Source organism: Aquarana catesbeiana, linkage group LG09, assembly GCF_042186555.1.
Source record: "Aquarana catesbeiana isolate 2022-GZ linkage group LG09, ASM4218655v1, whole genome shotgun sequence".
Classification (NCBI taxonomy): domain Eukaryota; kingdom Metazoa; phylum Chordata; class Amphibia; order Anura; family Ranidae; genus Aquarana; species Aquarana catesbeiana.
Window position 1 is genome coordinate 316,235,964 of NC_133332.1, and position 60,948 is coordinate 316,296,911.

The following is a 60,948-nucleotide window of genomic DNA, read 5'->3' on the forward strand; positions in this document are numbered from 1 at the left end:
ATAGGGGATAGTTTTATGGCATTTTTACTATTAATTTTTTTTTATTATTAGTAATGGCGGCGATCTGCGATTTTTATCGTGACTGCGACATTATGGCGGACACATCGGACACTTTTGACACTGTTTTGGGATCATTGCTAAAAAAAATGCACTGATTACTGTGTAAATGACACTGGCATGGAAGGGGTTAACCACTGGGGGGCGATGAAGGGGTTAAGTGTGTCCTAGGGAGTGATTCTAACTGTGGGGGGGGGGGGTGTTCTACAACTCACATGACAGCGATCACTGCTCGCGATGACAGAGAGCAGTGTTCTCTGTCCTGTCACTAGGCAGAACGAGGAAGTTCTACCTCTCCATGACACGATCACGGGCACCCGGCGGACATCAGGCCCGCGGGACCCGCGGTCACAGTAAAATGCGACAGGCGCGCACGTGGTGCCACTTCTTAAAGGGGACGTACCTGTACACTCTTTTGCCCACTCATTCCTTTCTGCTGACGTATATCGTCGCGCAGCGGTCGGGAAGTGGTTAACATTCATTTTTGACTGTAGTGATAAACAATTTCGAAGGACGGGGATGACATTTTTTTTCTAAATCTAAATGAATACATATTGTAATTAGGGATAGAGATGCACAACGGAAAAAAATTGTTTCCTTTTGGATTCGTTCGTTAATTTAATTATTTCGTTTTGTCACATTACTTATGTTAGAATGATTCGTTTTCAGAATTTAAAATTCAAAATTCGAAATTCGGGTTGAGCCTGGGAATGCCCAGAAGGCTCTGTTTTGTAATTGTTTATGAAAATTATTAAAAAAAAATACATTAGAAAAACTAGAAATTCTAATTTATTCAAAATTTCAATTTTAGAAGACAGCTATATTCATTCTATTTTATTTTATTCTATTCTACAGTGCCTTAAAAAAGTATTCATACCCCTTGAAATTTCCCACATTTTGTCATGTTACAACCAAAAAACATAAATGTATTTTATTGGGATTTTATGTGATAGACCAACACAAAGTGTCGCATAATTGTGAAGTGGAAGGAAAATGATAAATGGTTTTCCAAATTTTTTACAAATAAATATGTGAAAAGTGTGTGTGTGGGGGGGGGGGGCATTTGTATTCAGCCCCCCTTTACTCTGATACCCCTAACTAAAATCTAGTGGAAAAATTTGGAAAAATATATATAGTTGGGAATATATGAACTCAGAACTCATGAATAGGGATGAGCCGAACACCCCCCGGTTCGGTTCGCACCAGAACCTGCGAACGGACCGAAAGTTCGCACGAACATTAGAACCCCATTGACGTCTATGGGACTCGAACGTTCGAAATCAAAAGTGCTCATTTTAAAAACTAATTTGCATGGTATTGTCCTAAAAAGGGTTTGGGGACCCGGGTCCTACCCCAGGGGACATGTATCAATGCAAAAAAAACTTTTAAAAACGGCCGTTTTTTCGGGAGCAGTGATTTTAATGATGCTTAAAGTAAAAAAAAAAAAAGTGAAATATTCCTTTAAATATCGTACCTGAGGGGTGTCTATAGTATGCCTGTAAAGTGACGCGTGTTTCCCGTGTTTAGAACAGTCCCTGCACCAAATGTCATTTTTAAAGGAAAAAATCTCATTTAAAACTGCTTGCGGGTTTAATGTCATGTCGGGTCCTGGCAATATGGATGAAAATCAGTGAGACAAACGGCATGGGTACCCCCCAGTCCATTACCAGGCCCTTTGGGTCTTGTATGGATATTAAGGGGAACCCCGCACCCAAATTAAAATAAGGAAAGGTGTGGGGCCACCAGGCCCTATATACTCTGAACAGCAGTATACAGGCGGTGCAAACAAGACAGGGACTGTAGGTTTGTTGTTAAGTAGAATCTCTTTGTAATTTTGAACGGGTACATTTTTAACGTGTTTAGCTCCAGCCAAAAAATCTTTTTTAAGCTTTTTGGAAAACATAGGGAAGGGTTATCACCCTGTGACATTTGTTTTGCTGTCTTTCCTCCTCTTCAGAAGATTTCACCTCACTTTTTGTCCCAATGGATTGGAAAGCATCAGTGGAAAGGAGAAATGTTTTTCCCATGTTAACTCTTACAGGAGAGAATTTCCCTTCCTAGGGGTAGATTTCATCTCACTTCCTGTTGTCTCCTTCCGTTTGCAAGTAGGAGTCGTTTGTAAGTTAGTTGTTTGAAAGTAGGGTCCTGCCCTATATACTCAGCAGAAATTTGGGCCTTAGGTGTTGTTGTGGCCACAACACTGTAAGCCCTCACAGGGCCCTGCTGTGAAATATTAGATCAAGAATTGTAATTACATGCCCCTGTTGAACAGGAGCTGAAAAATTAGGCCTTAGGCACTGGTGCTGGTGCCACAACACTGCAACCCCTCACAGACACTCTAGTTGGAACGCAGGAACGAGCCCTGCTGCAAAGTATTGCATCAAAAATTGTAATTACACACCCCTGGTAAACAAGGGCTGAAAAATTGGGCCTTAGGCACTGGTGCTGGTGCCACAACACTGCAACCCCTCACAGACACTCTAGTTGGAACGCAGGAACGAGCCCTGCTGCAAAGTATTGCATCAAAAATTGTAATTACACGCCCCTGTTAAACAGGGGCAGAAAAAATGGGCCTTAGGCACTGGTGCTGGTGCCACAACACTGCAACCCCTCACAGACACTCTAGTTGGAACGCAGGAACGAGCCCTGCTGCAAAGTATTGCATCAAAAATTGTAATTACACGCCCCTGTTAAACAGGGGCAGAAAAAATGGGCCTTAGGCACTGGTGCTGGTGCCACAACACTGCAACCCCTCACAGACACTCTAGTTGGAATGCAGGAACGAGCCCTGCTGCAAAGTATTACATCAAAAATTGTAATTACATGCCCCTGTTAAACAGGGGCTGAAAAATTGTGCCTTAGGCACTGGTGGTGGCGCCCAGAACCAAAAATGTTCTTACAAGCTATCAGCGTGATGATTGAGGAGGAAGAGGATAATTACTCAGGGATAGTCACTCAGCATCAGCATAGGCAGTCTTTGAAGGGATCTGAGATTTCAAAAAAAATTATTCGGTTACATCAGCATCAGGTGCTTGGTAGCTGGTGGTGATCCAAGACTGATTCATTTTTATGAAGGTCAGTCGATCGACCGAGTCAGTGGACAGACGCACCCTGTGATCGGTTACCACGCCTCCAGCAGCACTGAATGTGCGTTCCGAAAGAACGCTGGATGCAGGACAGGCCAGTAGCTCAATTGCATACTGTGCAAGCTCTGGCCAGTGATCCATCCTCAAGACCCAGTAACCCAGAAGATTTTCGGTGGGAAAGGTGTCCAAGTCTGATCTTGCCCCTAGGTATTCCTGCACCATGTAAAACAGACGCTGGCGATGGTTGCTGGAACCGATCATACCTTGGGGCTGCGGACCAAAAAATTGTCTGAACGCATCGGTCAGACGGCCACCTTCTCCACCGCTCCTTCTTTGACTGACCGAAGCCTCAGCAACACGTTGTCCAGAAACAGGAGTTTGTAACCTCCCAGTCTCTGGGAACGCGTTGCACAGACCTTTCTGCAAGGCCTCCCGAAGATGTTTCATCCTCTGCTCCCTCTGCGATGGCAAGATAAGGTCCGCAACCTTACCCTTGTAACGTGGATCAAGGAGGATTGCCAGCCAGTATTGGTCCTTCTCCTTGATACCACGAATACGAGGATCCTTACGCAGGCTTTGCAGGATCAGGGAGGCCATGCAGCGTAGGTTTGCTGAGGCATTCGGTCCGGAGTCCTCTGGGTCACTAAGGACGACATGGTCCGCAGCCACCTCCTCCCAGCCACGTACAAGTCCATGTGTTTCTTGGGACTGATCCCTTAAAGACTGTTGCTGATGCTGAGTGCCAGGCTCCACCTCCATACTGACACAATCTTCCTCCTCCTCCTCGTTCTCTTCCTGTGTGATCGGCGGGCACGCAGGAACACTGTCTGGATAAAGGGGGCCTTGAGAGCTAAGGAAGTCCTCCTCTTCCTGCCTCTGTTCTGCCTCAAGTGCCCTGTCCATTATTCCATGCAGCGTGTGCTCCAACAGGTGGACAAGGGGGACAGTGTCACTGATGCATGCACTGTCACTGCTCACCATCCTCGTGGCCTCCTCAAATGGTGACAGGACAGTGCATGCATCCCTGATCATGGCCCACTGGCGTGGGGAAAAAAAACCAAGCTCCCCTGACCCTGTCCTGGTGCCATAGTCGCACAGGTACTCATTGATGGCCCTCTGCTGCGTGTGCAGCCGCTGCAGCATGGCCAACGTTGAGTTCCACCTGGTGGGCATGTCACAGATTAGGCGGTTCTTGGGCAGGTTAAACTCCTTTTGGAGGTCCGTCAGCCGAGCACTGGCATTATATGACCGGCGGAAATGCACACAGACTTTCCTGGCCTGCCTCAGGACATCCTGTAAGCCCGGGTACCTGCCCAAGAACCGCTGCACCACCAAGTTAAGGACGTGAGCCAAACAGGGCACATGGGTCATTTGTCCCTGTCGGAGGGCAGAGAGGAGGTTGGTGCCATTGTCGCAAACCACCATTCCTCCCTTAAGTTGGCGTGGCGTCAACCACCTCTGAACCTGCCCCTGCAGAGCTGACAGAACCTCTGCCCCAGTGTGGCTCCTGTCCCCCAAGCACACCAGCTCAAGCACCGCATGGCATCTTTTGGCCTGCGTACTTGCGTAGCCCCTTGAACGACTACGGAGCACCGCTGGTTCCGAGGAAGAGGCCATGGAGGAAGAAGAAGAGGAGGGGGTGGAGGAGAGAGGTGTGTCACAATCATTAGCATTTTGGAGGCGTGGTGGCGGAACAACCTCCAACACTACTGCACCTTGTCCTGCATCCTTCCCAGCTGCCAGCAGAGTCACCCAATGCGCCGTGAAACTTAGGTAACGTCCCTGTCCATGCCTGCTGGACCATGAGTCAGCGGTAATATGCACCTTACCACTGACCGCCCTGTCCAGCGAGGCATGGACATTGCCTTCCACATGCTGGTAGAGAGCCGGAATCGCCTTCCGTGAGAAAAAGTGGCGTTTGGGTACCTGCCACTGAGGAACCGCACATTCCACAAACTCACGGAAGGGGTCAGAGTCTACCAACTGAAAAGGCAGCAGTTGAAGTGCTAGCAATTTTGCCAAGCTAGCATTCAACCGCTGGGCATGTGGATGGCTGGGAGCAAACTTCTTTCGGCGGTGCAGCAGCTGGGGCAGGGAAATTTGCCTGGTACAATCTGACGTCGGTGTACCAAAATCAGATTGCCCACAAGTACTTGGCTGTGACACACCTAATTCTACACCTTCATTCCTCTCAGTGCAGGTCTCAGAGAGGACTGAAGGTCTAGTGGGGTTGGAAATCTCAGCTGATGAGGAGCAAGGAGAGGTCCTCTTTGTTCTTTGGTGTGGGTCTTTTAGATACGCTTGCCAACGAACTGCATGGCAGGTCAACATATGTCTGGTCAAGCATGTGGTACCCAAGCGGGAGATGTTTTGGCCACGCGAGATACGCTCGAGACATATGTTGCAAATAGCAGCGGTGCGATCTGATGCACTCATCTCAAAAAAGGCCCACACCAAAGAACTTTTTGAATAACGCGCAGAGACTGCAGCGCCCTGCACATGTGGAGCTTTGGGGTGTGATGCAGTCAATGTGCTGCCCTTAGGCTGGCCCCTGGAGGGCATCCTGCCTCGTTGGTGATGTGCCGCCTCCTCCTCCTCCTCCTCTCTCCTATCAGGCACCCACGTTGAGTCAGTGACCTCATCATCCCCTCCCTCCTCATCACTGGAGCAAACCTGGCAGTATGCTGCAGCAGGGGGAGCATGACTGCCAGATTGCTGTCCTTCTTGGGCACCCCCTCTGTCCGTGCTCATGTTACTGCCTTCATCGAGCTCAGTATCATCATCAGAGCCTTCCAAACGCTGGGCATCCTCCTGGAGCATGTACCCAACACTGTGGTCAAACAGTTCGAGGGACTCCTCAGGAGGACATGGTGGGGCTAGGGAAGGAGTCACTGATGACATTGAGCCGAGGGAAGAGGCCACTGCTTTGCCAGACAAAGTACCCTGGGCATGGGTGAGAGAGGATGAGGAGGATGTACTGATACTGCAGCTAGCAAAATCAACTGCCTGCCTGTAGTATGAGAACACCACCAACCTTCTACAGGTAGCTTTAGCTGAACACTGTGAGGTGGACGCACCCCACTAACTTGTAGGTTTAGCAGAACACTGTGAGCAGGACGCACCCCACTAACTTGTAGGTTTAGCAGAACACTGTGAGCAGGACGCACTGCACTAACTGTAAATAGTCTAGCTGCCTGACTGTGGTACTAATAGGATCAAAAGAACACCAGCAATTTTCTTCAGGTAGCTGTATTTACTGTAACAAGACAAGCCTGCCTGTCAGTAAGAAGATAACAGAAACAGGTCTAGCTGAACACTGTGAGCAGGACGCACCCCACTAGCTTGTAGGTTTAGCTGAACACTGTGAGGTGGACGCACCCCACTAACTTGTAGGTTTAGCTGAACACTGTGAGGTGGACGCACCCCACTAACTTGTAGGTTTAGCTGAACACTGTGAGCAGGACGCACCCCACTAACTTGTAGGTTTAGCAGAACACTGTGAGCAGGACGCACTGCACTAACTGTAAATAGTCTAGCTGCCTGACTGTGGTACTAATAGGATCAAAAGAACACCAGCAATTTTCTTCAGGTAGCTGTATTTACTGTAACAAGACAAGCCTGCCTGTCAGTAAGAAGATAACAGAAACGGATCTAGCTGAACACTGTGAGCAGGACGCACCCCACTAACTTGTAGGTTTAGCAGAACACTGTGAGCAGGACGCTCTGCACTAAATGTAAATAGTCTAGCTGCCTGACTGTGGTACTAATAGGATCAAAAGAACACCAGTAATTTTCTTCAGGTAGCTTTATATACTGTAACAAGACAAGCCTGCCTGTCAGTAAGAAGAGAACAGGAACGGATCTAGCTGAACACTGTGAGCAGGACGCACTGCACTAAATGTAAATAGTCTAGCTGCCTGACTGTGGTACTAATAGGATCAAAAGAACACCAGTAATTTTCTTCAAAATACTGTAACAAGACAAGCCTGCCTGTCAGTAAGAAGATAACAGGAACGGATCTAGCTGAACACTGTGAGCAGGACGCACTGCACTAAATGTAAATAGTCTAGAAGATAACAGGAACGGATCTAGCTAAACTGAATACAGTGTATATATATATATATATGCAACACCTGGGATGCATATATATACACAATACACTTTAAGTGCAGCTAACTGACTGACTGTCCTGCCTAATCTATCTAACTCAAATGAAATGACACTGTCTCTCTCTCTCTCTATTTCTCAGCACACCGGAACACACTGCACAGGGCCGCCGTGCAGGCAGCCTTATATAGTGTGGGGCGTGTACTAAATCCCCTGAGCCATAATTGGCCAAAGCCTCCTTGGCTTTGGCCAATTACGGCTCTCTGTTAAGGCGGCGCTGTGATTGGCCAAGCATGCGGGTCATAGTGCATGCTTGGCCAATCATCAGCAAGCAATGCACTGCGATGCCGCAGTGAATTATGGGCCATGACGCGCCACACGAATTTGGCGCGAACGGCCCATATCGTTCGCAATTCGACGAACGATCGAACAGCCGATGTTCGAGTCGAACATGGGTTCGACTCGAACACGAAGCTCATCCCTACTCATGAACTGCGGAGGAGGCTCACGGGAGTCGTAGTAGGATTGCGCCTGTCGTACTACGACTCCGTGAGCCACCCCAGTTCATTCACAAAGCAGGAAGTGGAGGAGAAGTTGGGTGCTGTCAGATCAGGAGAGGCTGCAGCTTGTGGGCCCAGTAAAGCAAATTGACGTCCCAGTGACGAAACGCGTAGGGCGGGGCTAACGGCATCTTTGCATCACTTCCGGTGTTCGAGCTGTGGAACGCAAAACCATCCCGGCTTCTATGCCTTACACCGCAAACACGGAAGCAACCAGCTGAAATGGGACCAAGAGGGTTTTCCTGTGTGCTACACAGTGGCAAATACTGTGAAGGCGTAATACCTCCTTGTGGGGTAAATGATTCCGGTGAGTGCGTTTTCTTATGGGGCGCCTTTTAAGAAGCACCGAATAGATTTCTGAAGAGCACCTGTCACTTTTATTACATTTTTATTTTATATGGACTTTCCAGTGCCCCAGCACTTTTTCGCTAGAGGACATTATAGGTGTTTTATGTTTGTTGTTATACATTATTTATTATCACAGCAGATAGTTGCTTTTTAGTATTGTGTGTTTTTTTTTTACACAGGAGGAATATATATCAATTACGGGTTGGTTTGTTTACCAATTTGTATTCCAGTGGTATTATACTAGGTTGTCACAATAATCACTCAGATCATTTGCTTATTTGCACATTTATTTGGCTTGGTTTTTTTATATCGTCTACACAGTTATTACACCGGGAATTCACTCTATAGATTTAGGGATCCTTCACAAGCCAGGGGTTTAAAACCCTCCACAACAGAACAGCGCCACTTCTACCCTCCTATTTTCTAAAATCTAGTGGAACCAATTGCCTTCAGAAGTCACTTGATTAGTAGAGTCCACCTGTGTGTCATTTAATCTCAGTATAAATACAGCTGTTCTGTGAAGCCCTCAGAGGTTTGTTAGAGAAGCTTAGTCAAAAAAAACATCATGAAGGCCAAAGAGCACACCAGACAGGTCAGGGATAAAGTTGTGGAGAAGTATAAAGCAGGGTTAGGTTATAAAAATATCTCCCAAGCTTTGAACATCTCACGGAGTTCTGTTCAATCCATCATCGGAAAATGGAAGGAGTATGGCACAACTGCAAACCTACCAAGACATGGCCGTCCACCTAAACTGACCGGCCGGGCAAGGAGAGCATTCATCAGAGAAGAGCCAAGAGGTCCATGGTAACTCTGGAGGAGCTGCAGAGATCCACAGCTCAGGTGGGAGAATCTGTCCACAGGACAACTATTAGTCGTGTTCTCCACAAATCTGCCCTTTATGGAAGAGTGACAAGAAGAAAGACATTGGTGAAAGAAAGTCATAAGAAGTCCTGTTTGTAGTTTGTGAGAAGCCATGTGGAGGACACAGCAAACATGTGGAAGAAGATGATCTGGTCAGATGAGACCAAAATTCAACTTTTTGGCCTAAAAGCAAAGCGCTATGTGTGGGGGAAAACTAACACTGCACATCACCCTGAACACACCATCCCCACCGTGAAACATGGTGGTGGCAGCATCATGTGGTGGGGATGCTTTTCTTCAGCAGGGACAGGGAAGCTGGTCAGAGTTGATGGGAAGATGAATGGAGACAAATACAGGACAATCTTAGAAGAAAACCTGTTAGAGTCTGCAAAAGACTTGAGACCGGGGCGGAGGTTCACCTTCCAGCAGGACAACGACCCGAAACATCCAGCCAGAGCTACAATGGAATGGTTTACATCAAAGCATATTCATGTGTTAGAATGGCACAGTCACAGTCCAGACCTAAATCACATTGAGAATCTGTGGGAAGACTTGAAAATTGCTGTTCACAGACGCTCTCCATCCAATCTGACAGAGCTTGAGATATTTTACAAAGAAGAACGGGCAGAAATGTCCCTCTCTAGATGTGCAAAGCTGGTAGAGACACCCCCAAAAAGACTTGTAGAGAAAGGGGGTTCTACAAAGTATTGACTCCGGGGGGCGCCATACAAATGCCCCTCCCCCCACACTTTTCACATATTTATTTGTATCATTTATCATTTTCCTTCCACTTCACAATTATGTGTTACTTTGTGTTGGTCTATGATAGGGGTAGGCAACCTTGGCCCTCCAGCTGTGGTGAAATTACAAATCCCATCATGCCTCTGCCTCCAGGAGTCATGTCAGAATTGGTGACGGAAGTGACGTTCCGTCGCCGCCATCTTGCTACACCCCGCACTCCTCCACAGTAACGATACATGGAGAAGGGGGCAAGCGGACATCTTGTTACACCCACCGGAGTTTTGCATTTCACAGTTATTTTTTAACAGACAACGGACCTTATAAAAGGTGAAATACAGGATTGAGAAATCGGACGGACTGTTTAGAGGTTGAATTGTAAAAGCAGCGGCAAACCTGCTGATCTCACAGGTTTTTCTAATCTGATGGAACAGCGCTGCTTTTATAATTCAACATGTAAACAGTCCGATGGATTTCCAAATACTGCATTTCACCTTATATGCTCCGTTTCCTGTTAAAAATAACTGTGGAGTGCAAAACATCCGGTGGGTGTAACAAGATGTCCGCTTGCCCCTGTAACTACATATTCCGCGACCCATCGCAGTTTGCTACGGAAGTGACGTTCCGTTGCCGCCATCTTGCTACACCCCGCACTCATCCACAGTAAGGATACACTAAGAAGGGGGACATGTTGTTACACCCACCGGAGTTTTGCATTTTACCCGTATTTATAACAGTAAAGTCAGTTTATATGGTGAAATACGGGACTTACAACTCTGTCTGGCTACTTGGATCTTGAATTTTAAAAGCAGCGGCGACCCTGCTCATCTCACAGGTTTGCTAATCTGACAGAAGTTCCCTGCTTTTAAAATTCAACATCTAAGCAGCCAGACGGAGTTGTAAGTCCCGTATTTCACTATAGAAACTGACTTTACTGTTATAAATACGTGTAAAATGCAAAACTCCGGTGGGTGTAACAACATGTCCGCTTTCCCCCCCTTCTTAGTGTATCCTTACTGTGGACGAGTGTGGGGTGTAGCAAGATGGCGGCGACGGAACGTCACTTCCGTAGCAAACTGCGATGGGTCGCCGAATATGTCGCTACACCCCCTTCTCGGAGTATCCTTACTGTGGAGGGGTGCGGGGTGTAGCAAGATGGCGGCGACGGAACGTCACTTCCGTAGCAAACTGCGATGGGTCGCCGAATATGTCGCTACACCCCCTTCTCGACGTATCCTTACTGTGGAGGAGTGCGGGGTGTAGCAAGATGGCGGCGACGGAACGTCACATTTCCGCAGCAAACTGCGATGGGTCGCCGAATATGTCGCTACACCCCCTTCTCGGCGTATCCTTACTGTGGAGGAGTGCGGGGTGTAGCAAGATGGCGGTGACGGAACGTCACTTCCATAGCAAACTGCCATGGGTCGCCAAATATGTCTCTACACCCCCATCTCGGCGTATCCTTACTGTGGAGGAGTGCGGGGTGTAGCAAGATGGCGGCGACGGAACGTCACATTTCCGTAGCAAACTGCGATGGGTCGCCGAATATGTCGCTACACCCCCTTCTCGGCGTATCCTTACTGTGGAGGAGTGCGGGGTGTAGCAAGATGGCGGCGACGGAACGTCACTTCCGTAGCAAACTGCGATGGGTCGCCGAATATGTCGCTACACCCCCTTCTCGGAGTATCCTTACTGTGGAGGGGTGTGGGGTGTAGCAAGATGGCGGCGACGGAACGTCACTTCCGTAGCAAACTGCGATGGGTCGCCGAATATGTCGCTACACCCCCTTCTCGGAGTATCCTTACTGTGGAGGAGTGCGGGGTGTAGCACGATGGCGGCGAGAGAACGTCACTTCCGTAGCAAACTGCGATGGGTCGCCGAATATGTCGCTACACCCCCTTCTCGGAGTATCCTTACTGTGGTGGAGTGCGGGGTGTAGCAAGATGGCGGTGACGGGACGTCACTTCCGTTACACATTCTGACGGGTCGCCTGATCTGACGGAACACCTGTGACGGTCGGGGTCTTGCATCGTCCCATGGGACTTGTAGTTTCACCACAGCTGGGGGGGGGCCGAGGTTGCCTATCCCTGGTCTATGGCATAAAATCCCAATAAAATGCATTTACGTTTTTTGGTTGTAACATGAGAAAATGTGGAAAATGTTCAAGGGGTATGAATACTTTTTCAAGGCACTGTATGTTTTCAGTAGCGATGGGGGTTGGGAGGGTTCGGATCGAACCTCCCAGGAAGCCGGCACTGCACGCCGCCAATCGTAGGCAGTGAGGTATTTCCCGATTTGGCGGTGTGCAGTGCCGGTTTCGATCCGAACACGCCCGAGCCCATCGGTTTTCAGGAAGTTGTTAGTACAGCATCCTGCATGCTCCTCCCACCAGCCATAATCTGCCTGCATTGCATAGAGAAGCACAGAGATCTTGTAATGACATCACTGCATTTAAAATACGGTAGATAATGAAAGCGCAAAGGTTTTATTTAAAAAAAAAAAAATGTTATTTGCATGTTGATGAGGGAGGAACCAGGGAAGGGGGAACAATCTTGGCAGATTGACCGTCAGCTTTAAACATTCCCAAAGCCTGCAGACCCTGTTTATCCAGTGCAGTCACTCTCTCCTCGCCGTTCTCCTGCCTCGGCCTGGAACATTTCCCAGACGCGGTGACCCCGGCCTCTCATTCACGGTTCACATCGTGTCCTAATATAGTCACCCAGCAGCTGCCGACCAATCCTATTATAGAATTCTCTTTTGTCTGCGGGATCCTAAGAAGGAATTCTTTTTTTTTCCATAGCTATGAAGAAATATGGCGCTCCGGTAGGAGAGACCCTTAAAGTGGATGTAACCCAAATCACAAAAAAAAAATCTCAAAAATTAAAGTTAAAACACTTTATAGTGGTAATGTCATTTTTTAAAAAGTCATTTTCGATATTTTAATATGTGCAATTTTTTTTTTTTATAAAAAATAATCCTTGGCGATCCTGCCATGAAGGTCCTTCTTCGAGAACCTCCTATTATAGGGTGACAACCCTCTCTTCCTTTATCCTAACTGAGCCCCTGTGTTGTCACACTGGTTTCCTATAGAACCTACCTTCTTTTCTGAAGCACATGATTGGAGCCGAAGGCTCTAATTGGCTTCAAAAAGGGTGCTCTGCGCGCCGGGCCCACCCACTTGCGACATTTGTGGATCAATATTCGTTATTGTCTTCCTGCTTCTCCTCCTGGCTAATCAGAACAGGGAGCGGGTCCTAATCAGTGGTGGCTGGTGCTGTGATGGGAGGACTCTGATGTGATGGGGGGACCTCTTATGTGATGGGGAAACTCTGATGTAATGGGAGGACCTCTGATGTGATGGGAGGACCTCTGATGTGATGGGAGGACCTCTGATGTGATGAGGGGACCTCTGATGTGTTGGGAGGAACTCTGATGTGATGGGAAGACCTCTGATGTGTTGTGAGGACCCCTGATGTGATGAGGGGACCTCTGATGTGATGAGGGGACCTCTTATGTGATGGGGGAACCTCTGATGTAATGGGGGAACCTCTGATGTGATGGGTTGACCTCTGATGTGATGAGGGGAACTCTGATGTGATGGGAGGACCTCTGATGTGATGAGGGGACCTCTGATGTGATGCGGGAACCTCTGATGTGATGGGAGGACCTCTGATGTGATGGGTGGACCGCTGATGAGATGGGGGAGCCTCTGATGTGTTGGGAGGACCCCTGATGTGATGAGGAGACCTCTGATGTGATGAGGGGACCTCTGATGTGATAGGAGGATCCCTGATGTGATGAGGGGACCTCTGATGTGATGGGGGAACCTCTGGTGTAATGGGGGAACCTCTGATGTGATGAGGGGACCTCTGATGTGATGAGGGGACCTCTGATGTGATGGAGGAACCTCTGGTGTAATGGGGGAACCTGTGATGTCATGAGGGGACCTCTGATGTGATGAGGGAACCTCTGATGTTATGAGGGGACATCTGATGTGATGGGGGGACTCTGATGAAATGGGGGAACCTCTGATGTGATGGGTTGACCTCTGATGTGATGAGGGGACCACTAATTTGATTTGAGGATCCCTGTTGTGATAAGGGGACCTCTTATGTGATGGGGGAACCTCTGATGTGATGAGGGGACCTCTGATGTGATGAGGGAACCTCTGATGTGATGGGGGGACCTCTGAAGTGATGAGGGAACCTCTGATGTGATGGGGGGACCTCTGATGTGATGAGGGAACCTCTGATGTGATGGGGGAATGTTTGATGCGATAAGAGGATCCCTGATGTGACGAGGGGACCTCTTATGTAATGGGGGAACCTCTGATGTGTTGGGAGGACCTCTGATGTGATGGGTCGACTTCTGGTGTGATGAGGGGACCTCTAATGTGATAGGAGGACCTCTGATGTGATGAGGGGACCTCGGATGTTATGAGGGGACCTCTGATGTGATGGGAGGATTTCTGATGTGATGAGGGGACGTCTGATGTAATGGAGGAACCGCTGATGTGATGGTAGGAGCCTAATGTGGTGGGTAGACCTCTGATGTGAAGGGGGGCTTGTGTTGTGTGCATCAACCGAGGCTCAGGTTTCCCATTGATAACATTTATATTTATTACATATTAGATCGGGGGTGCCTCCAGATTTTGCATACATTTTAAAGAGTGCCGCCACTAAAAAAAGGTGGAGAAACAAAGGTCTACACAATGATCTGAGCTGGTATGTACGATATCCAAAATGTACTTCTCCTGTAGTTCCTTCATCCAGATAATAGGGATCATTGCCATCCGTGACCAGACCACCTGCCATACATATTCTTGCTTTTAACTTTATAAAAATGACTTCTATTCCAAAACAAGATCTTTTCCAACATTGATATTCCTGAGGGCCCACTCAGTCTCAACTGAGACGTCAGAGAGCTAGAACCAGTTGGAGAATGAAGGGAAGAGGCTTTGGGGGACCGGTCACCTAAAAGGGAGGAAACCTGTAGTAACAACGGTAAGTATATCATCAGGTAACCCTGCGGGACCCAATATGAGGACATAGCCCCCAACACCCCACACACCCCAGACTCAATGAATGTCACTATTGCCATATGTTAACGCACATTTTTGCACATGTTTTGGCGCACATTGCCACAACCCGTATATTTGAATAGGCCCTGAAAGCCATGACCATGATGTAACGGGCATATGAGGACAGACAACTCCTTTTCCCTGAACCGTGCTTTACCATAACAAACACCCAATGGCGGTATTTACCAATGTGAGCAATAATAATCAGACATTTCCTCGGTCACCTACTTTATCTTGATCGTGGGCAGCAGTGACTCATATCCAGATTGCACCTACGTCTGATCAACAACACGCGTCAGTGATTCATTTCCCAATGTAGGTTTGTATACTCAGTTTAACAGTCCAATATGGTAAAAACAATCACGCACGAGAAGTTTATGGTTTTATTACCATTGTTAAAAAGAAATTATGATGTAGATAAGGGGCTGAGACAAAACTATGCAGGGCTGGGAAGCTGCAATATTGTATATTACTGTAGAACCCTCTAGTGGACATGGTGTGTAGAATAGGTACGTTTCGTCTAGGCTCACAGCCGGTGTTAATTTGGGTCAGGCAGAGTTTAAAGAGGTAGTAAAACTCCTTTTTGCACATGTACCTACAGGTGAGACTATAATAAGGCTTACCTGTAGGTACAGTGGATATCTCCTAAACTCGATGTGTTTTGGAGATATTCACACTGAATGCAGTCGGTTGACATCACTGGCGCATGCGCTCTAAAGGTCCAGCACGCCGTGCCGATGCCCAAGGGCCCCCATGCGCGGGAGTGACGTAGTATGTGATGCATACTAGTACATTATGCCTTTAACTTGCAGGATATATATATATATATATATATATATATATATATATATATATAAACATCCACTTTCCATCCAGGCCCATTCTGACATTTCTCTCCTACATGTAAAATTCATAGTTTTTTTGCTATAAAATTACATAGAACCCCCAAACATTATATATGTTTTTTTTAGCAAAGACCCTAGAGAATACAATGGCGGTCGTTTTTTTACCTCGCATGGTATTTGCGCAGCAATTTTTCAACCACTTTTTTTTTTTGGAAAAAAAAACAGTTTCCTGCTTTAAAAAAAAAAAAATTAAAGTTGGCACAATTTTTTTTGCATAATGTGAAAGACGAAGTTACGCCGAGTAAATAGATACCTTACATGTCACGCTACAAAACTGCGCACGCTCGTGGAATGGCGCCAGAATTCGGTACTTAAAAATCCCCATAGGCGATGCTTTAAATTTTTTTACTGGTTACGTTTTGAGTTACAGAGGAGATCTGGGGCTAGAATTATTGCTCTCGCTCTAACGTTTGCGGCGATACCTCACATGTGTGGTTTGAACACCGTTTTCATATGTGGGCGGGACTTGCGTATGCGTTCGCTACTGTGGGCGAGCACAGAGGCGCTTTACATTTTTTTTTTCGTTTTTTATTGTTAATTTTACTTTACTTTTTTTAGTTTGACACTTAAAAAAAAAAAAAATTTGATCACTTTTATTCCTATTAGAATTTTTTTTTTTTAGAATGTTTACATTCCTTGTAATAGGAATATGGCACGATCGGTCCTCTTTACAGTGAGATTTGGGGGTCAATAAGACCCTACATCTCACCTCTAGGCTGGGAAGCCTGAAATAAAAAAAAAAAAAGAGGCTGGGCGTGACGTCATAACATCGCGCCCGGCCTCCGAACGATCACAGAGACTCCAGCGACCATCTGGTCCGCCAGAAATCTCTATGGTCACCATCCGGGGTCGGTGAATCCTGTTTTCGACTCACCGATGGAAGCAGCGAGTCGGTAGAAGCACCGGAGGGCGGCGGGAGTGGGGGGGGAGGGAAGGAAGAGATGGAAGCCCTGTCCGTGGTGACAGCGCACCGCTGGAGGGCTTCATTCTAAGGCAAGTATTTCATAATGTGCTAGTATGTGATGCATACTAGCACATTATGTCTTTAGCTTGCAGGATATATATATATATATATATATATATATATATATATATATATATATATATATATATAATCTATCTATCTATCTATCTATCTATCTATCTATCTATCTATCTATCTATCTATCTATCTATCTATCTATCTATATCTAGATATATATATATATATCTAGATATAGATAGATAGATATATATTTTTTTTCCCTAAATGCTGCGGTTTACTACCGCTTTAACTGGGAGGCTCTGAGGGCTGGGTCTCTGGCACCTCCTCCTGGTTTCTGGAAGCTTTTGGAAAGTTCCAGAACTCGGTGGGCGGAGGGCTGGAGACAGAAGCCTGAATATATATCAGAGCTCCACCAATCTCTGGGGGAGGATGGCCCATAAGGTGGGGAGTTTTTGCCCATAAATACGTAGGAGCCTGGCCAGTTGGAGGGCTGAGTCCAAGATCCAGAGGCCTGGAGAGGACCCCTGTGTTTGGGGTGGGGGGGCTATGCCTCCAGGCAGAAGAGGTGCCATGGTAGAGAGAGTTAGGAGGAAGAAGGACTTTCACCCCCTTGCAGTCTCATATCGACTGGTGGAGATGCCCTGACAAACAAGATGGACCTGATCAGCAGAAGCCTGGGCAGAAGTCACGATATGTGCTGCAGGATTAAAGGCGCAGTGTGAGTAATCTCTACACATTTTCACCCCCAAAGCCTACAAAGGAGACAACAGCAGAATGCAATATTCAGCTAGCTCTCAGAGGGACAGTTTCTGTTTTCCCAACCCTTGCATTGGAAACTGGGACCACAGTGACCCCCTTATTCAGAGCAGTTAACAAGAGCTCAATGATATAAGCCACTGGCACCTCTCTCTCATGGAACGTCAAGGTGGATGCCTCAACCAAGCAATAAGTGATGTGCTGAAGGAGAAAGACCTGGAGATCAGAGAGGAAGTGATGTGCGGAGAAATGCAGTGTATATACTGGACTACTGAATTCTACTGGGCATCCCATATTTCCCTTACCCCATCCAAGTTCAATCCCCTCAATAAAAAAAAAAAACAAAGCATATGGACTGTTCTATGTCTCTGAGTGTCTGAGAGGTGAATGCTGGACTGGGTAGGGTGACAGACAATCCAACATTTCAGCACCCCCTACGGGGTTACCGCTACATGGGTGAACAATGCGCATTGTAAAAAAATCCTGGCCACCAATCCAATTGTATTTCTGGCTGAATTTTGGTGCATAATGACGTCACAAGGAGGCTCCTTCCAACGCGTTTCGTCAGCAAAAGGCTCCATAAACCTATGCACAAGCCCTTTGTGCTGTCTTCAAAAGAAGAGACCAATCTGAAGAAAGATTGAATTTATAGATCTGAGCATATTTTTTTCTGGAGAGGAAGCTACATGGAGATCTGGTTTATAAGAAGTCGCCATGAAACCTGCTCTGATCTGCATCTGGTATCTCCTCCAAAAGTTCCTGCTGCCCCAACTCATCTTGTGCTGCTTGTATGTTGATAAACAACACTAAGCTTCCATAGATGGCTTAAAAAGCACATGAGCAACATGTTCTGAGCTGACCTACTCCACCCAACTCCGATCAAAGGCACGGCAATGTGTTGATGGGCTTTCTTTTTCTCCTCAAGCAGGTTCTGCCTCCCAATACAAGTCTATGGATGTGTAGTAATGAGTGCCTAGTACAAAATCTTTTAAAAAGTTTATTAGTGAAGAGCATTCAATGCCGCCAACATGTTTCGGGGGAAAGGGCTCCACTTCTTAGGAGCTACCCTAAAATGTTCTAAGTCCAAATGGACAAGACCTTCCTTAACACATCCAGGATTTGGACATTTGTTAAGTGATTTGTTCATCACGTTCAGAGAGGCAGCAGCCTAGGATCTGTACCGGGTCCATACACACCATTTTGTCACCATAGATTTAAGGAGAACGTTCTCCTCTCCATGATATATCTGCCCTTGTTTTTTGTGACCACATACATTTAGTATAATGCTCAGATATCAATGTCTTATAAGACAGAAGATGATCGGACTTTGTGCAAGAATAGAAATCCCCGGGATTGTTTTTAATACCATAGAAACCAAAATAAACCAGCTTTATGTTTGCACAGCCATGAGCAAATATTTTTCCATCTGCGGTGCTGCAGTTTGCTTTTACATGTAGCTGTTATATAGTACAGGGTTTCTCAGCCAGGGTTCCATGGATCTCTAGGGTTCCTCCAGAGAATGCTAGAAGTTCCTTGAGCAATGAGCAGCATCTGCCTCTCAGATAAGTTCCCACTGACACCATTCATCTGTTCAGTTATCTGTAAGGAGCATTCTTCCCACTGAAAACCAATGTAAGGAACATTCTTCCCACTGAAAACCACTGTAAGGAACATTCTTCTCACTGATCACCAATGTAAGGAACATTCTTCTCACTGATCACCAATGTAAGGAACATTCTTCCCACTGATCACCAATGTAAGGAACATTCTTCTCACTGATCACCAATGTAAGGAACATTCTTCTCACTGATCACCAATGTAAGGAACATTCTTCTCACTGATCACCAATGTAAGGAGCATTCTTCTCACTGATCACCAATGTAAGGAACATTCTTCCCACAGATCACCAATGTAAGGAACATTCTTCCCACAGATCACCAATGTAAGGAGCATTCTTCCCACTGATCACCAATGTAAGGAACAATCTTCCCACTGATCACCAATGTAAGGGACATTCTTCTCACTGATCACCAATGTAAGGAACATTCTTCCCACAGATCACCAATGTAAGGAACATTCTTCTCACTGATCACCAATGTAAGGAACATTCTTCTACTGATCACCAATGTAAGGAACATTCTTCTCACTGATCACCAATTTAAGGAACCTTCCTTTCACTGATCACCAATGTAAGGAACATTCTTCTCACTGATCACCAATGTAAGGAACATTCTTCTCACTGATCACCAATGTAAGGAACATTCTTCTCACTGATCACCAATGTAAGGAACATTCTTCTCACTGATCACCAATGTAAGGAACATTCTTCCCACTGATCACCAATGTAAGGAACATTCTTCCCACTGATCACCAATGTAAGGAACATTCTTCTCACTGATCACCAATGTAAGGAACATTCTTCTCACTGATCACCAATGTAATTAGCATTCTTCTCACTGATCACCAATGTAAGGAACATTCTTCTCACTGATCACCAATGTAAGGAACATTCTTCCCACTGATCACCAATGTAAGGAACATTCTTCCCACTGATCACCAATGTAAGGAACATTCTTCTCACTGATCACCAATGTAAGGAACATTCTTCTCACTGATCACCAATGTAAGGAACATTCTTCCCACTGATCACCAATGTAAGGAACATTCTTCCCACTGATCACCAATGTAAGGAACATTCTTCTCACTGATCACCAATGTGAGGAACATTCTTCCCACTGATCACCAATGTAAGGAACATTCTTCTCACTGATCACCAATGTAAGGAACATTCTTCTCACTGATCACCAATGTAAGGAACATTCTTCCCACTGACCACCAATGTAAGGAACATTCTTCTCACTGATCACCACACTAATGTATCATGAGTTGTAGATTTAATCATTTTTTTCAAGGTTTTCCTGAGACCAGAAAGTTGTTTCAAGGGTTCCTCCAATCAGGAGGCAGCACCCAGCAGGAAAAGGGTTAATAGAAGCTTTTACCGGTTCTCAGTATTGAACAGTCGGCGGTTTTGCATAATGCAAAAGTGATTCACTCCAGCTAGACGCCACCTGATCAGTTCTACAAGTATTCAAATGTATGAATGTATTATCGCGACACAACTTCACCTTCACGCGTCTGATGGAAATAATAGCGATCGTCTCATAATAATCATGTGTTTAATTAAACATTTTCCAAAGCTTTATGACATTATAGATATTTAGCGGGTTATTCACAGTGCGCACGCTCGCTGATGTCTGTGCTTTATCTTGTACTACAACGCACATCAGACGCTTTCGCCATCTCTCATAGACGCCTTTCTTCCTGGGAGAAGCATTTTGGCAGAAAAAAACACTTGACGCTTGTAAGTGCGTGTAACGCGTTTAAACGTTTTAGTTTTTTTTCGTGCGTGAAGCGCTTGGACGTTAATTAATTTTGTTGGCCAGATTAATATTTCATTCTGCCCACCGATGTGTGCATGGACACATAGACTGGCTTCCCCACCACCATATAGCCCCTGAAAAACCTGCAGTACCACAACCGCATTTGGCGGCAGTGATGCCCGCTGTACAAGGCCTGTGCTATAATATCTGCCGTGCTGCACTGTAATGCCCCGTACACATGGTCGGATTTTCCGATGGAAAATGTCCGATCGGAGCGTGTTGTCGGAAATTCCGACCGTGTGTGGGCTCCATCGGACATTTTCCCTCGGATTTTCCGACACACAAAGTTGGAGAGCAGGAGAAAAAATTTTCCGACAACAAAATCCGTTGTCGGAAATTCCGATCGTGTGTACACAAATCCGATGGACAAAGTGCCACGCATGCTCAGAATAAATAAAGAGATAAAAGCTATTGGCCACTGCCCCGTTTATAGTGCCCGATGTACGTGTTTTACGTCACCGCGTTTAGAACGATCGGATTTTCCGACAACTTTGTGTGACCGTGTGTATGCAAGACAAGTTTGAGCCAAAATCCGTCGGAAAAAAATCCTAGGATTTTGTTGTCGGAATGTCCGAACAAAGTCCGACCGTGTGTACGCCCTATAACAGTGGCAGTGTGAACTAACATGTCATGTGCTGTGCCCACCATGTAATGTGCTGTGCCCACCATGTAATGTATAGTGCCCATAATGAAATGTGCTGTGCCCACCACGTGCTGTGCCCACCATGTAATGTTCTCTGCTTTGTCCTCCATGTCATGTGCTGTGTCCAACATGTAATGTACTGTGCCCACTATGTAATGTACTCTGCCCACCATGTCATGTGCTGTGCCCACCATCTAATGTGCTGTGCCCACCATGTAATGTTCTCTTTGTCCTCCGTGTCATGTGCTGTGCCCAACTTGTAATGTGGTGTGCCATGCCCACCATGTAATGTCTAGTGCCCACCATGTAAAGTTCTCTGCTTTGTCCTCCATGTCATGTGCTGTTCCCACTATGTGCTGTGCCCACATGTCATGTGCTGTGCCCACCATGTGCTGTGGTGTGCCATGCCCACCATGTAATGTCTAGTGCCCACCATGTAATGTTCTCTGCTGTGCCCACCATGCCATGTGTTGTGCCCACCATGTCATGTGCCCACCATATAATGTGGTGTGCCATGCCCACAATGTAATGTCCAGTGCCCACCATGTAAGGTTCTCTGCTTTGTCCTACATGTCATGTGGTGTGCCCACCATGTAATGTGCTGTGCCCACTATGTGCTGTGCCCACCATGTAATGTGCTGTGCCCACCATGTCATGTGCCGTGCCCACCATGTGCTGTGGTGTGCCATGCCCACCATGTAATGTCTAGTGCTAACCATGTAATGTTCTCTGCTGTGCCCACCATGTCATGTGCTGTGGCCACCATGTAATGTGGTGTGCCATGCCCACCATATAATGTCTAGTGCCCACCATGTAATGTTCTCTGCTGTGTCCTCCATGTCATGTGCTGTGCCCACCATGTAATGTGCTGTGCCCACTATGTGCTGTGCCCACCATGTCATGTGCTGTGGTGTGCCATGCCCACCATGTAATGTCTAGTGCCCACCATGTAATGTTCTCTGCTGTGCCCACCATGTCATGTGCTGTGCCCACCATGTGCTGTGGTGTGCCATGCCCACCATGTAATGTTTAGTGCCCACTATGTAATGTTCTCTGCTTTGTCCTCCATGTCATGTGCTGTGCCCACCATGTAATGTGGTGTGCTGTGCCCACCATGTAATGTGCTGTTCCCACCATATAATGTGGTGTGATGTGCCCACCATGTCATGAACTGTAGCCACCATGAAATGTGCTGTGTTGACCATGTAATGTATTGTGCTTTGCCCCCCCCCCCATGACCCCCCTCATGTAATGTACTATGCTGTTTCCCCATAGACTCGCCCCCCCCCCTTTATCCCTCTCACCCCCCCTCTCTCTCACCCCCCTCTTTCACCCCCCCCCCTCTCTCTCACCCCCACTTTCTTTCAGCACCCTCTCTCTCTCACCCCCCCCCCCCCCGTCTCTAATTTTCTAATTTCATTTGTTTTAACAAAAAAATTGTTTGCGTTTTTTTCATTTTATTTATTTTCCATAAAAAGGCCCACCAAAATCCTCAGCGCCAGGCCCATGATGCTCTAAATCCGGCCCTGATTAGTTTGTATTACATATATAAATTCAATATTTTTTATTTTCATATTATATCATTTATAATTATAAATAAAAATATATACAGTACATTAAATGATAATGTAAATATATAAATTATATATGATATAATGTAGGTATAATACTGTAAATATATATTATATTATGTAAATATAATGTTAAGTTTCCAGTTCTTTATTTAAATTGTTTTTATACTTTAATAAAGCACCCCTGTTCTATAAAAAAAAAAAAAAAAAAAAAAAATAATATATATATATATATATATATATATATATATATATATATATATATATATATATATATATATATTGTTATGTTCTATACAGTTTATTAGAAAATCAAAGGACAGATTGGGAGAAGAAAGAACGTATTCATGTTTAGGGATCAGCGGGGATTAACCACGGGTTAAATAGGAAAGCCTTTTGGGTAAACATGGAAAACTTGAATTTCAGGTTTGCGGCACATAAATACATCACAAACCTCGTTCTAGTAGTAATTAGCTGCTCTGACTACTCCAACTACAATGCTATTCACTATTACCAGGTAGTCATCACCAGTTACTACAACACTGTTTTAAATAGACCCTGTCACCAAACCATTCGTTATAACGACAATAGTCCCATAGGATTATATGTGTTTTAAATGTTATGCTATTGGCAAAGACTTCCAAAAGCCTGGGACTGCTGGCTGGTGCCGCCATCTTGGATGTGATGCGACACTCTATGGTATTCACCTTCACTCCTTTCCTGGCTGCTGCACTAAAAGTTATAAGGAAAGTAAGGGGAGGGGCAAGGGGAGCTGGGCCAGCACAGGCCCGAAGAGGAGGGGCTATGGTGTGCAGGGAAGGAGTTGAGGGGGTGCCGGGGAAATGACTTTTCCCGGAGGAGTCAACATTTTGTCCCACTCCTCTTTGCAGATCTTCTCCAAGTCGTTAAGGTTTCCAGGTTGACGTTTTGGTAACTCGAACCTTCAGCCCCCTCCTCCGCATATTTTCTATGGGATTAAGGTCTGGAGACTGGCTAGGCCACTCCAGGACCTTAATGTGCTTCTTCTTGAGCTGCTCCTTTGTTGCTTTGGCTCGTGTGTCTTGGGTCATGGTCATGTTGGGATATCCAAGAAAAGGATTTAGGGTACTGAAAAGCCGAAGCAGGTATCGCATCCCTAAAAATATGAAATTTAAAGGATACAGAAAGTGGGACTTTTAAGGTGCCAATAGAAAAACAGTATATATTTTTTAAAAATATCATTTTTTTTTATAGACAATATATTTAAAAAGAATACATTTAATATTATAAATTTCATACATTAATACAGCCACTTTTACTCAACATGTTTCGCTCTACAAGAGCTTCATCAGGAGATTTATAGTGCTGCATGAAGTTTAATACTGTAAAGAGAGTACATAACATTACCAATCATGGATAACATTAAAACATCATTACAAATCAATTCAATAATAATAATAATCAATTTTCCATTTCAAAAGATCATCAAATTATTATCAGACCGAGAGAAAAACCCACCTATTAATCTAAAATCAATTCTTTCAACGAATGAATCAATCTTCCAAGATCTAGGTTTAAGAAACTATAGAGAGAGATTTCCTTTATGCTGTATAAAAATTGTTTGAAAAAAAAACATGAAATTAAATAAGGATTTCCCAATATCCAATATTAGGCTGCCTTATTTAATACACTTTTTTTGAGGAATTACCTTATTTTTAGGGATAGATAGAAATATGACACAATAGATTTCCTCAATTCTTTATGAAGAGGTCAACAAAATGGAAAATTGTGAGAGCCAATCAGCAGCTGGATTCTCCTGATTCTCAGGGGGGCCATCCTCAGAATGAGGAAAAGATATCCATACAGCAGGATTTCCCGCTATTGCATACATTTTATGAGCTCAAAAAACAATGTTCCAGGAAAAAATCCTACAAAGGAAAAACAAAAAAAAAGGGAATTTGTTTAAACTACTGCAGTTTCTCCTTATCATCTCAGGAGGGATTTTGTCCTCTTTGTAGATCCTCTCCAAGTCACTAAGGTTTCCCGGCTGACGTTTGGTAACTCGAACCTTCAGCTCCCTCCACATATCTTCTATGGGATTAAGGTCTGGAGACTGGCTAGGCCACTCCAGGACCTTAATGTGCTTCTTCTTGATCCACTCCTTGGTTGCCTTGGCCGTGTGTTTTGGGTCATTGTCATGCTGGAAGACCCATCCACGACCCATTTTCAATGCCCTGGCTGAGGGAAGGAGGTTCTCACCCAAGATTTGATGGTACCTTGCCCCGCCCATCGTCCCTTTGATGCGGTGAAGTTGTCCTGTCCCCTTAGCAGAAAAACACCCCGAAAGCATAATGTTTCCACCTCCATGTTTGAGGGTGGGGGATGGTGTTCTTGGGGTTATAGGCAGCATTCCTCCTCCAAACATGGCGAGTTGAGTTGATGCCAAAGACCTCGATTTTGGCCTCATCTGAACTCAACACTCACCCAGTTCTCCTCTGAATCATTCAGGTGTTCCTTAGCAAACTTCAGACGGGCCTGTACATGTTCTTACTTGAGTGGGGGGCCCTTTGCGGGCGCTGCAGGATTTTAGTCCTTCGCCGTGTAGTGTGTTACCAATTGTTTTCTTGGTGACTATGGTCTCAGCTGCCTTGAGATCATTGACAAGATTCTCCCGTGTAGTTCTGGGCTGATTCCTCACCGTTCTCATGATCATTGAAACTCCACGAGGTGAGATCTTGCATGGAGCCCCAGACCGAGGGAGATTGACCGTTATTTTGTGTTTCTTCCATTTGCACATAAATCGCACCAACTGTTGTCACCCTTTCATCAAGCTGCTTGGCGATGGTCTTGTAGCCCATTCCAGCCTTGTGTAGGTCTACAATCTTGTCCCTGACATCCTTGGACAGCTCTTTGGTCTTGGCCCATGGTGGAGAGATTGGAATCTGATTGATTGCTTCTGTGGACAGGTGTCTTTTATACAGGTAACAAGCTGAGATTAGAAGCACTCCCCTTAAGAGAGTGCTCCTAATCTCAGCTCGTTACCTGTATAGAAGACACCAGGGAGCCAGAAATCTTGCTGATTGATAGGGGATCAAATACTTATTTCACTTATTAAAATGCTAAATCAATTTATAACTTTTTTGAAATGCGTTTTTTCTGGATATTTTTGTTGTTATTCTGTCTCTCACTGTTATAATAAAATGACCAATAAAATTATAGACTGATCGTTTCTTTGTCAGTGGGGCAAACGTACAAAATCAGCAGCCGATCAAATACTTTTTTCCCCCCTCACTGTAGATGAAAGACTAAGTCCAAGTGAAGTCTCATAACTTCCTATTTCTGTAGTCCGGTATCCTCCCATATTACTATGCCTTGGAAATGCTTTAACCCCATCACGATCGCCCCATAACAGATTTACGTCTGCGTATATATATATATATCTATCTATCTATATATATATAGATAGATAGATATATATATATATCTATCTATCTATATATATATAGATAGATAGATATATATATAATAGTACGCGATTCTGCACTTCTGGGTTTGGGCGTGAGCACGTTTCGCCGCCGGCAGCTCGCTCTCCCGCTGTGGTTTTACAGTTTAGGTGGACGGCCATGTCTTGGTAGGTTTGCAGTTGTGCCATACTCTTTCCATTTTCCGATGATGGATTGAACGGAGCTCCATGAGATAGTGGGGGGGACTGGGAAACTAAAGGAGAACCTTTTGAGGAAGAATAGGGGGAGGTGGAACCTAAAGAGGGACAGTTGAGGAGGTCATGGTACAGGTAAATTGAAGTGGCAAAAGGGGAACATAGGAAATAAACACTACTTAAGGAGGAAATAGGGGGACAAGGGAACTGAAAAGTTACATTTGAGAAGCAAATGGGGGTCAGGGTAGCTGAAGAGAGATCTTCTGAGGAGAAAGGGGCGAGGGTAATGAAGGAGAAAGTTGAGGAGAAAATAGGGGACATGGGTAAACTGGAAAGGGAGTGGGACTTTTGAGGAAAAAAAAAACGGGAACATGAGATCTGAAGAGCAGTTGAGGAGGAAGTGGAGGGCTACATAGGTGTGGAGGATGATTGAGGAGCAAATGTGGGTTAGGGGAAATGTTGAGAGACCTTTAAGGAAAAATAGGAGAGGATGTCTTGGGGAATAGGGAGGATGGGGAACAGTGGAGTAACAGCTGAGGAGTGAATAGGAGATGGGGGAACACTTAAGAAGAAAGATAAGGGGGCAGGGGAACACATGAGGGATGGTTGAAAGGATGAGGGGGGGGGGGGTGGACAAGAGTAAGGATGAGTGGCTCTGCCTGGGTTTGGTTTGCGAACAGTTTTGAGCTGAACCCCATAAAAGTCCATGGGGGGGTCCAATTATTCATCTCTGGCCATATGTAGAGCAAGCTGTAGAGGGACAAATTAAATAAGGGGCGGGGGGAACTAAAGAGGGACAGTTATAAAAAAAATGGGGGAAAAGAAGGGAAAGTGGAGATGGGAATGGTGGACAGGGCAATTTAGGTGGTTCAGGGGGACAGGGGGATTGAAGAGGAACAGTTGAGGAGGACAATAGGACAACTGAAGGACAGGTAAGGAAGTGAGCAGAGGAGATGAGAAGGGAAAACTGAGGAAGGGGACAAGAGAAACGAAGGAGGACAGTTGAGGAAGGGGCCAGAGGAATCTAAGAGGGACAAGTGGGGATAGGGCCAGGGGAACTGAAAGAAGGACATTTGAAAAGGGGGCAGGAGATCTAAGAAGGGACAAATAAAGAGGGAGGCAAGAAAACTGGAGAAGGACAATTGAGGAGGGACAGGAGAACTGAAAAGGGACAGTTGAGGAGGACGACTAAATTGAGGAGGTACAATAGACGAGGGGGACACAGGAACTGAGGAGGATAGCTGAGGGGTGACAGTTGAGAAGGGGAGCCAGGGAAGGACAACTGAGGAAGAGTACAGGACAACTGTAGAGGGACAGTTGAAGAAAGGTGTTGGGAAACTGAAAGACAGTTGAGCAGGGGACAGGGGAATTAAATAGGTTCAACTGAGGAAGGGGACAGGTGAAATGAAGAAGGACAGGTGAGGAAGGGGCCGGAGGAACCGAGAAGGGTCAAGTGAGGATAGGACCAGGAGAACTGAAGGACAGTTGAAAATGGGGACAGGAGAACTAAGAAGGGACAATTGAAGAGGAGGACAGGCCTGAGCTACGATAGGACACAGGAACTGAGGAGTGACAATTGAGAAGAGGAGCCAGGAACTGGAAAATGAAAGTTGAGAAGGGACACATGCGAATTCACAAGTGACAAATGAGAAGAGAAGCCAGGGAACTGGAGAAGGGCAGTTGAGGAGAAAGATAGAATTGAGGAGGTACAAGGGAGTACACAGGAACTGGGGATAGCTGAGGAGTGACAGTTGAGAAGAGGTGCCAGGGAACTGGAGAGGGGCAGTTGAGGATGAGGATAGAATTGAGAAGGTACAATAGGAGGACACAGGAACTGAGGATAGCTGAGGAGTGACAGTTGAGAAGAAAAGCCAGGGAACTGGAGAAGGACAGTTGAGGAGGAATCTGTAATTGAGGAGGTACAAGGGAGAACACAGGAACTGAGGATAGCTGAGGAGTGACAGTTGAGATGAGGAGCCAGGAAGTGGAGACTGGCAGTTTAGAAAGGAGGCAGGAGAATTCAGGAGTGACAGTTGAGAAGAGGAGCCAGGGAACTGGAGAAGGACAGTTTAAGAGGAGGATAGAACAAAGAGGTACAATAGAAGAGGAGGACACAAGAACTGAGGAGGATAGCTCAGGAGTGACAGTTTAGAAGAAGGCTGGGAAACTTGAGAAGGACAGCTAAGGAGGGAGAAGGGAGAATTTAGGAGTGACAGTTGAGAACAGAAGCCCAAGAAAGGGAGAATGACAGTTGAAGAGGGAGACAGGAGAATTCAGGGGTGACGGTTGGGAAGAGCTGGGGAACTGGAGGACAGCTGAGGAGGAAGAAAGGAGAATTCAGGAGTGACAGTTGAGAAGAGAAGCCCGGGAAATGGAGAAGTACAGTTGAGGAGGAGGATAGCATTGAAAAGGCACAATAGGAAAACGCAGGAAGTGAGGATAGCTGAGGATTGACAGTTGAGATGAGGAGCCAGGAAAAGGAGAATGGCAGTTGAGAAGGGAGGCAGGAGAAATCATGAGTGACAGTTGAGAAGGGGAGCCAGGGAACTAGGGAAGAACAGTTGAGGAAGGAGACAGAAGAATTCGAGAGTGATAGCTGAGAAGGGGAGCCAGGGAATTAGGAAAGGACAGTTGAGAAGGGAGACAGTAGAATTCAGGAGTGACAGTTGAGAAGGGGAGTCAGGGAATTAGGGAGACAGGAGAATTCAGGAGTGACAGTTGAGAAGGGGAGTCAGAGAATTGGGGAAGGACAGTTGATAAGGGGAGTCAGGGAATTAGGGAGGGACAGTTGAGAAGGGAAGCATGGGAATTAGGGAGGGACAGTTGAGAAGGGAGACAAGAGAATTCAGGAGTGACAGTTGAGAAGGGGAGTCCGGGAATTAGGGAAGGACAGTTGAGAGGGGAGACAGGAGAATTCAGAAGTGACAGTTGAGAAGGGAGACAGGAGAATTCAGGAGTGACAGTTGATAAGGGGAGTGGGGAACTGGAGGAGGACAGTTGAGGAGGGGGACAGGAAATTCAGGAGTGACAGTTGATAAGGGGAGACAAGGAATTAGGGAAGGACAGTTGAGGAGGAAGACAGGAGAATTCAGGAATGACAGTTGAGAAGGGAGACAGTAGAATTCAGGAATGACAGTTGAGAAGGGGAGTGGGGAACCGGAGAAGGACAGTTGAAGAGGGAGACAGGAAATTTAAGAGTGACAGTTGATAAGGGGAGTCAGGGAATCAGGGAAGGAAAATTGATTAGGTGAGTCAGGGAATTGTGGAAGGACAGTTGAGGAGGGAGACAAGAGACTTCAGGAGTGACAGTTGATAAGTGGAGCCAGGGAATTAGGAAGGACAGTTGATAAGGGGGGTCGGGGAATTCAGGAATGACAGTTGATAAGGGGAGTCAGGGAATTAGGAAAGGACAGTTGATAAGGGGGGGTCGGGGAATTAGGAAAGGACAGTTGATAAGGGGAGTCAGGGAATTCAGGAGTGACAGTTGAGAAGGGGAGACAGGAGAATTGGGAAGTGACAGTTGATGAGGGGAGTCGAGGAATTCAGGAGTGACAGTTGATAAGGGGAGTCGGGGAATTAGGAAAGGACAGTTTGAGGAGTGGAGTCGGGGAATTGATGAGTGACAGTTGAGATGAAGAAGGACAGTTGTGTCTCCATAGAAGATCTGAGTGTATCGGGCGCTCTCTAGGACCCGGCGGAGGGCGGGACACACCTGCTCTCACACATCAGGATCCTGTAGACGTGTTGCTGGGAGGCGGCGGCGGCTCTCGGGGCCCCTCGGTGTCGGTGTGATGAGAGTTCGGGGCCCCTCCGTAGATAGAGAGTTCGGGGCCCCTCCCGTGTAGTGTGATCTCTCATACGATGGACGTGTATGAGGCCGGTGGTGGTCGGTGTCCCCCCTCCGGGGATGAGGACTATGTGTCGGTCCGGTCCCGGGTCAGACCTCCGGTCTCCATCCTCCTCTCCACCTTCCTCTTCTGTGCGGAGACGGCGGCCGCCTGCTGGATGGCGGCGGGGTACGGGCGCTCGGAGGACGGGGTGTGGATGGCTCTGACCATTGTCTTCATGCTGATCCCCTCCATCATGGTCCAACTCACCCTGACCTTCATCCACCGGGACCTGGGCCGGGACCGCCCCCTCGTACTGCTCATGCACCTTCTACAGCTGGGACCCATCATCAGGTACTGCGGGGGAATGGACAGGGGGGTGAGTGGGCGGAGCGAGCGACAGAATGGAGGTCTGCGTGGGCGGGGTGACAGAGAGGAGGTCAGCATGGGCGGGGTCACAGAGAGGAGGTCTGATTGGGGGGGGGGGGTGACAGAGAGGAGGTCTGCATGGGTGGGGTGACAGAGAGGAAGTCAGCGTGGGCGGGTAGACAGAGAGGAGGTCTGCATGGGCGCGTAGACAGAGAGGTCATCTGATTGCGGAGGGTGGGGGTGACAAAGAGAAGGTCATCATGGGTTGGTTGACAGAGAGGAGGTCAGCATGGGTGTGGAGAAAGAGAGGTCAGCGTGGGTGGGGTGACAGAGAGGAGGTCAGCATGGGTGGATAGACAAAGAGGAGGTCTGCATGGGCGGGGTAACAGAGGAGGTCTGCTTTGGCGGGGAGACAGAGAGGAGGTCTGCATGGGTGTGGAGAAAGAGAGGTCTGCATGGGTGGGGTGATAGAGAGGAGGTCTGCATGGGCAGGTTGACAGGAGGTCAGCATGGGCAGGGTGACAAAGAGGAGGGCAGCGTGGGTGGGGAGATGGAGAGGAGGTCTGCATGGGCGGGTTGACAGAGGAGGGCAGCGTGGGTGGGGAGACAGAGAAGAGGACTGATTAGGGGGGTCACAGAGAGGAGGTCTGCATGGGTGTGGAGAAAGAGAGGTCTGCATGGGCGGGGTGACAGAGAGGAGGTCTGCATGGGTGGGTTGATAGAGAGGAGGTCTGCGTGGGCGGGGAGACAGAGAGGAGGTCTGCGTGGGTGTGGAGAAAGAGAGGTCTGCATGGGTGGGTTGATAGAGAGGAGGTCTGCGTGGGTGGGGAGACAGAGGAGGTCTACATGGGTGTGGAGAAAGAGAGGTCTGCGTGGGCGGGGAGACAGAGAGGAGGTCTGCATGGGCGGGGTGACAGAGAGGAGGTCTGCATGGGCGGGGTGACAGAGAGGAGGTCTACATGGGTGGGGTGACAGAGAGGAGGTCCGCGTGGGTGGGGTGACAGAGAGGAGGGTGGCGTGGGTGGGGTGACAGAGAGGAGGGTGGCGTGGGTGGGGTGACAGAGAGGAGGGTGGCGTGGGTAGGGAGAAAAAGAGGTCTGCATTGGCGGGGAGACAGAGAGGAGGTCTGCATGGGGAAGGGGCATGCAAGGTGCACATTGCTACATAGAGCACACAATACCAGAGGGCTTCCACCCCACCAAGGACCCCCCAACACACAGAGTACACAAAGTGCACACTGCTGCAGAAACCAAGCAGCGCACACTGCTCCACAGAGCACACAGAAGAGAAGTGTGGGTGACCCGACCGACCGGGTGGGGTGTTTGCCGCCCTCCCAAAAATATACCACAACCAGCACTGATTTGCATAACTCATCCCAAGAGATGTATAGCACCCTGCTGGCCCCTCCCACCAGACAGGATCTGCCTGCATTGCATAGAGAAGCACAGAGACTAAAATACAGGAATGTAATAAAAATGGAAAGGTTTAGCGTGTTGATGAGGGGGAGGGCGGGGGGGGGGAACCAGGCAAGGCAAGATTTAAACGGGTTAAACTTCAGCTTTAAGAGCACAGTCCTGGAAAATGCCTAATATTCAGACATCAAAAATATATTCCTTTTGTTTAGTGATCATATTTCACTGCGTCAAACCTGCACATTATCGGAGATCCCCTTATAGGGATAATTAGAGAAAAAAAATATTGTATACATTTTTTTTTTCCCCTCTGCTTGTGATAAATCTTTATTGAAGCTAAAGAACAAATTAAGCCCCTCCCACTTCCCTAGAACATATCAAACCCTTAGAATTCGGAGCTGTCACCAATGTTTGAAAGCCTCCTGGGCAGGGAAGGGTTCAAGAAATGAAGTGACAGTTACACGCTGAACCGAAACGATGAGTCACGATGGGCTGATTTGCTAATAACCGTCTTCTGATAAAAGCCGGGACAGCCAAATGACATGTCTCGGTGGCCTCCTCCATGAACGTGGATTAACAAAACATCTTCATTGGAAGACTTCTTTAAATGAACAAACGTTCTAATGTTCAGTTCTTCTTCTCCTTTGTTTTTCTAGTCCCTTTAGCAAAAAAAAAAAAAAACTGCATTCCTCCTCTGCAATAAAAAGAGGTATTATACTCATCTCTATGGGCCCAGATCTTCTACGCAGGGCCAGGACAAAGGGTGGGCAAGAGGGGAAGCCGCCCTGGGAGCACACGCCCATGGCAAAAAGTGGATTATGGCTTCAAGTCAACTACTGCTGTTGCACTACATTCCAGCATGCCCAACTGACACAAAACACACACCGCGCATGTGCAACCACATCCCAGCTGATAGAAAGTAAGCAAGCCATGAGCGTGGTGATGTCATTACACTCACAAGAAGCATGCAGAGACTTCCTCAGGGCCGGACTGCTTGTAGGAGTGTATGGCTTGCTTTATTAAATAAATAAAATCAGCAGTATAAAAACACTCACCAGTACGTGGGCCAGCACTCAGTCTCTCTGCACCACACAGCAGATCTGTCTGCATGCTTCCTGTGAGTGTGATGGCATAACCATGCTCATGGCCCCATCCTATGCCTTTTATCAGACTTGCTTAGGCTTATCCGCCCCTGAGGAAGTCTGTGCATGCTTCCTGTGAGTGTGATGACATCACTATGCTCATGGCCTCACCCTATGCCTTTTATCACTGGCTTTCTCTGGAGAAGTCCATCCCCTGAGGAAGTCTGGCATGCTTCTTATGCGTGTGATGTCATCACCATACTCAAGGACCCACCCTATGCCTTTCGTCACAGACTTCCTCTGGAGAAGTTTAGCCCCGAAGAAGTCTGGCATGCTTTTTGTGAATGTGATGGCATCATTATGCTCATGTCTCCACCCTATACCTTTCATCACAGATTTCCACAGGAGCCTCCGCCCCTTAAGAAGTCTGTGCATGTTTCCTGTGAGTATGATGACATCACCATGTTCATTGCCCCACCCTATGCCTTGTGAATGTGATGGCATCACCATGCTCATGTCTCCACCCTATACCTTTCATCACTGATTTCCACAGGAGCCTCTGCCCCTGAGGAAGTCTGTGCATGCTTCCTGTGAGTGTGATCACAGCACCATACTCAAGGACCCACCCTATGCCTTTCATCAGACTTCCTCTGGAGAAGTTCAGCCCCTAGGAAGCCTGGCATGCTTCTTGTGAGTGTTATGGCATCATTATGCTCATGTCTCCACCCTATACCTTTAATCGCAGATTTACACAGGAGCCTCAGCCCCTGAGGAAGTCTGTGCATGCTTCCTGTGAGTATGATGACATCACCATGCTCATGGCTCCACCCTATGCCAATCATTACAGACTTCTTCAGGAGATTCTGCCTCTGAGGACGACTATGAGCATGCTTCCTCTGAATGTGATGGCATCACCATGCTTATGGCCCCACCTCCTGGTGGAAGTCACTCACAAAAAGCATGCCAGACTTCTTTCGGGCCTGATTGTCTCCAGAGGAAGTCTGTGTTGAAAGGCATTGGATGAAGCCATGAGCATGGTGATGTCATCACATTCACAGGAAGCAAGCGCAGACATCCTCAGGGGTGGCTGCCCCTAAGGAAGTCTGTGATGAAGGGCATAGGGTGGGGACATGAGCATGGTGATGTCATCACACTCACAAGAAGTATGCCAGACTTCCTCGGGGCTGGACATCTCCAGAGGAAGTCCGTGATGAAAGGCAAAGGGTGGGGCCATGAGCATAGTGATGTCATCACACTCAGGAAGCATGCACACAGACCTGCTCAGGGGTGGATGCTCCTGAGGAAGTCTGTGAGGAAAGGCATAGGGTGGAGCCCTGAGCATGGTTATGTCATCACACACACAGGAAATATGCACACAGCGGGGAGCATCGATAGCTTCAAGAAACTATTAGATAAGCACCTGAATGACCGCAACATACAGGGATATACAATGTAATAATGACACATAATCACACATAAGTTGGACTTGATAGACTTGTGTCTTTTTTCAGCCTCACCTACTATGTAACTATGTAACTATGTCTGCTGTGTGGTGCACAGCTCCCAGAGAGATTGGGACACAGAGTGCTTATTTATTTATTTGATAAAGGATGCCATACACTCCTACAGCAGTCCGGCCCTCAGGAAGTCTATGCATGTTTTTTGTGAATGTGCAGACATCACCAAGCACATGGTCCCACCCTATGCCTTTTGATCTTAGACTTTTTTCAGGAGCAGCTGACCCCTGAGGAGGTCTGTGGCAAAACGGGTATGGCAGGGCCACAAACGCTGTGTCATCATTACCCTGACAGGACACATGCACACAGATTTCTCAGGGCCAGATGCTCCTGAGGAAGTCCGCGAGTAAACTCATAGGGTGGGTCATGAGTACAGGGTGGCATTAGGCCAATGGGATGTGTGCACACAGACTTCCTCGGGGTGGATGGATACATCCTGAGGAAGTCCGTGACGCAATGTGTAGGGTGGGGTATGAGTATGGCAAAGACATTACACTGATGGGATGCATGCACACAGACTTCAGTAGAGGCTGAAATGCTCCCGCGGAAGTCCGTGACGCAACGTGTAGGGTAGGGCATGAGTACAGTGATGTCATTACACTGATGGGGCGTGCGCACACAGACTTCTCAGGGGTGGATACTCCTGAGGAAGTCTGTGACCAAAATGTGCTCTAATTTATATTTATATGCAGTTTATACATTTTTATTCACGGTTTATTGCACATTTACCTCTCTTTTGATTGTTCTTTTCCCCTATGGGCCACAGCACTCGTGTAAATGAGGCCTTAATGTTGGTATTACTCTAATGCAGAAATGTTTTTATTCTTTCGCCCCCCCCTAGATGTGTGGAGGCCTTAACGGTCTACTGTCAGATGGGCCGTGAGGAAGAACCCTACGTGAGCATCTCCCGAAAAAAGCATCACCGCAGCTGGGGGGTGTTTGAAGAAGAAGAGCGGGAGGTAGGACACAGTCTGCGGAGAATGGCCACACATCGGAACGCCTTCAAGCGTACCGCTGTCATCCAAGCTTTTCTCGGCTCCACGCCGCAACTCACCCTTCAGTTGTATGTCACCGTCCTGGAGAGATACGTACCCCCCGCACGAGGTGAGGCTTTCATCAATATAAAGCTCGTTATGGTAAATTTGCCGTTACTATAATTTTTTGGCATGCACGTAGTTGACTGTGTGAAAAAATGGTACCAAGTCCATGGCCAGCTAGGAACTGGGCTGCACAGCAGGAATTCACATGAGAACGGGGAGCTGCCGGAGTGCTTTACTGTCCTGGCAGCTGTCCACTGCTAGGGGGCAGTGTGGTGCACAATTCAGCGCATCACAAGGCTCTTTTTTTGTGTTTTTTTTTTTTTGTACAAACTTTATTTGAAGTCTACAAAACCCAAACACTTCATACACGGCAAATGTACAGCAGCATGATGCAGCAGCGCCGCGATAAAATGCAGCCTGTGAATGGGACACAATGGGGACCAATGCAGTAAAACTAGCGGTGCGCCGAAATGAAAATGTTGGTTGCCGAAATCCGAAAAATTCTGGATACACTTGACTGAAACCGAAAGCAAAATTGACGACGTTGTTTAACCACCTCAGTACCGGGCACTTTCACCCCCCCCCCCTTCCTGCCCAGGCCAATTTTCAGTTTTTAGGGCTGTCGCACTTTGACAATTGCGCGGTCATGTAACACTGTACCCAGATGACATGTTTATTATTTTTTTCACACTAATAGAGCTTTATTTTGGTATTATTTATTCACTGCTGTTATTTTTTACAAAAAGAGAAAGGCCGAAAAGTTTGAAAAAAAAAACCAAAAAAACAAGTTATTCTTAGTTTCTGTCAGTAGATTTTGTAAATAAGTAATTTTTCTCCTTCATTGATGTGCACTGATGAGGCGACACTGATAGGTGACACTGGTGGACACGGATAGGTGGCACTGAGCACTTATAGGCGACACCGATGGGCAGCACTGATGGCCACTGATTAGGTGGCACTGATGAGGAGGCGCTAATATGCCGCACGGATAGGCGACACTGATGGGCACGGATAGGCGACACTGATGGGCACAGATAGGTGACACTGATGGGCACAGATAGGCGACACTGATGGGCACGGATAGGCAGCACTGATTAGGTGGCACTGATATGGGCACGGATAGGCAGCACTGATGGGCAAGGATAGGCGACACTGATGGGCAAAGATAGGCGACACTGATGGGCACAGATAGGCGACACTGATGGGCACGGATAGGCAGCACTGATTAGGTGGCACTGATATGGGCACAGATAGGCAGCACTGATGGGCACGGATAGGCGACACTGATGGGCAGCACTGATGGGCACTGATTAGGTGGCACTGATGAGGAGGCACTAATATGCCGCACTGATATGGGGCACTGATGGGCACGGATAGGCGACACTGATTAGGTGGCACTGATATGGGCACGGATAGGCAGCACTGATGGGCACAGATAGGCAGCACTGATGGGCACAGATAGGCGACACTGATGGGCACAGATAGGCGACACTGATGGGCACGGATAGGCAGCACTGATTAGGTGGCACTGATATGGGCACTGATAGGCAGCACTGATGGGCACAGATAGGCAGCACTGATGGGCACAGATAGGCGACACTGATGGGCACAGATAGGCGACACTGATGGGCACGGATAGGCAGCACTGATTAGGTGGCACTGATATGGGCACTGATAGGCAGCACTGATAGGCGGCACTGATGGGCACTGATAGGCGGCACTGATGGGCACGGAGAGGCAGCACTGATTAGGTGGCACTGAAAGGCAGCACTGATGGGCACTGATAGGTGGCACCAAGCCTTCAATTTCACCCCTTGTTCCTACAGAAAATACATTTTCGTGACGGGGAATCTTCTTTCCTAATGCCCATTTCTTTTTTTGATTACATTTCTCGTACGTTTCTCCCATCATTGGTTAGAAAATTGTTTTGTTTTTCAAAAAATTTCCAACATGCCCGAACACTCAAATTCCACGGCCGCGCTAATGCTGCGAAATTCGTGCGAAAATTCTTCCTTCAGATTTTCGAAAGAAAATTATTTCGGAAATTCGGCCCCCGTGTATGGCCGGCAGTGTGCTCTGTCACCGCACACTGTGTAAATCAGTCTTAGGATATTTTGTCATGTGACAACCAGAAACGTAAATGTATTTTATTGGGATTTTATGTGATAGACCAACACAAAGTGTCACATAATTGTGAAGTGGAAGGAAAATGACAAATGATACAAATAAATATGTGAAAAGTGTGTGGGGGGGGGGCATTTGTATTCAGCCCTCTTTACTCCCTTTACTCTGATACCCCTAATTAAAATCTAGAGGAACCTATTGCCTTCAGAAGTCACCAAATTAGTAAATAGAGTCCACCTGTGTGTCATTTAATCTCAGTATAAATACAGCTGTTCTGTGAAGCCCTCAGAGGTGGGAAGAAATGTCCTCTCTAGATGTGCAAAGCTGGTAGAGACACCCCCAAAAAGACTTGTAGAGAAAGGGGGTTCTACAAAGTATTGACTCCGGGGGGCGCCATACAAATGCCCCTCCCCCCCACACTTTTCACATATTTATTTGTATCATTTATCATTTTCCTTCCACTTCACAATTATGTGTCACTTTGTGTTGGTCTATCACATAAAATCCCAATAAAATACATTTACGTTTTTGGTTGTAACAAAATGTGGAAAATGTCGAGGGGTATAATAAATACTTTTTCAAGGCACTGTATATGGCGCCGAACAGTTTGCGCCGCGTTTTACAGCAGGAGGGGACTGATCCACTGTTAAAAACCCTCCCCCGGGAAATGTTCCGCAGCCATCGCCGGAGTGCATATAGACAGGAAGTGGCTGCAAAGAGGCCGCGGGAGATCAGCAGCTCTTAGATAAAAAAAAAAAAAATGAAAACAAGGAGCTGATCCCGCCCCTCGCTCAGGTGTTGGGAGGTTTGGAGTGACTCTGTTTTCGTCATTCTGTATCTGTTATGATTCATTGTTCAGGAATGAGAATGTCACGGAGTGGGGGGGGGGGAGGAGGGGTGAGGTGAGTTCCCACGCCCGGCATTCTCTAATTACAATGTGTACATCCTTCTGTGACCTTTATGTAAGACAGAACCTGCCTGCAGCAGGACCCGGGGGGGCGTGTCACCCAGAGCGTCAGGAAAACAAGCTCACCCGTTGTCCTCAGCTGCAGGGTATAGACTGATACTATTCCCAGATGGGGGACTCCCGCGGGGTGTACTTATTGCACCCCCCCCAGGTTTTGCACTGCAAAGAGCCTCCCCATCAGTCTCGCACAGGTTGTACCGGCTCCTCTCCTGGACTGAAATGGCTTCCTCTGATTTCACCGCACACTGTGAGCTTCTCACCATGTGCATTAGAAGCTGCAGCCAGTCAGATAGCAGGTTGATGAGGGGCAGAGCCAGGACAAGGTCATCCAGAGCCCGGGGCCAACATTCCAAACTGCCCCCCTCCACCCAAGATGTATGAGCATTATATGTCAGCAACCCCCCCCCCTTCACAAAAAAAAAAAATGGAGCGCTGATCTGCATGCTTTTCCCCTAAGCATAAAGCCCTCCTCCTCCCAGTACAAATCCACTCCCCTGCTGAAATCCCCCCTCCCAGCACAAATATTTGCACCCCCATTTCCCCCCTTCCCACCTCAAATCCTCTCTCTCTCTCTCTTCCTCTCTCTCTCTCTCTCTCTCTCTCTCTCTCCCCCCCCAAATCCCCCCCACACAAAAAGAAAAATCACTCCTCCTCCTAGCACAAATCCTCTACCCCTCAAATTTCCTCTCTGAGCGCACACCCCCCCCCCCCCAATCCAAATCAAATCCCTCCTCCCATCACAAATACCCCCCAATCGTCCCTATTAACATAATTCCCCCCTAGCAAAAATTCTCCTGCCCCACCCCCAATCCAAATCCCTCCTCCCAGCACAAATACCCCCCAATCATCCCCCTTAGCACAAATCCTCTACCCCTCAAATCCCCCCCCCCCCCCCCTACCATATCACCTGTTCTAGCAGCACCAATCCCCCCAAATCCACCCCAGCCCCCCGCCTAGCAAAAATCCTATTCCACCCCTCCCAAATTTCCCCTACTAAAGCAATTCCCCCCCCCCCCCAAAAAAAAATGTCCTCTCTCAGCACAAATCCTCTCCACCCCAAATTTCCTCTCTCAGCACAAATACCCCCGATCATCCCTACTAGCACAAATCCCCCCCCCCCAAAAAAAAAAGTCCCCTGCAAACACAAGTCCTCTCCCCTCCAATCATCCCTGCTAGCACAACCCCCCAAAAAAAAAAATTCCCTTCAGAGCACGAATCCTCTCCCAACCCCCCCCCCCCCCCCCTCCAAGCTCCAAATCCCCCTCCCAGCACAAATCCTCTCCCCTCCAATTATCCCTGCTAGCACAACCCCCCCCACACACACACATAAATGGCCCTCTCTGCACAAATCCTCCCCACCCCAAAATTCCTCTCCCAGCACAAATACCCCCCAATCACCCCTACTAACACCACAACCCCCCCCCCCCAAAAAAAGGTCCCTCCTAGCACAAATCCTCTACCCCTTAAATTTCCTCTCCCAGCTCAAATGCCCTCCAATCATCCCTGCTAGCACAATTCTCTCTCCACCCCAAATTTCCTCTCCCAGCACAAATACCCCCCCCCCCAAAAAAAAATGTCCCTTCAGGGCACAAATCCTCCCTACCCCAAATTTCCTCTATCAGCACAAATACCCACCAATCATCCCTACTAGCACAAACCCCCCCCCAAAAAAAAATGTCCCCTCTGAGCACAAATCCTCTACCCTCCAATCCCAATCATCCCTGCTAGCACAACCCCCCCCCAAAAAAAATGTCCCTCTCTGCACAAATCCGCCCCACCCCAAATTTTCCTCTCCCAGCACAAATACTCCCAAATCACCTCTGCTCTCTGCTCTCTGCTAACACAACCCCCCCCCCCCCCCAAAAGAATGTCCCTCCTAGCACAAATTCTCTACCCCTTAAATTTCCTCTCCCAGCACAGATACCCCCCAATGATCCCTGCTAGCACAATTCTCTCTGCACCCCCCAAAAAGGTCCCTCCTAGCACAAATAATTGTCCACCCCCTCTGCCCCCCCCCACCCACCTCACATAATGCCACATTGCCCAGGGCAGCCGCCCCTCCTGCCCCTCCCCTTCCCTTGTCCCAGCCCTGATGAGGGGGAAGGGGAGGAACCAGGTAGGGCAAGAAATTATAAACAGATTGGACAGACTGTGGAAAGCCAGAGTTCTGCTTTACAAGACAGATGACGTCTGCCAAGTTTTCTATTTGCTTTCTTGCACAAATGTTCCACTTTACCCTGTAATAGAGAAAACTCCCTCCATGTAAAACAGAACCGTTCCACTTTCTGTTGCCTAACTAAAGTCATGAAATAACATCTGAGAAACCCGCCACGGTTCTCTGCGACATTAATAAAGCTGAACTCCCGGCAGACATCTAAATACTTATATGGGAGAGATTATACCTGCCGAAGGATTGGAAAATCTCTCCGTCTAGTCCAGTGCATGCTGTGCACCACATTTCAGGCCTCCATAGGAGCTTCCATCCCTGAGGAAACCTGTGCATGCTATCTGAGTGTGATGACATCACCCTAGTCATGGCCCCGTCTTATGCTTTTTGTTACAGACTTCCTCAGGAGAAGTCCGCCCCTGAGAAAGTCTGTGCATGCTTCTTGTAAGTGTGATGACATCACCCTAGTCATGGCCCTTCCCTAAACCTTTTGTTACAGACTTCCTTTGGAGAAGTCTGCCCCTGAGGAAGTCTGTGCATGCTTCTTGTGAGTGTGATGACATCACAATGCTCATGGATCTACCTTGTGCCTATTGTCACAGACTTCCTCAGGAGAATCTGCCCCTGAGGCCTGTGTGCATGCTTCCTGTGAGTGCGATGACATCACTATGCACATGGTCCCACTCAATGTCTTTCATCACAGACTTCCTGAGGAGCAGCTGTCTGTGTGCATGCTTCCTCTAAATGTAATGACATCACCATGAACTTGGCTCCACCGAATGCCTTTTATCACAGACTTCCTTAGGAGCATTTGGCCAGGTAAAGCCTGTGTGCATGCTTCCTTTGAATGTGATGATATCACAATGCTCATGGCTCCACCCTGTGTCTGTTGCCACAGACTTCCTCAGGAGTATCTGCCCCTGAGGAGGCCTGTGTGCATGCTTCCTCTGAGTGTCATTACATCACCATGAACATGGCCCCACCCTACACTTCTATAACAAACGTGTTCTGGAGCATGTGAACTGAGACAGTCTGTAGGCATATTTCCTCTGAGTGTGATGATGTCACCATGCTCATGGCCCCTCCCAATGCCTTTTATCAGACCTCCTCTGGACTGTTTGTTTGGTCTGAGAGAGTCTGTGCACATGCTTCTTGTGAGTGTGATGACATCACCATGAACATGGCCCTACCCAATGCCTTTTATCACAGACTTCCTCAGGAGCATCTGACCTGAGAAAGTCTGTGTGCATGCTTCCTTATTCTGATCATGTGGCATGAAGTCGGTATTTGCTGTTTGTTGTCACCTAACTTCTACACGATACTAGTTAGGCCTGTTGAACTTCACAGTAGGGGTTATTGAACAAGATGGGGCCCATCACAAGACAACTGAAATCACAAGAACCCCTTAAAAAAATGTTAAATATAAAAACAGTGAGTGGTAGTCAACATGGGGCATGCCAGCTATGGTGACGCTACAAATCCCAGTATGACTCTGACTCTGGGAGTCATGCCTGTGGCTGTCAGGAATCAATTCTTTGTGTTTTGGGGGAGGTGGTGTGTGAGTCAGATATGGAGTCCAGGATTTAAAGTATTTTGGGTGAGGATGTTTAGGTGAATAGCTTCAGGCTTGTCAGTTACCATCAATTTAGTAGGGTTGGTCTAGTTCTCTTGCAATTGGCAGTTGGGGCTGTGTCCAGCTAGTCATTAATACAACGTTTCCCAACCTTTTTACCCCAGGGGAACCCTGCTAAGATTAGTCCATCATGGGCCCTTGGGAAAATGTCCCTTACATTGGTGATCAGTGAGAAGAATGTTCCTTACATTGGTGATCAGTGAGAAGAATGTTCCTTACATTGGTGATCAGTGGGAAGAATGTCCCTTACATTGGTGATCAGTGAGAAGAATGTCCCTTACATTGGTGATCAGTGAGAAGAATGTTCCTTACATTGGTGATCAGTGAGAAGAATGTTCCTTACATTGGTGATCAGTGAGAAGAATGTTCCTTACATTGGTGATCAGTGAGAAGAATGTTCCTTACATTGGTGATCAGTGAGAAGAATGTTCCTTACATTGGTGATCAGTGAGAAGAATGTTCCTTACATTGGTGATCAGTGAGAAGAATGTTCCTTACATTGGTGATCAGTGAGAAGAATGTTCCTTACATTGGTGATCAGTGAGAAGAATGTTCCTTACATTGGTGATCAGTGAGAAGAATGTTCCTTACATTGGTGATCAGTGAGAAGAATGTTCCTTACATTGGTGATCAGTGAGAAGAATGTTCCTTACATTGGTGATCAGTGAGAAGAATGTCCCTTACATTGGTGATCAGTGGGAAGAATGTTCCTTACATTGGTGATCATTGAGAAGAATGTTCCTTACATTGGTGATCAGTGGGAAGAATGTTCCTTACATTGGTGATCAGTGAGAAGAATGTTCCTTACATTGGTGATCAGTGAGAAGAATGTCCCTTACATTGGTGATCAGTGAGAAGAATGTCCCTTACATTGGTGATCAGTGGGAAGAATGTTCCTTACATTGGTGATCAGTGGGAAGAATGTTCCTTACATTGGTGATCAGTGGGAAGAATGTTCCTTACATTGGTGATCAGTGAGAAGAATGTTCCTTACATTGGTGATCAGTGGGAAGAATGTCCCTTACATTGGTGATCAGTGGGAAGAATGTTCCTTACAATGGTGGTCAGTGAGAAGAATGTCCCTTACATTGGTGGTCAGTGAGAAGAATGTTCCTTACATTGGTGATCAGTGAGAAGAATGTTCCTTACATTGGTGATCAGTGAGAAGAATGTTCCTTACATTGGTGATCAGTGGGAAGAATGTTCCTTACAATGGTGGTCAGTGAGAAGAATGTCCCTTACATTGGTGGTCAGTGAGAAGAATGTTCCTTACATTGGTGATCAGTGAGAAGAATGTTCCTTACATTGGTGATCAGTGGAAAGAATGTTCCTTACATTGGTGATCAGTGAGAAGAATGTTCCTTACATTGGTGATCAGTGAGAAGAATGTTCCTTACATTGGTGATCAGTGGGAAGAATGTTCCTTACATTGGTGATCAGTGAGAAGAATGTTCCTTACATTGGTGATCAGTGAGGAGAATGTTCCTTACATTGGTGATCAGTGTGAAGAATGTTCCTTACATTGGTGATCAGTGTGAAGAATGTTCTGTTGGTGGAACTCAGCTTTAAATCGGGGTGTTTTACCACAATCGTTTTTTTTTTTCTTACCCTAAAGAGGAACTCCAGTCATTTTTGTGTTTTATTAAAAGTCAGCAGCTACAAAAAGTGTCCTGTCCCAGGATCCGGCGATGTGGTCTCCCGAACCCTTGGTTCTCTTTGTCTCCTCTTTATCGGCACCGGCATTACAACTGTGGGCACCCAGCTGTGACACTTTGTGAAATGCCCTCTACCTCCTTAATGGCTGGGCAATCTTCTGGGACCTGTGATGTGTTCCAGAAGAAGATTGCAGGTAGGGAGGGGGAGAGGAGAACTTCCGCTTGGATCGCCTAGACCAGCGATGGTGGACCTTGGCATCCCCCAGATGTTTTGGAACTACATTTCCCATGATGCTCAACTACAGTGAGCATCATGGGAAATGTAGTTCCAAAACATCTGGGGGTGCCAAGGTTCCTAGGCCGGTAGGCGCTTAGGCAGGCTTTCCAAACCAGGTACCCCCCCCAAATAATAAAAACCATAACCTCTAATCCTAACCTTAACTCCAATGCCCCATACACACGATCGGAATTTCCGTCGGAAAAAAAATCATTTTTTTCCTACGGAATTCTGCTCTAGCTTGCCTTGCCTACACACGGTCACACAAAAGTTCTCTTAACTTTCGACCGCCAAGAACGCGATGACGTACAACACTACGACGAGCCGAGAAAACTAAGTTCAGTGCTTCCGAGCTTGCGTAGGAATTTTGTGCGTCGGAATTGCTACAGACGATAGGAACTTTTTCCATTGGAAAAACAGAGAACCTGCTCTCAATCTTTTGCTGGCAGAATTTTCAATCGTGTGTACGGGGCATTACACCTTACCCTAAAAAAAAAAAAAATAATAATAAATGAATAATAATAATTAAAAAAAATAATAAAATCCGATGGGAAAAGCTAGTAGTAGTAGTAGTAGTAATAGTAGTAGTAGTAGTAGTAGTAGTAGTAGTAGTAGTAGTATGAACACCCTAACAAAGACAAACAATAATAAAAACCCTAACCCCTAATCCTAACCTTAACTCTAACCCCTTACCCTAACAAAAAAAATAAAATAATACATGAATAAAAATAATAAAAAAAGACATAAAAGCTGATGGGAAAAGCTAAAAAAGCCAGTTATAGTAATATGAACACCCTAACAAAAACAAATAATAATAAAAACCTTAACCCCTAATCCTAACCTTAACGCTAACCCCTTACCCTAACTAAAAAAAGTAAAATACATAAATAATAATAATTAAAAAAAGAAATAAAAGCTGATGGGAAAAGCTAAAAAAAAGCTAGTTATACTAGTATGAACACCCTAACAAAAACAAATAATAATAAAAACCCTTACCCCTAATCCTAACCTTAACGCTAACCCCTTACTCTAACAAAAATAAATAAATAATATAATACATGAAGAATAATAATAAGAAGAAAAGAAATAAAAGCTGATGGGAAAAGCTAAAAAAGCTAGTTATAGTAATATGAACACCCTAACAAAAACAAATAATAATAAAAACCCTTACCCCTAATCCTAACCTTAACGCTAACCGCTTACCCTAACTAAAAAAAGTAAAATACATAAATAATAATAATAATTTAAAAAAAAAAATAAAAGCTGATGGGAAAAGCTAAAAAAAGCTAGTTATAGTAGTATGAACACCCTAACAAAAACAAATAATAATAAAAACCCTTACCCCTAATCCTAACCTTAACGCTAACCCCTTACCCTAACAAAAATAAATAGTATAATACATGAACAATAATAATAAAAAAAGAAATAAAAGCTGATAAGAGAAACTATAAAACCTAGCAATAAATGATGCAACAGATGATAGTTTTCTCTATTGGCTAATAAAGAAAACCCCAAAGCTCAAAAATGTTGTATAAAAACGAAAAAAAAAAAAAACAACACCGGAAAAACGCTCAAAGACGCTCCGTTCAGGTGCGAATGCAGCCTTGGTGCTCTGGACTGAGACAAGTACACGCTATAGAGGGATATGCTTTGTTCATACTTCATGTCTGAGGATTACGTGCCTAGAAAACGGTGTGACCCGGGATATAACCAGCCCTGCCTGCGTGTATTACAGAGCTGCCGGCGGGGCTGGATTTCTGTGTCGCCAGCATAGGCTGTAGCTACAATAAAACGGTTGGCGCAGTAGGGGGTCAGGAGCGAGTGGTGACACGTGGGACACTCGTGTACGGAATGTTTTGTATGATCGATAGGGAAGAGGAAATGGTGGTTTGCACAGCTCTCTGTAATCGTCGTCATCTCTTTTTGGTTTCATAATCGGTAAAGATTATATCAGCACTTTTCTCGAGAAATACAATTTACATATTGCAAAGGAACCTTCTCGAGTTCCTATTTTAACCCCTTCAATACCGGGCACTCTCACCCCCTTCCTGCCCAGGCGCCAGTTTTCAGCTTTCGGCGCTGTCGCACTTTGAATGACAATCACCTCGGGGGGGGTTTATTTTTTGCTGAATAAACTAGGCCAAAATGTATTCTGCTCCATTTCTTTGATGAAATAAAACCAAATCGGTGTATATTATTATTTAGTCTGTAGGAAAGTTTTTTTTTTTTGTTTTTTTTTTATATAGAGTCCACAAACTATGGGATATATATCTGAAAATGGATCAATCCTGACGGCCGGTCTCATTTCTTGAGGTCCGAAAACGCCAGGACAGCACAAATACCCATCCCCCCCCCCCCCCAAATGACCCCTTTTTTTTGGAAAGGAGACAGTCCAAGGTATTTAGTAAGAGGCATGGCAGGTTTTTTTGAAGTTTGTATTTTTTTTTTAATCACTATTTGAAAAATAAAGGAATAATAAAAAAATCACTTTTTACATACTGTCACCAGTGCAGTTCAGCATTATCATATAACGAGTGTGGCGGTGACCAGGGACACGGACTGGTGGTACAGATGTTACAAAGTTTTTCTGTATTATTTTATTTTTTGTTTTGTTTTGCTTCATTTATTTTTTACGATTTTTTTCTGTAACCAGAGCAATAAAGTGTTACCAACCATAGCAACACTCTGGGGAAAGTGATCAGGATTTTTTTTTTTTTTTTTTTTAATACGTTATGATTATTTATACCAGTAAATTTTACTGGTATAAGCATTCATTTTTACTGAATTTTACATTCTGTGCGTCTTACTGTGATTGGCCACAGTATCACATGACAGTTGGGCCCTGTCTGTACCATGTGATCACTGTAACCAATCAGAGCTAGCAACACAATTGTACACGATAGATGGCATGAAAGAAAGCCATCCATTGTTTACAACTGTCATGTGATTGATCACATGGTACAGGTGGGCTGTGATTGGCCCTGTCTGTACCATTTGATCACTGTGACCAATCACAGCTAGCAACACAATTGTACACAATGGCATGAAAGGAAGCAACTGTCTTGTGATTTGCTGTGATTGGCCACAGCTTAATCACATGATACAGATGGTACAGACAGGGCCAATCGCAGCCCATCTGTATCATGTGATTAAGCTGTGGCCAATCACAGCAAATCACATGAGAGTTGTAAACAATGGATGGCTTCCTTTTATGCCATTGTGTACAATTGTGTTGCTAGCTGTGATTGGTCACAGTGATCAGATGGTACAGACGGGGCCAATCACAGCCCATGTGACCAATCAGAGCTAGCAACACAATTGTACACAAAGAATAGCATGGAAGGAAGCCATTCATTGTTTACAACTGTCATGGAATTTGCAGTGATTGGCCACAGCTAATCACATGATACAGATGGGCTATGATTGGCCCTGATCACATGATACAGATGGGCTAGGATTGGCCCTGTCTGTACCATGTGATCACTTTGACCAATCGGAGCTAGCAACACAATTGTACACAATAGATGGCATGAAAGGAAGCCATCCATTGTTTACACCTGTCATGTGATTGGCCACAGCTGATCACATGGAACAGGTGGGCTGTGACTGGCCCTGTCTGTACCATTTGATCACTGTGATCAATCAGAGCTAGCAACACAATTGTACACAATGGCATGAAAGGAAGCCATCCATTGTTTACAACTGTCGTGTGATTTGCTGTGATTGGCCACAGCTTAATCACATAATACAAATGGGTTGTGATTGGCCCTGTCTGTACCATGTGATCACTGTGGCCAATCAGAGCTAGCAACACAATCGTACACAATGGATGGCATGAAAGGAAGCCATCCATTGATTACAACTGTCATGTGATTGGCCACAGCTGATCACATGGAACAGGTGGGCTGTGACTGGCCCTGTCTGTACCATTTGATCACTGTGACCAATCAGAGCTAGCAACACAATTGTACACAATGGCATGAAAGGAAACCATCCGTTGTTTACAACTCTCATGTGATTTCCTGTGATTGGCCACAGCTTAATCACAAAATACAGATGGGCTGTGATTAACCTTGTCTGTACCATGTGATCACTGTGACCAATCAGAGATAGCAACACAATTATACTCAATGAATGACATGAAAGGAAGCCATCCATTGTTTACAACTGTCATGTAATTTGCTGTGATTGGCCACGGCGATTACATGGTACTGGCAGCGGGGCGGCGCAGTGATCAGTCATTCGCTGTGTCCACCGGATAGATCACGCGGCCTGTTCTCGTGAGGACGTCATATGCTGTGTTCCCAGAACAAAAGGTTCCCACCCAAATGTCATTTTACAATGGCCTGGGAAGCAATTAGTCTTAATTCACTTTTACAGAAAAGATGAATACCGGACATTCATGGGGCCCTATAGCAAAATTTTGATGCTTCGCCAGCGGCTTTCTCGCTATCGTCAACCCGTGGTTGCAGGAAAAGAAATTTGCTCGGTCTATGGCCAGCCTTACCCAAGAATGAGTGGAAGGAGAGCTGTCTAAATAGTAAGGACATGATAAGGATCCGGCGCTGTGGATAGACGTGGGGTGGGGGTGGGAGGGGCATCAGTGCATGGATTTAACTTGTAACCTTCAATTTCCAGCTAATCGCTCCATCCTCAGTAGCTCAGCAGTTTATTTTCCCTGCTATCAGATCCCAGGGCCTCCGTGTGAATTCCTTCCATTCTATAACCCAAATACAAGCTTCTTTTAAACTCTGGCTTTTTTATTCCTTTATTTATTTATTTTTTTGCAGAATTACAAACAGCATTTTGTCCATTTTTAGCTGAGCAGCCACTGAGATTTGCTAACAGCGTAATCAAAACTGAAGCTGATTGTTCCCTTCAGCAAAGGTCACGTGGCCGGAGGCTTCATCTTTTTGGTAATGGCGTTCAGGAGGCTGAATCAGCATTTTCTCCTGGAAAGTTATTTAACGCTAAACTCAAAAATGTAACATGTAGGCAATATAAAGTAATCTTATTAAAGGCTGATCTGTTGCCTTAAATTCCTCATGAGATGTTGTAATGCACTACCTGTCATGTGACAGTGCCAAGGCAGCCCTGTGTCTATAATATGACTTCCTTCTAAGGATCTGTATATGTTGTATCAGTTTTTAACTTGTAACAGAATCCAAAAGTATCTGGTGTTGGTTTGATTATAGCATAGGTGAGGTGGTTGGACCATATCATAGGGGAGGCCGTTGGACCACAGCCTGGGGGAGGCCGTTGGACCACAGCCTGGGGGAGGCCGTTGGACCACAGCCTGGGGGAGACAGTTGGACCACAGCCTGGGGGAGACAGTTGGACCACAGCCTGGGGGAGACCGTTGGACCACAGCCTGGGGGAGGCCGTTGGACCACCGCCTGGGGGAGGTCGTTGGACCACCGCCTGGGGGAGGCCGTTGGACCACCGCCTGGGGGAGGCCGTTGGACCACCGCCTGGGGGAGGCCGTTGGACCACCGCCTGGGGGAGGCGGCTGGACCACAGCCTGGGGGAGGCGGCTGGACCACAGCCTGGGGGAGGCGGCTGGACCACAGCCTGGGAGAGGCGGCTGGACCACCGCCTGGGGGAGGCCGTTGGACCACAGCCTGGGGGAGGCCGTTGGACCACAGCCTGGGGGAGGCCGTTGGACCACAGCCTGGGGGAGGCCGTTGGACCACAGCCTGGGGGAGGCGGCTGGACCACCGCCTGGGGGAGGCGGCTGGACCACCGCCTGGGGGAGGCGGCTGGACCACCGCCTGGGGGAGGCGGCTGGACCACCGCCTGGGGGAGGCGGCTGGACCACAGCCTGGGGGAGGCGGCTGGACCACAGCCTGGGGGAGGCGGCTGGACCACAGCCTGGGGGAGGCGGCTGGACCACAGCCTGGGGGAGGCGGCTGGACCACAGCCTGGGGGAGGCGGCTGGACCACAGCCTGGGGGAGGCGGCTGGACCACCGCCTGGGAGAGGCGGCTGGACCACCGCCTGGGGGAGGCGGCTGGACCACAGCCTGGGGGAGGCGGCTGGACCACAGCCTGGGAGAGGCGGTTTCGACCACAGTGTAGTCGAGGCGCTTGAACCACATTGTAGTCGAGGCGGCCGGACGACAGCGTAGTCGAGGCGGCCGGACGACAGCGTAGTCGAGGCGGCCGGACGACAGCGTAGTCGAGGCGGCCGGACGACAGCGTAGTCAATACAGTCTTCTCACTGATCACCAATGTAAGGAACATTCTTCCCACTGATCACCAATGTAAAGAGCATTCTTCCCACTGACCACCAATGTAGGGAACATTCTTCTCACTGATCACCAATGTAGGGAGCATTCTTCTCACTGATCACCAATGTAAGGAACATTCTTCCCACTGATCACCAATGTAAGGAACATTCTTCCCACTGACCACCAATGTAAGGAACATTCATCTCAGTGACCATCACACTTACGTGCAGTAAGCTGGAGACATAGTAACTATTAGCATAGGTTCCCTGAGCCTGAAAGGGTATTTCAAGGGTCCCTCCATGTTAATAGGTTGAGAAAGGCTGCTCTAAATGATTGAGCTCAGGTGTTTCCAGTGGAGGGTACTGGTAATGCTGCAGCATACAAAGACATTTTAGGCAATTGTGCTCTCCCGGTATTTTGATACAAGTTTGGGGAAGACCCTTTCCAGCATGATTGTGCTCCTCTGCACAAAGGCAGCTCCATAAAGATGTGGCTTGATGAGTCTGGTGTGGAGGAACTTAAGTGTCGCGCACAGAGCCCTGACCTGGAACACCTTTGGGAGCGAGCCAGATCTTCTTAATCAGCATCTCAATAAACACATGGTTTGAAGAGTTGGATGTGCTGAAACTTAAGTTCCGTTTTTGGAACGTTTGACCTCCTTTCTCTACTACACAGAATCCCTCTGCTTACAGTAAGGGAAATAAGGTTGAACCCTTTGACCAAGCAGTAATAGGGATCTAATATGTTATATACATTATATGGTTATATCAATGAGAGCTCCAATTTCCTTTTTTTTTATTTTGTACTAATTTTTAGAATCTATTTTTGTAATATATTTGTAATAAACTGAATTTCGTAAAATTATGTAGTGTTCCTTTTCTGGTAAGGGTCCTCCCCAAATGTCCTATATCTTTTAAACAGTCTTTATATGGATATGGTACCCCCTTAGCTATTTTTTATTTAAATACATTGGTGGTCAGTGCTAAAAATGTCCCTTACATTGGTGATCAGTGAGAAGAATGTTCCTTACATTGGTGATCAGTGAGAAGAATGTTCCTTACATTGGTGGTCAGTGGGAAGAATGTCCCTTACATTGGTGATCAGTGAGAAGAATGTTCCTTACATTGGTGGTCAGTGGGAAGAATGTTCCTTACATTGGTGGTCAGTGGGAAGAATATTCCTTACATTGGTGATCAGTGAGAAGAATGTTCCTTACATTGGTGATCAGTGAGAAGAATGTTCCTTACATTGGTGATCAGTGGGAAGAATGTTCCTTACATTGGTGATCAGTGAGAAGAATGTTCCTTACATTGGTGATCAGTGAGAAGAATGTTCCTTACATTGGTGATCAGTGGGAAGAATGTTCCTTACATTGGTGATCAGTGAGAAGAATGTTCCTTACATTGGTGATCAGTGAGAAGAATGTTCCTTACATTGGTGATCAGTGAGAAGAATGTTCCTTACATTGGTGATCAGTGAGAAGAATGTTCCTTACATTGGTGATCAGTGGGAAGAATGTTCCTTACATTGGTGATCAGTGAGAAGAATGTTCCTTACATTGGTGATCAGTGGGAAGAATGTTCCCTACATTGGTGATCAGTGGGAAGAATGTTCCCTACATTGGTGATCAGTGGGAAGAATGTTCCTTACATTGGTGATCAGTGAGAAGAATGTTCCTTACATTGGTGATCAGTGAGAAGAATGATCCTTACATTGGTGATCAGTGAGAAGAATGTCCCTTACATTGGTGATCAGTGAGAAGAATGTTCCTTACATTGGTGATCAGTGGGAAGAATGTTCCTTACATTGGTGATCAGTGAGAAGAATGATCCTTACATTGGTGATCAGTGGGAAGAATGCTCCTTACATTGGTGATCAGTGGGAAGAATGTTCCTTACATTGGTGGTCACTGAGATGAATGTTCCTTACATTGGTGGTCATTGGGAAGGATTCCCCCCCTTACAATTAGCTAAAAAGTTCATTGGTGTCACTGGAAACGTATCTGAGGCAGAGGTTGCTCATTTATCAAGGAACCCCTAGCAATGTATAGAGGAACCCTGGTTGAAAAGGGCTCATTTAGAAGGTCCAAATGCTTCTTACAAGGTCATTGGAAAGATTTCCCCCCCTTACAGATAGTAAAACAAATCATTGGTGTCAGTGGTAACAAATCTGAGAGGCAGAAGTTGCCCGTTGCTCCAGGAACCCCTAGTAATGTCTTTAGGAACCCTGGTTGAAAAGGGCTGATTTAGAAGCTCTAAATGCTGCTTACATGGTCATTGGAAAGATTACCCCCCCCCCCCCCCCCTTACAGAGAGCTAAAAAAAGAATAATTGGTGTCAGTGGAAATTTATCACAGAGGCAGAACTTCCTAATTGCTCAAGGAACCCCCAAGTGGCTAATTTAGAAGGTCCTCATGGTTTTGGCTGTAAAGTAGAGATAATTATGAGGCATCAACATATTTTTGACCATATAATGTATTGTATTATCACATTTTAACATCATAAACTTTGTTACGTGTTGTTAAATACTGTATTCTTTTGTCTTTGCAGCTTTCCTCATGGCGATGTCTCTAGCCTCCACCACCTATGGCGCTTTGGTTCTTAACATCTTGGCCATCCAGATCAAATACGATGACTACAAAGTGCAGTTGAGCGTGCCAGCCTTCGTCTGCATCGTTCTGTGGAGGGCATTGGAAATCGCCACCCGCGTTACAGTCTTGGTGCTCTTTTGCGCAGCGCTGAAAGCTTGGGTGGCCATTGTGGTCGTGGTGAATCTGGTGGCCCTCTTCCTATTGCCGTGGGTCAACTTTTGGAGAAACGGGTACAGCATCCCAGAGAATGTGGAGAAAAACTTCAGCCGGATAGGTACCATGATCGTCTTGGGTACAGTGACGTTATTGTACTCCGCCATCAATATGTTTTGTTGGTCAGCCGTTCAACTCAACTTAGCCGAAAGAGACCTCATTGATCAATCCCAGAATTGGGGAAGACTCTGCCTCCACTACGCTTTCAGATTACTAGAGAACGCAGCTCTGATTTTACTTTGGTATTTTTACAAGGAAGACGGCTTTGAGTATTTTTGCTCCCCGCTCCTCGTCGTGCAGCTGTTGGTGGGATATGCCGCTGCAATTTTTTTCATGCTCTTTTTCTACCAGTACTTTCACCCATGCCGTTCGCTGTTCAGCCATAACGTGTCGGACTTGTTATCTTGTGCTTGTTGCAAAAGAACAAAGCCTTTGCAGAGGCAAGGGGTGGGAAGAGAGAGCATTGTATGATAAAGGTTCCGTTTGGTTCAGCTTGAGCAGGAATTAACTGTAGCAAAGTTGTGCCGGTTATCTTTTCACACGCTGTAATGTGATAAATGATTCACTCAGGAACAAGTGCCTATGCCAAGTCTTATCACTGCAGAGCAGCTGTGCAAAGAGCACATTCAGCTGTCATTTGTGCTACTGTTGCAAGCAAAGACCTCAACGTTGTTCACAGTTTTTATGTGCTTATAAAGCTGAACTCCAGGCTGACGAGCTAGATACGTAGACGACGTATAAATAAGGGGGTTCGATTTACCTGGCAAAGGATGTGCATTTCTGTCCATCCAGTCCGGAGATTTACACAGCCCTGATGCAAAGCACACATTTTTCCCTGTTCTAGACTGTAGACCAGCGGCCCGCAACTAGTCCCAGGGACCGGTTTTGTGGAAGAAAATTTTTCCATGGATGAGTTAGGGGAGTTGATATGGCCTGCCACCAGATGCAGTCACTTGCCACTCACTGATGGGGTTTTTATAGAAGTCTCTGTGCTAAAGATCTGCATTTATAGCCACTCCCCAGAACTAGCATCACCGCTTTGGTTCCATAGGGCTTTCATAGAAGTCTCTGTGCTAAAGATCTGCATTTACAGCCACTCCCCAGAACTAGCATCACCGCTTTGGTTCCATAGGGCTTTCATAGAAGTCTCTGTGCTGAAGATCTGCATTTGTAGCCGCTCCCCAGCACTAGCATCACTGCTTCGGCTCCATAGGGTTTTCATAAAAGTCTTTGTGCTAAAGATCTGCATTTGTAGCCGCTCCCACAGCACTAGCCCCACCGCTTTGGCTCCATAGGGTTTTCATAGAAGCCTCTGTGCTAAAGATCTGCCTTTGTAGCCACTCCCCAGCACTAGCATCACCGCTTTGGATCCATAGGGCTTTCATAGAAGTCTCTGTGCTAAAGATCTGCATTTGTAGCCTCTCCCCAGCACTAGCCCCACCGCTTTGGCTCTATGGGGTTTTCATAGAAGTCTTTGTGCTAAAGATCTGCATTTGTAGTCGCTCCCCAGCACTAGCATCTTCGCTTTGCCTCCATAGGATTTTTATAGAAATCTCTGTGCTAAAGATCTGCATTTGTAGCCGCTCCCCAGCACTAGCATCTTCGCTTTGGCTCCATAGGGTTTTCATAGAAGTCTCTGTGCTAAAGATCTGCATTTGTAGCCGCTCCCCAGCACTAGCATCACTGCTTCCGCTCTATAGGGTTTTCATAGAAGTCTCTGTGCTAAAGATCTGCATTTGTAGCCGCTCCCCAGCACTAGTATCACCGCTTCGCCTCCATAGGGTTTTTATAGAAGTCTTTGTGCTAAATATCTGCATTTGTAGCCGCTCCCCAGCACTAGTATCACCGCCTCAGCTCCACCTCAGATCATCGGGCATTAGATTCTCATAAGGAGCGTGCAAGTTTACAGTAGGGTGTGCGCTCCTATGAGGATCTAATACCGTCACTGATCTGACAGGAGGCCAAGCTCAGATGGTAATGTGAGCGGCCATAAAGGCCAATTCACACAATTGCTTGTGTTCCATTTACACTGCAATGTAGCCAATGGTGCATGCTGCATTTTATCGCATGTACAGCAGGAGAGGGCAGCGCATCGAGCCGCTGTGCAATACCAGGAATGAAGTGTACATTTTGTACATGTCAAAGTTTGTACAAAAAAAAAATGTGAACAGATCAAGCCTCCTGCTGTGCAGCTCGGTTCCTAACAGGCCACAGACCCGTACCAGTCCTTGGCCCGGAGCTTGAGGGACTCTGCTGTAGACAGAATCCTGTGGTGCCATTTCTCTACCCCCAGCCTGCTGAGTATACAGTGAAGGAGCAGCAGCAGACTGTAGAGGTCAGCTCTCTGAGCACTTTGCCCTCTCCTCCTATCGGTATGTTCCTTTTCGGCACATTTGCATGCAGCACCCTTGATTGGCTCCTAGTCTTACCCCTCCCTTTCCCAGTGCTTCTGTACAGGGATTACAAGTAGTTGTTGCATTTAAAAATTAAATTCAAAGATAACTCTACTTTTTTGACCGTGTCTCATGTTGCACCCATACGTATGCTTACTTCACACTAGTGCATAAAAGCGCGTGTTCTCCCGCGTCGCACAAAAAACCACGCTACCCCCTTGCATTTCATTAATTCTTAATGGCAGGCCCACGCATCCTGCCAACGCACATGCGTTCGCAGGCGCCAAAATGTACGCTGACGCAATACTATGAGTTGGCTCGATTTGTAAAATGGTGCAGACAACTTTTTTTAGTGTTATGCATACATAGGGCGTTGAAATTTAATGGGCTGTCCTTAATGCAGTGCGGAGAAACATGCACCTCCGTGGTGGTGAACAATACATTAGGGCAGCCATTCTTAACCAGGATTTGTGGAACCCTAGGGTTCCTCAGAAAGTGGTAGGGGTTCCTTGGGCTGTGGCTAACTGACCTCCCATGTCATGGTGCCTGCCAGTGGCGGCCACTCCATTAGGGGCGCCACCCCCCTTTATCCATGCCGCCACTGGTGCCTGCATAGTTTTAGTTCAATCATCACTTGGCAGAGCCAATAGCATTACTCTAAGGGTGGCATTCTGACCTCCACTGTAGGAGGGGCATTATTCCCACTGACCACCACCAATGTAAGGGGCATTTTCCCAATGACCATCACCAATTTAATGGTTGTTTTCCAAATGACCATCACCAATGAATGGGGCATTTTCCCAATGGCCATCATCAGTGTAAGGAGTATTTTCCCAATGACCATCACCAATGTAAGGGGCATTTTTTCGATGACCATCGCCAATTATGGGGCATTTTCCCAATGGCTTTCACCAATGTTTTCCCAATGACCACCAATGGACTAATCTTAGGGGTTCTATTTAATGGACTAAATGTAGGGGTTCCCTGAGACTGGAAATCTATTACAAGGTTTCCATTGGGGTAAAAACAAATGGCTGCCTTAGGGTGTAACACCATCACCAGTGAATGGGGCATTTTCCCAATGACCATCACCAATGATTAGGGCATTTTTCCAATGGCCTTCACAAATGTAGGGGGCGTTTTGCCAATGGCCATCACCAATGAATGGGGCATTTTCCCACAGACCATCACCAATGTAGTGGACATTTTTCCAATCACCATCACCAATGAATGGGGCATTTTCCCAATCGCCATCACCAATGTTTTCCCAATGACCACCAATGGACTAATCTTAGGGGTTCTATTTAATGGACTATACGTAGGGGTTCCCTGAGACCAGAAATCTATTACAGGGTTTCCATTGGGGTAAAAAAAGAATGGCTGCCTTAGGGTGTAACACGAACCAAGGTCAGCATGCACAGCCCCGCAACACCAAACTGCCCCTTCCTTTAAAAGAATAGGGGGGCTTCTTCCCACAGCATCCTGTCAAATTTTAGATCGGCGTGGCTCCGCCCACACAGCCGCATCATTCATTCACAGGATAGTTGTGAATGAAAAGACTACCAGTCCCATCTGCCACCAGGACTTATCGCTGTCAGTGGAGCACAAGTGCGGTGACGTCATAGTACTTTTAGTCCACTGATACTTCTTCCAGCTCCGTAGCTGAAGGTCCCAGACAAGGCCCTGGGGGAAGCGTCTGCAGGAACCAGAGCATCGCACCCATCATCCACTGATCGCTGATGCAATGCTTTTCAGGTTCTAATGCAAAAAAAAAAAAATGCACATTTTTGCAATATGATTGCTTTTATTTTTTGCAAAACATGGAATTATCCTTTTAAAGCATTTTTTAATAATTACCTAACTGCGCTAATTTGGGTATTTTTTTTTTCATGTGTCTGGAGTTCAGCTTTTAAATACATGTTGTTTTTTTTTTTATATTTAAAAATAGAAGCGTGTTGCAATTGTTCTATTTGGATATGCTGTTGGAATGCTGTTGTGAAAATTTTACTTAAATTGGTAATATGCCTTCATTTCTAGCTGGAGCCTGACACACAAGCAGGCGAAATGAGGAGAACGTAAGATTTTAGCTTTGTTAATAATAATTGTTTTGGTTGAAAATGATCTGAAATGCAATGCTGTGACCTCAGTATTTGCCACCCTGTGTTCTTTGTTTAGTTGTCATTTGTTCCTCTTTGTCATTTGAGCCTTACGAACATCATCTGATGGGGAAGGAAAACAAATGTAATGTTATTATTGAATTACGTAATTTCCTTGGTATGAGAGATGATGATAAAACGTACAATCAGAGAATTGTAACAAAATGACCCTAGAACCCAAGAAAAGAAAGCTGGCAGCACTCAGCGATGCTTAACAATCTCAGCTCTTTGGACGTAACGCGTACGTCCGAAGCCTGAACTGTTAATCACAAGCTGATGGCTGCTACTGCAACCGCCGGCTCAGAGCTTGAAAGTTACATAGTTAGTAAGGTTGAATAAAGACACAAGTCCATCCAGTTCAACCTGAGTGAGCACCCACAATTGTCCCCATCCCCGCACATTGCGTCCCAATCACTTTTACAGACTGGGAGGCACAATACCCCCCCCCCCGCTGGCTCCCACCTCCCCGCTGGCGGTGCCCTCAACCTCCCTGCATGGTTCCTGGGTTCTCTTGCTCTTACCGGGAGGCCAGGACCACAACCGCCGGTTTTAGGATGGCGAGTGGTGTGAGGGCGAGGCACATACATGCTTCGATCTCACATGTAAACAAAGAAACCAGAAGCAACAACAATTTTCTCACTTATGGTTTTTAGATCCACCATTTCCTGACTGGTACAGCCAAGGGACACATCTAACCGAGCAGATCTGTGCTTGGTTGGAAGGGCAGGGGAGACATTGGGGTCTACTAGAACAGTGGTCTCCAAACTGCGGCCCCCGAGTTATGAGGCCCTTGAGGCACTAGTTCATCCACTGATACCAATAATGGGGCACAATTCCTCACAATGACGCCAATGAGTGGGCACAATTTCTCCCAATGACACCAGCATTGGGACATAATGATGCCAATGGTGGGGCACAATTCCTCCCAATGACGAGGCACTATTCCTCCCACTGACACCAACAATGGGGCCCAATGACACCAATGATGGTCCACAATTTCTCCCAATGACACCCATCAATGGGGCCCAATGACACAAATGATGGGGCACAATTGCTCCCAAAGACATCAATAAAGGGGCGCAACTCCTCCCACCATCAGTGATGGGGCACAATTCCTCCCACTAACACCAATGATGGGGCGCAATTCCTCCCAATGACACCAATAAGGGAGCACAATTTCTCCCATTGGCATCAGCAATGGGACTCAATCACACCAATGGTGGAACAAAATTCCTCCCACTGATACCAGCAATGGGGCCCAATGACACCAATGATGGGGCACAATTTCTCCCAATGACACCCAACAATGGGGAGCAATTAGGGGTCACAATTACTCCCAAAGACATCAATGAAGGGGCACAATTCCTCTTATTAACACCAAGGATGGGGCATTGTTTTTTCCCCACTGACGGGAACTTTTCTACTACCAGTGGCCACAGTATGGCCCTCCTTAAGTCTAAAGGACAGTAAACTGGCCCTTTGTTTAGAAAGTTTGGAGACCCCTGTACTAGACCCCTACTGTCTTAAAAAAGAGTGCCTGTCACATGCTATCACATGGGGTTTTATTAACCCCTTGTGATAGCAATCAAGTAAAAATAAATAAAAGAAAAAAGTTTAAAGAACTAAAATTTATTTTAAAAAGTATCAAAAAATAATTGCCGTAACTCCTGTTGCCCCGCACACATGCGCAAAAGCAGCCCAGGGTGCGCACACAATTGTAAACCACGGTCGCACCACATTTGTAACAAATCGCCACAAACGTCAGAGTGAAAGCCATAATTCTAGCACAGGATCCCCTGGTTAACGCTAACTCTGATGAGCTGTAAAGGCTTTTAAAGCGTGGGCTATGGAGATTTTTAGGTACTGTCGTTTTTGTATATTAACGGGCGCACGCAGTTTTAAGATTGGGCATGTTTTGTTATCTATTTACTTGACGCAACCTCATCTTTTCTATGTTACCACAAAAATGAGTATTATATTGTGTGTGTTTGTATGTTTGCACTAAAGTTTTATTACATTTTTTTCTTGAAAATTTGCATTTAATAAACAGTTGTGCAAAGAGTTTAAGTAATTTTATTGCCAAACGTTAATATTTTTACATGTGTGCACAAATTGAAAAAAATTTGCTCTAGCGTCGAACTGGTTTAAACCCTTTTTTTTTGGTCCAGACAAATGAAAAATGGACTCCTCTATGATTAATCCCAGTCTTGTGGATGAAACCTGTACAAGGAGGAGGTTCCCAGGAAAGGATATTTCGTAATTTGTACGAATCAATAAAGTTTACCAGCGTTGTTGAATTTCATTCAGAGTGCCATTGGCTTTTTTTTTTTTTCACCCTGGACGTTTTGGGGCAAAGGATGAGCTTCTGGAACCCATTACTTCTGGAGGGTGACCTGGCGTCCTTCACGTTAATGAACTCTAGAAACCAATGCTGGCCAATTTTTTTTTTTTTTTTTTTTTTTGGTGAAGGAAAGGTTTAGGACCTCTGTTTGTGACTCCATTGGGGAGACTTGCCTCACTTATT

At 46.4% G+C, this 60,948-nt stretch overlaps 1 protein-coding gene across 1 annotated transcript; it reads left to right on the forward strand.

Moving 5' to 3' along the window:
- The first annotated feature begins 29,537 nt into the window (after positions 1-29,537).
- LOC141108785 (endoplasmic reticulum membrane adapter protein XK-like) lies at positions 29,538-60,485 on the forward strand. The gene is made up of 3 exons (XM_073600715.1): positions 29,538-30,955; positions 35,823-36,085; positions 53,622-60,485. The coding sequence occupies exons 1-3, from the start codon at positions 30,636-30,638 to the stop codon at positions 54,344-54,346; spliced, it is 1,308 nt and encodes a 435-aa protein (XP_073456816.1). The 5' UTR covers positions 29,538-30,635; the 3' UTR covers positions 54,347-60,485.
- The last annotated feature ends 463 nt before the right edge of the window (positions 60,486-60,948 follow it).

Coding starts and splice junctions, on each gene's coding strand:
- LOC141108785 (XM_073600715.1), top strand. CDS start 30,636: ATGGACGTGTATGAGGCCGGTGGTGGTCGGTGTCCCCCCTCCGGGGAT. Junction 30,956..35,822: donor CAGCTGGGACCCATCATCAG/GTACTGCGGGGG, acceptor GCCCCCCCCTAG/ATGTGTGGAGGCCTTAACGG. Junction 36,086..53,621: donor ATACGTACCCCCCGCACGAG/GTGAGGCTTTCA, acceptor TTGTCTTTGCAG/CTTTCCTCATGGCGATGTCT.